The following is a 60,948-nucleotide window of genomic DNA, read 5'->3' on the forward strand; positions in this document are numbered from 1 at the left end:
TGTTGAAACGAAGAAATAAAGACCTATGTAGTAAAATAAATTGAAATGTATTGAATTGTCACCTGCGTGGTAATCGTTTTTAAATGCAAAATCCTCACATGTCCTGTATTTCTGAAGGCAGCAGCAGAAGCGTCATGACTGAGCTGTGACTGTAACTCGGAAGTTGTGAGCAGGTAGATTCTTCAGGCAAGACCCCAGTGCTCTCTCACCTGACACTCAAAATCAGGTGAAGGTGGGTGTGCTGGGATTGTAGGTGAGACGAGAGCTTGGTGAGAGCGTGTAGGTGTTTTTGGGTGATCCGAGTCCTATTTTACTCACCCTCATGAGAGCCGTCGTCGCTCCACCTCTTACTGATTAACATCAGAACCGATCACTATCGCCGCCCGACGTTTGAAGAACAGATGGGCTCTCAGCCGCTTGTCAGAAGAGGTGATTATCGGAAATCACTAAGAAGAGTGAACACACGGAAAGCTGCTGGACCTGGCGGCGTCCCTGGCCGGGTACTTGGAACATGTCCCCGGCAGATAGCTGATGCCTGCGCTGACGTCTTCAGCCTGTCCTTGGCCCAGGCTACTGTACCTAGCTGCTTCAAAACAACCACCATCGTGCCAGTACCGGAATAATCTGCACCCACATGCCTAAACGATTACCGCCCTAATGCACTCACCCCCATCACAATGAAGTGGTTTGAAAAACTACCTTTACGACCCCTGCTTCCCGGCAGCGGAGTTCGGTTAGCAGAAGAAGGCGTAGACCAAGTTGAATTAGACAACCTCTCAGATCACTTATTCACCACCACACCTCCATCTCATTCTATACTTAAGAACAGTTTTCCCTAACCTCCTCGCTCAGTATGGTTTTCTTTGTGAGCGACTTTGCCGCGTTACGCCTCATTCCCCTTGTACTACTTTTTCGGTTTGCACCTGCATTTCTCCGTTTAGACAACGGCTTTTGGACTACGGCTTGGCTTTGGAAAATACTCTCCCTGGTTTCAGATTCCTGGCTTTCTCCCTTGAAGTACGGATCTTGGACTACGGCTTTGACTCCACAATCGTGCTCTCTGGATTTAGGATTACTGGTTTCCCTTTTTGACTTGATTTTTTGTATTGCGGAAAATATCTTTTGCAGGGTTATTTTCCAGCTCCGGGATTCGGGTTCACTTCTTAGTTTCCGTTTTACTGGCCGAACTCGTAACAACTACTTATATCACACATTAAGGCCAGCACCCCAAATACACTTGATCCTCACCAGTTTGCCTATCGCACAAACCGCTCCATGGGGGATGCGATCTCTACAGGTTTACACCCCACACGGATAAAGAGAACACCTTTGCAAGAATGCTGTTCATTGACTTGAGCTCAGCGTTTCATACCATCGTACCTCTCACGAGCCAGGTGGTAAGAAACAGGTGTGATCTGAGCGAGAACTCAGAAGTCACAACTTGTTCGTCCCCCTACCCTCTGGTAGAAGGTTCCGGATGATCCAGTCCCACACAACAAGAGTCCGAAACAGCTTTTTCCCCAGAGCCGTCAACCCTGTGACCCCACCCCCCCCGCAACTCCCACCACAAAACTATGATCTCTCCTCATTTCCTCCTGTACCACACAACGACTCCTCCTACACCACTACATCCACCTTACCTCCGACAACTGAATGTAAGCCAAACTTGAACTTCAAACTGTACTTGATTGAGTTGTACTATTTGAATTGAATGCTGTATTAGTTTGCACTGTGTACTTTTGCACTGTTTTTAACAGATATGGGTGCTGTCATACTAGTACCATACTTGTTGTTTACATTTTTGTATTTACTGTCTATTGTCTTGTCTGCTGTTCTGTATATACTGAACCTGAGACTAATGAGAAATACTTTTCATGATCCTATGCATCTCTGTAAGTATACTGACAAATAAAGTTGATTTAAAAGTTATCTGGTCTGAGGTGGACCATCTGGTGCTCTGCTTCTTCATTGAACTTGAACTTGAACTTTATTGCCATATGTACTGGTACAATGGAATTCTTACTTACAGAAAGTCTCTCAATTGTAAAACAAGTGTAAAAACACAAAGTGCAGCCAGTGCATCAAGACAATATACAAACAGACAGTAGACAATGTACAAGTAAACATGTAGACAGTTTGAATGTAAACAATACAGACGTGTAAACAATGACTGGAGATGTGCAATAGATAAGAAATCATAGAGAGGTAGATGGTGATGGTGTAGGTGTGGTCCGAGGGGGGTGGCTAAATGTTTTCGCCAATCTCACTGCTTGTGGGTAGAAGCTATTGAAGAATCTGGTGGTCAGTGTCCGTATGATCTTGTATCTCTTGCCTGAGGGCAGTGGGGTGAAGAGCTCATGCTCGGGGTGGTGACTGTCCTCTGTGATGGCCAGAATTCTACCATGGCAGCGGTCCACATAGAGCTGTTTAATCTCGCTGAGACCACAGCCGATGATCTTCTGGGCCATATTGACCATTCTCTGCAGAGCCTTTCTTTCTTGAGAAGAGGTGTTGCCATACCACACGGTGATCCCGTTGGTGAGGATGCTCTCGATGGTGCAGCGGTAGAAGTTCACCAACACAGGTACTGGCATCCCCCATCGCGATTGGTGCCAGTTTGTAAGAATTCTTAGCGTTATATATATCCAGAATTCTATGGACTGTGTGTTAAATGCAACTGTTCTCAATCAGCCAAACACTGGCCCTTTATTAAATGAACAGGATCTCTGTGGAACTTAGAGTGCACATAAAGGTTGTCCTCTTTTAATATAAAGAAGTGTATTGGACTGTATGTCCAAATTCTTTTAAGGACTGTTTGTATGAGTATAGTCTGAGATCTGCTGATTATGGCTTTCTGAATCTGCTGAAGTCCAAGTTCAGTAGCACAGTTGCAGAATTCACTCAAGATCACTAAATACTGCAACAGTGGGCATTGTCACTTCTTTATGATACATTATGTGTGTACTGTTGAAGATTGCTTTGGATTTGTTGAAAACTGCTTAGAAATAAAGATTATATGCAGATAGTTCTTACACCTTCAAATGTAAGTGACCTCAAGAGTGTATGCAAACCAATAATTTGAAGACGTGACATGATCTGACAAAATGTTTATTTCATTCCTTTGAGTCAGTATGACAATCATAAGCCATTGTTTAATTTCAGGTGTCTAAATTAATCAAGTGTACAAACCTTCAGATTTGATTGTCTATTACCCATACAATATAATTAAATATAATTATTTTTCAATATTCCCTCCCTTATTATTATAATTCCAGTTTTTGCCCCTTGTGTCAGAGATTCAAAGGCTCTGCATTGGTGTCACTCTTACAAGCACTAAGCACCTTCCTGTTAGTGGTTAGATGCTCTTTATTAGTGATGCTGTACTGTATATGGTAGTTATAGAGGTGGCTATCTGCTGTAAAGTGCACAATTGCAAATTAAATTATTTTAGTGACCAAATCTTGACATCCAGGTAATTGTTCAGTGCATGACAACTTTTTGTTTTCATATTCCCTTGAGAAAAAGGCTTGATGTCACTACAAAACCAGTAAAACATTCTAAATAATTTCTCTAGACATCCTTCACTGTTTTGATCAGTTTAATTGAGAGTGTATGCAAGAACATAAAGATGTAAAAATAATATATCAGACCCAAATCCCCAAGGGCCTTAGTTTTTATTTTATTTCTCTTCACTCCCCAAAATTCACTATAACATACTAAAGGCTCTACATGCATTAGCTGTAAAGCAGCTACTAATAAAGATAGGCATTAAACATCATTATTAATAAATGCTGCTTTATTAATAAATAAACTTCCTGATTAATAGATGTGCTAAGACTGGAAAGCAATTTTATAATTCCCAAGCGACAGGTGCATAACTTCATTATGGAGTGACGATATAATAATAATAATAATAATAATAATAATAATAAACTTTATTTTATATAGCGCCTTTAAAGGTGGCTTCTCAAAGTGCTTTGTAAATGCTGAAGAGCAAGGAGCCCAGTATTGAGCCCTGAGGAACACCAGACTTAACAAGACCAATTTCAGACCTATGCCCATTAAGAGAGACAAAGTGACAGCGATCAGTGAGGTAAGACTTGAACCATTTGAGAGCAGTGTCAGAAACTCCAGACACTGTCTCAAGATGAGAAAGTAAGATGTTATGGTCAACAGTGTCAAAAGAAGCACTGAGATCAAGAAGGATGAGTATAGAAAGAGAACCAGAATCAGAAGCCATTAGAAGATCGTTAGTGACTTTGACTAGGGCAATTTCTCTGCTGTAAAGTTGACGGAAGCCAGATTGGAGGGGTTCGAAAAGGTTGTTTGTTATGAGGTGGTTACGGTATGTAACTGAAGTGTGACAGCACGTTCTAGACTTTTTGCAAGAAAGGGTAAGTTGGAGGTGGGGTAAAAATTGTTAAGGTTGTCGAGAGCCATGTTAGGCTTTTTTGGCACTAGGGTAATGGCAGCAGTTTTGAGGACCATTGGTACAATGCCAGTGCTCAAAGATTCATTTATAATATTGAGGACAATGGGACAGAGAGAAGAGAAACAGGACTGAAATAAAGTGGTGGGAATGGGATCTAAAATAGATGTGGTGGGTTTCATGTGTGTAACTAGTTTATTGAGGGATGCAGAGTCAAGAAGAGAGAAACTGGAGAGAAGGGAACCAGAGAAATTGGATGAGGAGGGAGGAGGTGTGGAAATGATATGTGTAGTGGAGAGAATGTGATGCCGGATGTTGTCAATCTTGGAGCTAAAGAAATCTAAGAATGTGTTGCAAGGTTGTGATGAGGCAGGTAATGTGGTGGGGCAGTTTGGCTTGAGCAGTCTGTTGATGGTGGAGAAAAGATGTCTTGGGTTGCTATGGTGATTTACAATGATGTGAGCAAAGTAGGTGGACCTAGCAGACTCTATAGTAACTTATATTCAGACAAGTAATCTCTACATTTAGGCCAGAAAGACGCCACCTACGCTCAAGTTTGCGAGAGGCTGCCTTCATAGATCGCAGATGGTCGTTGTAGCAGGGGGCAGGGTGAGGGAAGGAGATGGTTTGAGTTTTTAGAGGAGCAAAGGTGTCAAGGGTAGATAAAAGAGCACTGTCAAGTAACTGTATTTTGTCCTCTAGAGGGTCAGAGAAAGAGAAACAAGATAAGGAGGACAGAACACAATTTGCAAACTGAGTGACGCGGGAGTCCCGGGTTCGAGCCCCCGACGGTGGGGGGCCGACCTAATGCGGCAAGGGCGCCCGCCTGAGCCCCCGATGCGTTACAGTATACATACGCTGCTAAGGACTAATTTCAGCGGCTAAATTCCTTGCAGTTGGTCTTAAGGAAACGCACTAGTTTAGAAGCTGCGTGCTAACCACGGGATGAACGCCAGTTAAGATGCTGCTACGTTTCACTATTGGGAGACATTGAGTATTGGGAGACAGGAGGAGTGTGAATCGCCTCTCTTGAGCTCAGTGATACCGCAGCGAGGTAATTATGCAGGGTAATTAAACCTAATGCGGTCCGAGCATTAGGTTTAATTAGCATTAATTAGCATTAGGTTTAAGCAGTAATTTCAGAGTCGGGCGATTAACCACAGGCGCTGAGACACGACGACTAAGCGTTCGACAGCAGGGAAATACCCAAAGGAATGAGGTAAATGACGATTTAATTGGCAGCAAGAGGTTTTCACAATCTGCCTCTTTTGGTAGTTGAACGCTCCCGCCGCGGTGTCTGTCCCTGTAGTGACGCGGCCGGTGACCGCGGGGCTGGAGGCTGGGGGGCCGGAGTTCCGCGGCCATTGACACAACACGAGAAGGAGATAAACCTCTTCACTGCGTACAGAGTCACGGTTCCCGACAACCGGACTGTCTTTTTCTTACTGTAAGTAAGAAAGACCTTCGCAGCCCTGCACAATTTGTCTCTTTAGTCTAAAATGAAGGTACAAAATGACATGTACAAGGGGCACATACAGCACCCTCTCTACACGAATACATATTATCGCTGCCTTCATTCGGCGCACCTTTTCCAAGATCTGGTCAGAAATAATTACGGGGCTTTTAAGTCGGTATTGAAACAGGAAGAAAGACAGAGAAAATACGATTGTCTTGAATTATTTCAGTAAGAGACTGAGTCTAAATTCGGCTAATCCATCAAGCCTCAATGCAAGCATTCATACCTGTCTCTGTGCCTCTAATAAGGCAATGCTCCTGCGGAATTGCAGTGTAACTGTCGTTACTTCCCTTCGTTCTGCGCGGGTGAGAGTCTACTGGATAACAGTAGAGCCGGGAATTATAGAAGAGTTTTGAAAAATATATTTTCCTTAATGCATTTGTAACTGTTGAGTGACTAAATGCACCACTAAATCTGAGTCGTTTAACTTTATTCAGAGAATTTAGGGGAAATTTGCTTCGGTGACACAACGGACGCCTCTCATGCCTGACAGAAAAGAATCAGGAACAAGTCATAGGTTTATTCCATGCTAAAAAAAGAGAAGAAAGAAAACACAACGTTTCGGCTGTAGAGCCTTCTTCGGGTGTCATAATCAGTTTTTGTTCCTGTCTTTTTAAAGCAAACATTAGAGACTAGTACATAAAGAGTCGCCTTATCCTGGTTCTGGAGTGCCGTTGTCGCTGTGTGATTTCCAGGTCTTGAAAAAGCACAAGAGCTTTGGGAACCTGGTAAAATTAAACCAATAAAGAGGTTATTCAGCTCGCTATGAGCCTGAATGCAGACACACTAGCCCTCCAGGACCAGGACTGCGGTCCCCAGTTGTACACTTTAAAACAATATATACACTACATTTTCTGTGGGACATGTTTCTCCATAAGCGATCAGCTACCTCAATATTATAATATTTTATTTGCTTAATTTCCCATATTTAGGTTTGAGGAAAAATCAATTCTCCCTGAAAGCCCGTTGGAGAGAATTACCAGGTGTGGTCTTTCCAATCCGAATTTCCTACATGTTGATTCTGATCTCATGACCTCCCCTTCGCTCCAGTCGGAATCTCTTCTGTATTGTTGCCATCATTTCTCAAGAGCTCGAGGAGATCCTGCCAAACAAAAGAAAAAAACAATTTGTCAATTACTTGCCGTTTCATTTGAATGTAAACGTACCTCTTTGGTTTTTCGTCAGCCGATTTGCTCATCGGAATCCTACATTTGCTCTTCAAGCCCACCAATTCAGAGAATAAAAAGGAAAATTCATCAATGATTTGTGTGTAGAAAAAAAAAATCCGTTTTATGTAATCCTTTCATAGTCACGGTGTATTGATCAGCGTATAAGTATTGTTTAGACCTACGATACTTAACCAATGGTTCCTGTGCATAATTGCATTAAACATTGTCCAAGAGATTAATTAGAAAAACCTAAAGGAACGACCTGCGACCTGGGTTTGTAATTTCCAGCTTCGAACTGTTCACAACTCGTTGATAAGAAGAAATTTAATTTCAAGAGGCAATGAATGATTAGGAAACCCCAGTTTTGCAGCTCATAAGGAGAACAGACGCTCTCTTTACTCAAGAATGGTTTTCCTGCGCTTGGCACCTAATAATCCGAAATACTGTAGCTCGCTTGGGTGGTGGAAATTCACTGAACAGTAGATCTCAACGAGTCTCGTGGACCACGGAAGATTTAAAGCTAAAAGGAAATAAGTATAAGTGTCTAGAATTTTGCGTAAATTTAGAATCAGAAATCAAACAAAAAAAAAGTTTAATATACAGTAGCAAGTGATTAACGCTGTATAATCAAGACAACTCACTGGAGCTCGGGGGCAAACAGTTCTAGATGCTCGGTTTAAAAATAAATCAAGCCCTGTAGTTTTCACACTACAGATAAAAGGCGGGGTGTATTCATTCTGTTAGTACTGCAATCACCACTGATATGAAACATTTTCTCTTGATGCAGTTCCTACCTTTTTCTCAGTGGAGGACAGACTCTCCCCCACACCGTCTTCAGCACAGCCTCCCTGAGAGCGGGGCTCCCCCAGATGTACAGTCCGGGGGTACAGGTTGAAGTGAATCTTAAAATCACACTAAAGGGGTCGCTGGCGTTGTTTGTGAACACAGATGTTGACCCAGTCATTCGAACCACGATAACGTAGTAAAAGGCAGGACTCCAGAGCCCCAGGAAGCAGACTACCACCACGATGATGAGTCTCAGGGACTCTTTCTTGCTGTCTCTCTCTGGACCCGGCGGCTCCCGAGCAATCTGGTATTTAGCGATGAGGTACAGTTTCACGGTCATCAGCACTTTCGCGATTATTATTGCCTGGAACAACAGAGTGCCGTAAGCGCTCAATTTTGCTGCAGTGTCAACGGTGAGGAGGTTCTGAACCGTTAATATTAAGTAAGTGTAAAACCAGCAGAAAACGCAAACTCCTATAACTACAGTTCTAGTTACAAAACGATTGTAAATATAAGGATAAGCTACCGCAAAGAATCGGTCCACCTGTGAAAACAAGATGGTCCAAATGTTGACACCCAGTAGCGAAGGCACTATGTAATAGGTACCGTTCTTTGACGGATAGCCTTCACGCACATCAAACAGACCGATGTAGTAACCACCTACCCCTGACAGTGTGTCACTTATACTGGTGTTCAGCATGAAAATAAACCTGTTTTGATTTCGAAGTGGCTTTGTACAAATAATGCCCAAAAGAACCGAGCCAGCCATGAGAACAGAACTAGTGGCAGTTAGTAGATTGATTATAAAAATGAAATAATCTGCAGCTTCATTAAAGTCCACCGCTAACGGCACAGTGAGGTTCAGAGAGATCATCGCTTGGTGAAATGATTATCTGGCGATGCTGCTGTTGAGTTTTAATAGACGAACAAAACAAAGGAGATGTCACGTGTTACCTCAGCCAACGCATGTCTGGGGCTTCGGGACTCCTGGGAATAATTAACTTGAGATCCCGATCTGTCTCGCAGCCGATGTGCTTGCGTGTGCAGAAGGTGCCTCCTTTTCCTTTTCCATGGTTTCAACCTGAACAGATCCGGCGGTTCACAAGGAATGACGCCATGTAAGAACCAGATGCTTTGCGAATGCTTAATGGGAATTTAAGTACATTGAGTTTTGGTTTAGGCCGATTGGTAAATAGGCAGCTTGCTGAACCTCCCATTAAGACAGAGGAGTTAACCAAGGGGTAAACTACACGGGCGGAGATGGGGTGAATGTGGGATAAAGCGAAAGGAGATGTGTTTGAGCGCTGAGTTACATATAAGACTTATACGTTTAAGCGACGTCAGCAGCTATATCACCTTGCAGCTCTCAAGACAGAGTGATACTAAGCAGCGTTTAGCCTGGTCAGTACCTGGATGAGAGACTCCTGGGAAGCTATGGTTGCTGCTGGAAGAGGTGTTAGTGGGACCAGCGGAGGGCGCCGTGTATCTATCAATATCTATAATATTGTAGTGGGCGCCGTGTTTCGGATGAGACGTTAAACCGAGGTCCTGACTCTCAGTGGTCATTAAAGACCTCGATAAGAGTAGGGAGTTATCCCAGTGTCCACGCCAAATTCTCCCTCTCGGCCTTTACTGTGCCCTCCAAATTGTCCCCATGTATGATTGGCTTGCACTTGCACTGCGATGGACTGGCGCCCCCTCCAGGGGGTACCCTGCCTTGCGCTCGTTGCTTGCCGGGTAGGCTCCGGCTTCCCGAGACACCGTATGGTGTAAAACGTTTTGGCAAATGACAAGACAGGAAGAACTAAGGTTGCTGCTGGAAGAGGTGTTATTGGGGCCAGCAGGGGGCGCTCACCCTGCGGTTTGTGTGTCATTATGCCTCAGTATAGTGACGGGGACACTATACTGTAAAACAGGCGCCGTCCTTCGGATGAGACATAAAACCAAGGTCCTGACTCTCTGTGGTCATTAAGAATCCCAGGGCGTTTCTCGAAAAGAGTAGGGGTGTGACCCCGGCATCCTGGCCAAATTTCCCATTGGCCCTTACCAGTCACGGCCTCCTAATAATCATCATCTATGAATTGGCTTCATTACTCTGCTCTCCTCGCCACTGAGAGCTGGTGTGTGGCGCTCTGTGGCTGCCGTCGCATCATCCAGGTGGGGCTGCACTGATGCTGGTGGAGGGGATCCCCATTACTTGTAAAGCGCTTTAAGTGGAGTGTCCAGAAAAGCGCTATATAAGTGTAACCAATTATTATTATAGTTTGCATTTTGTCAAACTGCATCGAACAGTGTCCTTACCTGAGGTGGTAGTTTATAACAATGTCAGAATGAGCGAATGAACATGTGCTGAAGTTAGAAAGCTGAAATCAGTGTCCCTCTGTACAGAAGACTCTTTCAACACACAGTGTATTTCTATAGTGTGTAATTGGTGACGAAGCGAGGACAGCGGAGGCTGCTCAGACATACAAATGAAAGGATCACGCTGATAAAATAATAAATACAAGACGAACTCATCTCTGAACACACCGAATGGCTTCCTCTCGAATGTAAAACTTTCTCTGAATCCACAAAAAAGGTTAAATACTCTAGAGTGTTTTCTTACGTGTTATATTTTATTTAATCGCGATTCCAATGATATAATAATGTATTTCAGGTGAGAATCCTGTGGAATGACCGTTTATAGACAGAAGATGGCGCCATAATCCTTCATTCCGAGTGAAGAGGTTTTTCTCTCAAGGATTCGGACAGCTGGACCCGAGCTGCTCAAATACACGAGGGACTGGAAATTATTTACCAGCAGCCTCAACTCTCGATTCCTCTTTTCTGGACAAGCCCAGGGGACAGTAGGTTTGAAGTCATATTGTGGAACAGCCTCAGGCAGAGGATTAGTTACTGGGAAAGAGGCTTTATTTTAAAAAACAGAACAAGTCTTTAGATTAGCACAATTGTCCAGATTTTATTGAATATATTTGCTTGCTTTATTACTGTAATTCCGTTTTGTGCCACATGGTTTAGAGCTGTGACTCTTACAAGGAATAAATATCTTTCTGTTAACAGACTTAAAAAGAAGTTCTTTATTAGTGGTGCTGTTCACATACATTATGGTGCTGCTATGTGCTGTGAAGGGAGAAATGGCAAATGATTTATCAACTGCATTCTCATGTAGCACCATACAAAACAGAGCATTCTCCAGGTACTTTACAGGCATTATACAATATCAAACAGGACAGTATGCAGAGTAAACAAGAAAAATGGATATATTTTACGTGAACAATTAAAGGAAGAAACAGATTGATAATTTCATCTGAGAAACGGGTCACTACAAAAACAGTAAAACAATCTAAAATGTTTCTCTGGAAATGTTTCAGTTTTACTCAGTTTAAGAGAGGCTGTATGCTTAGTGTTGGAGAAGATGACGTAAAAACCGTGTACCAGGTGTGTCAGACTCGAATCCCAGAGGGCCTGAGAGCCTGCTGCTTTTTGCTCCAACCTGAGTAATCAATTAACAGATTATCCTCATTATCTTCCTCATTAGACATGTGGGATGTTCCAGAGGTCTTTAGCAGTTCGTTATTCAAAACATTCACTTAATTAAAGGTGCATCTTGTTATGAAGCACTATGGAGCCGGTTTCGACAACGGTTAAGCAGTTAATTAAATAATCGGACCAACTATGTAACAGAGACTAGAAGGCCAAATTCGTTGCAATTGATCCTAAAGTAACGTTTTACTGTAGCACGGAGCCAAAGAGTTTTCTTTCTGCTATTAGAAACAAATTAATCAAGCGAATAATATCTTAAATCGTGTATGTAACCAGGGATCTTCCAATACTGAACTGTATTGGAAGAGGTTATCGGGCTCCAGAGAAAATAAACACCGTGGATTTTTTTTTTATTTCTCTGAGACTGAAGTTAAGTCTTACCTCAGATCTGCAGTTTTGCTCTTCGTTTGACTCGCGTTAAGCTTTTGAAATTATTTACCTATTTAAAAGTTCCGTCCATAAATTACCTACTGTTAAGTCGGCACACGGCGCCAGTTTGTGTTTGCAACGCTGTCGTGCTTACGTTTTGGTTACTCTGGTGCTGTGTGCCGATATAACACCTGCATTATTTTAAGTTCCCTTCAGTATCTAAATTTGCGGCCGGATCAATACGAAATGAACAGCCTCGCTTGGTCAATCAGCTACAGGGAGTGTGAAGAGCGGAGCACGGAGGCGATACTAAGAAAAAAGACGAGAACAAGCAGTGTTGGCAATCATCATGAAAACGGATGCTCTTGATTGTGTTGTATGGACTTCTATAAGCCCGTTGGGTGGGGTTCATTTCCAGTTTCGCTCAGGTGTTGCGTTGGTTTGCAGCCTAAGGACAGCTTTAAAAAATACTGTTCTATGTGTTTGAAGCTTTAGGGGCACACGAGAACTGTATGGCTTCCTTTAATGAAGAGACTTTAGTGGAAAGGTGCTTTGCTGATACAACAGGCACGTCGGAAAGCTTTTCTCCCTGTCGTTTTTTTTTAAATATAATTACATATACAAACTCCTAATGTGTCTATAATCTCAGGAGTTCTGGGGGGCCAGGTAATTGAGGTAAAGAGCCCTATTGTAGACACCCGGCCCTCCAGGTCTGGGGGTGGGGGGACCGTGGTTGCTTATTATTGTTAGACATAATTTAGTAAATGTTAAGAGTTTTGTGTTTGTAAAAAATAATTATGATTTTCAGATACGAGAGGGTAAAAGGTCGTCGTGACGACACAGGAATTATAAGAGAAATTTCGGCAAGCTGCTGAGGGAGAGAAGCCATTAACCGAACTGGGGGCTTAAGAACTGCCGGTTAATTCACCGGTGTTCCCCCTCCTCATGGGATAGTCTGTTTCTCATCTCCTGACTTCGCTGCGGTTGGAATCTCTTCTGTATTGTTGCTGTTACTCTTAAGAGCTTGAAGAGATCCCCTTTTTTCCGTAAAATGGACAAAAATCTACGGTTTTATAATTCACCGGCATTCCTTTGAACTTGAACTTGAACTTTATTGCCATATGTAACCGGTACTGGTACAATGGAATTACAGAAAGTCTCTCAATTGTAAAACAAGTGTAAAAACACAAAGTGCAGACAGTGCATCAAGACAATATACAAACAGACAGTAGACAATGTACAAGTAAACATGTAGACAGTTTGAATGTAAACAATACAGACGTGTAAACAATGACTGGAGATGTGCAATAGATAAGAAATCATAATGAGGTAGATGGTGATGGTGTAGGTGTGGTCCGAGGGGGATGGCTAAATGTTTTCGCCAATCTCACTGCTTGTGGGTAGAAGCTATTGAAGAATCTGGTGGTAAGTGTCCGTATGCTCTTATATCTCTTGCCTGAGGGCAGTGGGGTGAAGAGCTCATGCTCGGGGTGGTGACTGTCCTCTGTGATGGCCAGAATTCTACCACGGCAGCGGTCCTCATAGAGCTGTTTAATCAGCCGATGATCTTCTGGGCCATATTGACCATTCTCTGCAGTGCCTTTCTTTCTCGCGAAGAGGTGTTGCCATACCACACGGTGATCCCGTTGGTGAGGATGCTCTCGATGGTGCAGCGGTAGAAGTTCACCAACACATGTATTGGCAACCCCCATCGCTTGAGGCACCTCAAGAAATAAAGGCGTTTTAAAACTCCTGCAGCTTCATTGAAGTCCACCGCTAACGGCACAGTGAGGTTCAGAGAAATCATCGCTTGGTAAAATGAGTATCTGGTGATGCTGGTCTTACGTTTTAATATCCTGTGGAACTGCCTACGTATGAACACAAGATGGCGACATAACCTTTTATACCGTGTGCATTAATCTCCGTGCAGTTGCCCCCCCTACAGACAGCACAAACGATGAAACCCACCTCATTTGTTAGTGGTACGTCTGTGCCGTTGAAAGTAGCGTTTGTGCTACTATTGTTCCCGAGATATAGCGCCTTGTTTTTCAGGTGATCACGTGATTTTGCACGGTGACTTTGATCTCCAGTGACCCAGTCTGCCGAGTTCAAGCGCTCGGTTACTGGCGCTAGAGTAACAATTCTGCAACTTTGCTCCTCTCTTTGCCCTGGTGAAGGTACGGCGGTGGATTTTGCATTTAATATCATTATCTTCTATGAGTTTGTGTGAACAGGAAAACTAAATTTGTCTCCAATATCATACCCGAATCAGAGTTGCGATTGTAACCTTAAAAAGCGAACATTAGCAAGCAATTGTATGCTCTTACAAAGAGGCTTTAAACACGTCTTAATACCTCGTAGCGGTGTCCGTTTTTAAAAATCTGAAGAAGTAATCAGTTTCGCATTGTCTCCTTCTTAAATAAACATAGGCATCAAGAGACATGTGAAGATTCGACCTGTCTGTCGAGCCACGTATTTAAAAATACTTGAATTTGCAACTTTCTGAACCACTGTTGCTCTTTTTTATGCTGAGCACATTCGCCAACGTGAAAAGGAACCAGGACTGCAGGACTATTTTTTTTAAAGGGGCACTATGTACAAAGTTTACACTGTTCATTACACATCCGAGAAACAAGAGTCTACCATCTCATACGTGCAGAACGCGGCAACATTGGACAATATATATATATTTTTATTTATGATAAATGGGTGCCCTGTGATACTTCGGGGGGGAAAACCCTTCAGTTACTAAATGAAGGTATTAGGTGAAATGAATGAAAATTTCAAATGTAATTTCATTTTTTACATCTGGAAAATCACAATGTGTGAGACGCCATTCTCCCACTGTAAAATACGTTTTCAGAACCAACTGCTTTTTCCAAGAATTTGTAATTTTTCAACTGTTACAAATTGCTATTGTTGTCGTCGTGAAATGATTAAGTTCTGACAAAGAGTAAGACGTTAGACAACGTACTGTATATGCTTAGAGTGTTAAAGGACACATCATTTAACATTTACGTTCGTTAAGACTCCCTCCCTGACACCGTGTGTCGTTCCTTCTGCTAAACTGAGAAAACAAAGGAATTAAAGTTAAAAGAACAGACTGACTCTGAACTGTGAGACTCCAGACAGAAATGACACTCCTGATGACAGAAAAGGTACGAGATAGGCAAAATTAAAATGAAAGTGTATTAATGGTGTACAATTTTTGTTAAATTCGCTTTTAGTATCATAGAGGGTCGTTGGTTCATTGTTACGAAACGTTTTTCCATGTGATTCCGCTCTTCATGAGACACCTTAAGAACATAAATGATAAAAACCGCACCCCAAATCCATCTGATTTATAACGCATGAAAGTTTATTTTCGAAGAATAATTTTTAAAAAACATTGATGAAAAAAAGTTTCTCGCTGTGTTGTCTAATATTCTTGCAAAAAATGAATTTTAAACCGCAGAAAAATTCTGAACAAAATAATTAAACGTACTGAGGTTTCACAGGGTGCGCAACTCTACGACGTTGTTCAGTTATGGCGCCGATTTCGTTTTCAGTTTCCCTTCGTCATGTTCGGGAATTCTTCAGATTTTTTTGTCTTTTTGAGTCCGGGCCGGTCCTGGAAAACAGAAACGATTTTTACGCATAACATTTGAAGCCTTCATCTTGTATCCAGATTATGAGGTTTCAGGTGGCGTTTCAACAGCAGGTTGGCGGACGGGATGATTCAGGTGATGTTCTGTGCGCACTCCGTTTCAGAAGGTGCATATCTGAATGCTTATTAATTTTCCTACAGATGAAAGATGGTTTTTTTCCCCCGTGTTTGGAAACCATCTTTCTTGTTTCAAGTTTGATTCTCAAAGGAAGGGAGTCTCCGAGGCGGCTGACCTCTCATACTGATGGGGGGGAAAAGAAACGTTACATTTTCTGGAATGAGAATACTATAGTTATAGCTTTTGTATTTTACAAAAAGTTGTCAATTTGTTTTAAGCCCTGTGACCAGCAATACAGCTTGTGCAGTGAGGCATTGCAACTTGCCAATCACATGAAAGCTCGTTAGGTGCACTTTTACCCAACGAGGTCCAGGTGGAGCGATGCCTGATCAGGTCACCTTTTAAAAGGCCTTAATTTAAAGCTTAGGTCGCTGCAATAAAAAGCCCACACTTCGTCAGTTTTCTGTGCATTCCAGAATGCTTCGAATGTCACCAGAAGCAAAGGAGAGGGCCATTGGCATGCTGCAGGCAGGCATGTCATGTGCCAGCGTTGCCAGACACTATGGAGTGAGCCTCTCCACTGTGGTCTGACTGCAGAGAAGGTTTCAGCAGACCGGCAGGACAGATGACCGTCCAAGATCCGGTTGCCCTCGAGTGACCACACCAGAGCAGGACTGACACATCAGACTGGTCCACCTGAGAGATCGTTTCAGATCTGCCACCCGTCCTGCTGCTGAAATTGCCAGCAGACACAATGCCCACATCAGTGACAGGACACTGAGGCTCCATGCTGCTGGCCTTTGAGCAATGTGACCTGTCAGAGGCCCTCTGCTCACACCTCCTAGACGTCACCCCGACTGGCTCAGGCCAGACAGAGGCTGCGATGGACTCGTCAGCAGTGGCTTCAGGTCCTCTTCACCGATGAGTCACTCTTCAGCCTGTTCCACACAGACGGGAGGGCCAGAGTGCGGAGGAGGAGGTGTTGCGTTTCTTTTTTCCATCAGTATATTTTACTCATTATGTAGTTTATTTACCTAGTATTTTAGTTTTTTCTTTGGTTGTAGTTCGACTCAACAAAAGATGTCTTGCCTGAAGACCGTCAGGAAGGGGGAGTATATGAGTGTGTGAAAGACAGTAAAGGTGTCTGTGTGTGTTCTGAATCCTATTTTATTCACCTTATGAGGGTACTCATCATGTTATCTCTCACTGTTTAGTATCAACAACAAGATCACTGTCTGGCGTTTGAGGAAGAGATGGGCTCTCTGCTACTGCTGGAGCTGAAAGCGATTTCTTGTCAGAAGAGGTGAATACTTTGTCTGAGGTGAACCGCCTGGTGCTCAACCTTTTTACCGGAGCCAGTTTGTAAGAGTTCATAGCCCTTTATAGACTGTGTGTTGATGAACTTCTCTTCATCAGTGCATAACTGCCGTCCAGTTCATTTATAAAACTTGTGGAAATTTATAGTGGACCTTTAAGGTCTGTCCTCTTCGGTTATAATTCAGAGAGTCGTCTCTGTTCAGGTTGTTTTAAGGACTGTTTCCGTGAGAATGTGTGTCATTAAGCCCGCTGAGATTTTAAATGAGAAGCTGAAGCTGAACGAGTATTTTAAGAGTCCCTGCTACCCGGGAGCTCCTGGGAGCAATTAACACGCTGCCTCTTTCCCTACAGACTGGCTCGCCTTGTCTCTGAGCAGCGTCGGGTTTTCAAGCAGAACGTTATTAAACTGCCTTTTTTATTTGTAAACGAACAGGTGGATTATCTTAGGGATAACATTATGAGCTTTACCTAAAAGTTAGTGAAGTTTATAAATAGACGTATATACCTGCCATATCAACTCGATTACTAAAATATTTGTGCTCCATTAAAGAAAGCGAGATCATAATCATAAAACTGTCGGTTGTGCAAAACTCCACACACATATGAAAAGGGATGTTTCGAATATATTACTCGATTACATTCATGTGTTATAATATTATACGAATTACAATTCAGAAGGATTCGCTTACTACAAGAAGATACCATAATTCTGAACACGTCACTCTTTCATGAAATGTCAAGAAACTTTTTAAAACTCTCCTTTTAGTTCAGATTTTCTAAGGTTTATGTGACGCATCATTTACCTCATGTAGACAATGCGTGGACGCGATAAATCAGGGAGACAGATTGACAGTTAAAGGCGTAGATTTTAAATCAAGGAGTGTTATATTAAAATTATACACGGCTCTTTTAAGACCTCCTTTAGAATATGACGCACAGTTTTGGTCTCTTTACAGAAATCAAATTGTCGCCAGGGAATCAGACCTGAGGAGGGTATATACCGAGATAAGGGTATAAATATGTTTTTAATTTCATTTACTATCATAATAGCAACCCGTCAAGTCTACGGCGACTGGATCCTACTGCATTACTAAACTAATATTTCCATATCCTACTTTTGAAAACCTACTATAAAGGAAGAAGGCAGGATTTAAGGATTAGGATGTCGGATATTACATCCTAAAATGATCTAAAACGACATTTTCCGCCAAAATGTCCTGTTCGCTCCCTAAACGATTAAAAATAATGAAAACAAAAATACAGGAGAGCTAGTCGACTCAAACCCATCTCTCTTCTTTTGCTATCGAACATCTTGATTATTAGTGTCATTAATATGTTCCCCAAAACACTAGTAACAATTTGACCACATTGTGGTTTAATAATAATAATAATAATAATAATAATATAATATTTAGTTCAAAGCCGACTTCAAAAATCTGCTGAAATATGAGTATGGTTCTAAGAGAAAGTCGATGAATAAAGAGTTTCCACATGAAATGTTCACTTTGATAAGACCTATTGGGGAAAAATGACCAAAGTTTTTTTACAAAACTGCTCATCTTTTTACACTGACTGGCTAAACGCGGTTTCAAAACATTTCCTCACTAGTTCCTCACACCCTCATACACCAAATGGGGAGCAACCGGACATGATTACAAAACGTTCGGGTGACTAAACGGGGAAGACTGGCATATCAGGGTCTTGTCATTTGTTACTCTTTATTCTGTTAAAAACACATGTTATGAGAGCAATTCTGGAGTCAATTACGGAACAGAAAAATCTTCTTTGTGTGAGATCTCAAAGAGCAAAGTAGATCGAAAAATAAATTAATATTGAATACAACTGAGAATTTAGTTCTCACAATTTGCTGTTCGAAGGCACAGTTGTTTGATACAGTTCTTACCTTTTTCTCACTACCGGACGGACTCTCCCCCACGCCGTCTTCAGCACAGCCTCCCTGAGAGCGGGGCTCCCCCAGATGTACAGTCCGGGGTTACAGGTTGAAGTCAATCTTATCATCATGCTAAAAGGGTCTGTGGAGCAATTTGTAAACAAGTATCTAGACCCGGTCAGCTGAAGCACGATAATATAGTAAAAGCGAGGAGTCCAGAGCGCCAGGAAGCAGACTACCACCACGATGATGAGTCTCAGGGACTCTTTCTTGCTGTCTCTCTCTGGACCGGGCGGCTCGCGAGCAATCTGGTATTTAGCGATGAGGTACAGTTTCACATTCAACAGCACTTTCATGATTATTATTGCCTGGAGCGACAAGGTGCCGTAAGCGCTCATTTTTGCAGCTACATCGACAGTAACGAGGTTCTGTACCGTTATTAAGAAATAAGTATGAAACCAGCAGAAAACACAAACTCCTATAACTGCAGTTCTAGTTATATAACGATTGTAAGCATAAGGATAAACTACTGCAAGGAATCGATCCACCTGTGCAGATATGATGGTCAGAACATTGACTCCCAGTAGCGAAGGCACTATGTAATAGGTGCCGTTTCTGGAAGGAAAACCCTCCTGAACATCAAACAGTCCGATGTAGTAACCACCTACCCCAGACAGAGTGTCGCTTATGCTGGTGTTCAGCATGAAAATAAACCTGTTTTGTCCACGGAGTGACTTTTTACAAATAATACCCAACACAACCGAACCAGCCAAGAGAACCGAACTTGTACCAATTAGAAGGTTGATTATAAAAATGAAATAATCTTCAGCTTTATTGAAGTCCACCGCTAACGGCACAGTGAGGTTCAGAGAAATCATCGCGTGGTGAGATGAGTATCTGGCGATGTCGCTCTTGAGTTTTAACAGGCGAAGAGGACGCAGGAGATGTGCCTCGTAACACGATCGAAGCACGTCTTGGGTTTCAGGCCTGCAGGGAATAATTAACTTAGGATCTGAGAATCTGAAAGTAGTTTGCATTTTATTAAACATGACAGCTGCATGTAAATAAGAGGTCTTGTATATTTTTTAAAAAAAATGACTGAATGGACAAAATTTAGAACGTTGAAGTTAGTGCCTTTCTGTACAAAGAAACATATTTTAAAACTCCGTATTTTTAAAACTTTGAGAGCACAAAAGAAGATACTACTGTGTCATAAACACGAATTTACCGAAGATGATAGAAGAATAAATGTCTTTCTCTCGATTGTATTATTTATCGCGTTGATCCAAAAAAAATCACATACTGTATATTGTAAGTATACATTATAGTATTTCGTCATACCTTTCGTTTTTCTTTTTTACTTTAAATATACCCGCAGTCTCAACATCATTATTCTTGTAGTTGTGGACACAATATTCCAGCTGTTTAATTTTATACAACATTTAAGCTTCTCTGTCCAAAACAAGACAAGAACAAAAGTTCTTTTTTCATAGTAAAGTAATGGATGTACAAAATCGTCTGTTTAAAAGTGACTTTATTCTGCTAAGTTACGTTTGACACAAAAACTTTATTTAAGTGGACATTTAGCCGTCCAGGTTGCGAGATAAACTTAACCCTGCCCAAACATCTCCTTCTCCAGGTGACATTTCACTCGGGACCGATTAGCTATTTTCTAGAAAGACTAGAGATTCTAGAGATACTCGTGCTCTCTGTAAAATACTTATTTGTTGATTTTTAACGGTACGACATTTGTGTTTTTTTTAATGCAAAATCTTTAGATGTATTTCTGAAGTTCAAGAGTGGGGGTAGTTGTGGAATCAGGGCTCGTCAGTGACTTGGCCCCTCCCACGTGTTCTGTCAAAAGACGCTCAAAATCACGTGGAGGTGGCTGCTGGGAGTGTGTATGTGTGACTGTGAGCTTGGTGGGATTGTAGGTGTTTGTGTGTGTTCTGCATCCTATTTTATTCACCTTATGAGGATACTCAGCATATCAACCCTCTTTGTTTAAAATTGACACCAAGATCACTGTTGCAGTCTGGCATTTGAAGAAGAGATGGGCTCTCAGCTACTGCTGGAGCTGACAGGGGATTCTTGTCAGAAGAGGTGATGTGGCTGGTGCTCAGCCTCTCCATTCGTACCAGTCTGTAAGAATTCATAGTGTTATGTGCATCCAGAATTCTATGGACTGTGTGTTACTTACATGTGCTCTACATCCGTGCATGACGCTGGTCCTTTCTAAAATGAACAGGATCTCTGTGTGATTTAGGGTGGATCTTAAGGTTGTCCTCTTCTAATATAAAGCATGAGTATAGTCTGAGATCAGGAGATTCAGAAGGGAATAATCAGTCGAAGTCCAGGCTCTACTTAATAAACAATCGAATCCTCTCAGCTTCAGTAGCACAGCTGCAGAATTCACTCAAGCCCACTGGAGATTGAGACTGTGACATTTGGATATCTTTACTTCTGTAAGGCGTATTACACGCACATCATCCTAGAGTGCTTTGAATTTTTTGAAGAATAATCAGAAATTAAAATGATAACATTTTAAATACCACCACCATATGATATAGGTGACCCCAAGATTTGAAGTTAACCAGTACTTTTGTATTGTTCTTTATACTTATACTAAATCTTAAATCTGTGGATCGTTTCAGGCCTGCAAACCAATCAAAACCAAAGCCTTCAGCTTTGTTTGCCTATAACAGCTGATGGTAACAATTCTATTTAACTTATACCCCTTATATAATATAATCCTGTTTTATGTTTCCTGCTTCAGAGATAGGTGAATGGCATTGGCTGGTAGGAGGAATAAGCAGCTTTCTGTAAGTGATCTGATGTTTTTTTTTGTGATGAGATTTATATTAGTTACAGGTGTTGCCATCTGCTGTGAAGCGCACAATAGAAAATAAAATTATTGATTTATCTATTATACTACCACATAACCTTGACCCAAAATCAGCAAGTATTTCGGGCACATCCTTCTAATTTCATATTCACCTGAAACAATGACTTGAATTTATACAAAAAAATGTATACTATTATTTCAGTTTGATTGATGGTGTATGCTCACTGTTTTAGAAGATGAAACAGGTAAAAACCATGTACCAGACTTGAATCCCAGAGGGCCTGAGTGTCTGCTGGTTTTTGCTCCAACCTGAGCATTCAATTACAAAATAGCCTCATTATCCTCCTCGTTAGACGTAGGAGTTTCTTAGGGTTTTTAAAAATTCATTATTGAAAACAGTCATTAAAGGTGTAGCTGCTTAGGAAACATGCTGTAACCTGCTTTGAAATATGACAGTTATGGAGTTTATTTAAACACTTGGACCAATTATAAAACAGAGCTGAGATGTTAGAACGTACAGTATATTTGTTTTACAGATTACAGGATAAGGTTTCGGTTTGCCTGAAGCAGTTGGGAAGCTGACATTCTGGGATGAGGAATGGGGAGACTTGAGCACCTGAAGCTCTTTATCTTGAACGGCTCCGACAATAAATGTACAAATCTGCATCATTAAAGAAAATAAGGTTTACTGCACAAAGTTAACATCCAATTACGCTACGATTTTAAACACATGTGGGCTACATCTGTATCTGTGATAGTGTAAAGGCAAGTCTCATGCACTTTCAGGGGCTACATTTATTTACTTCATCTAAGAGTTTTTTCTTTTGCATACTCTTGCATTTGCCTATACAACTTATTCTCTGCCACCCCACCCCCCCATATCTCTATATCCCTGCTTTCCCTGGAAACCCAGCAAGTGAACAGTCCCTTCACACTAAAAAAAATACTTTTTATACAACTATTCAATTGACACTCAGCTGTGACAGAGTACAGCAGCTGTTATTTTGGGTTCGTTGTACTTGAGAACAAGTTTAGTATGGAGTTGTCTTAAAGCAACGGGCTAGATTAGCACAGATGTATAACTAGATTAGCACAGATATATAAAAGACCTTTATTTATATATATATATTCATATTCATATATTAATATATATTCATCATAAATGATCAACTCCCTTCACTATTATAAAATATTATCTGCTTAATTACCACACTTATTTCTGGTAGAGACCAAATTCAGTTCTTCTTGAAAGCCTGTCGGGGAGAATTACCCGGTGTGGTCTGTCCACTCCGAATGTGCTAAATTCTGACGCGGATCTCCTGACTTGTCCTTCGCTACAGTCGGCATCTCTTCTGTATTGTTGCTCCTTCGCCTTAAGATCTTGAGGAGATCCTCCTTATAAACACAAGAAAAAAAACAACAACGTATAATAATGGAACATGTAAAGGTTCATGCCATTCCGAAAAGAAAACGAAAAGAGACAACGTTTCGGCTGTGGAGCCTTTACCTGTTCCTTTGCAGCATACGCATGCTGACGCAGCGTCTCATAATTACAATTGACTGTTTAGTGTTCACCTCCGTTGTGTGTCAGTCGTAGATGTCTAGCTGGAATCCTAAATCTGCTCTTCAAACCCAAAAATTCAGACAGTAAATGAAAATAACTATGTAGAAAAGGTAAAACCTTTTGTATCTATGACGTTTGTATTGTCTCGTGGATTAAATCTAGTATGTACAGTATGTGTTTTAATTACAAAATTCACCAATGAGTCTGGTTCTCTTATGTTTCGGATGTTTCGCTTAGAACATTTTCTAAGATAGCAGTTGAAAATGCCCTAAGAAATAGCTCCGAGCTAAAATCAGGAGGTAGTTTTAGTTACCAGAGATAAACCACAACTATTTTCTGCCTTTAACTGTTCAGAACTAGCGCATTTTAAAAAGCTAAATCGAGTTTCAAGAGGTAATGACCTCCGTTTTGCAGATCTCTCGATCAGATGCTTTTGTTAGAGGAGAAACTAAATAAACGTTACTGTTTAGTCCATGTACTGTAGTCCACGTTGCTGTTTAGTCCGTATACTGTAGCTCACAAGGTTTGCAATAATAATTTAAAAATATTTCAGCCGAGGACCACTTGAGAGTTAAAGCTAAAATTACAGTATTCGAAGGGTTTGTAATTCAGAATCTTGTAAAATTTATAATCTGAAACCAAGTACAAAAACTCTGCTTAAGCAAGTTACTATCTTAGTTAATAAGACAACTACAGGAACACATGACAGAGGTCTTGGATTGCACGTTTTTTTTAAATAAAATTTTAAAGAACGAAATTAAGAAACCCTATAATTTTAATACTACAGTTTTAACAGAGAGTGTGAAATGTTAATACATTTCTCTGATCACCACTAACGCTATGAATCATTTTCTCTTGGTACAGTTCTTACCTTTTTCTCAGTGGAGGACAGACTCTCCCCCACACCGTCTTCAGCACAGCCTCCCTGAGAGCGGGGCTCCCCCAGATGTACAGTCCGGGGGTACAGGTTGAAGAAAATCTCAACATCAAACTTAGAGGGTTCCTGGCAGTGTTCGCGAACATGTACGTAGATCTGGCCAACTGGACCACGATCATGTAGTAAAAGTAAGGACACCAGAGCGCCAGGAAGCAGACTACCACCACGATGATGAGTCTCAGGGACTCTTTCTTGCTGTCTCTCTCTGGACCCGGCGGCTCCCGAGCAATCTGGTATTTAGCAATGAGGTACAGCTTCACGTTCATCAGCACTTTTGCGATTATTATTGCCTGGAGCGACAAAGTACCGTAAGCGCTCACTTTTTTAGCAACGTCAATGGTAACGATATTCTGAACCGTTAACATGAAGTAAGTGTAAAACCAGGCGAAAAAGCATAGTTGTATAGCTACAGTCCGAGTTATATAACGACTGTAAGTATAAGGATAAGCTACCGCAAGGAATCGGTCCACCTGTGCAGACATGATGGTCAGAATATTGACTCCCAGTAGCGAAGGCACTATGTAATAGGTGCCGTTTTTGGACGGATAGCCCTCCTGCACATCAAACAGTCCGATGTAGTAACCGCCTAACCCGGTCAGAGTGTCAGATATGCTGGTGTTCAGCATGAAAATAAACCTGTTTTGACCTCGAAGTGACTTTGTACAAATAATACCCAACACCACCGAGCCAGCCATGAGAACAGCACTGGTAGCAATTAGTAGATTGGTTATAAAAATGAAATAATCTGCAGCGTCATTAAAGTCCACCGCTAACGGCACAGTGAGGTTCAGAGAAATCATCGTGTGGTAAAATGAATATCTGAGGACGCTGCTCTTGAATTTTAATAAGCATATTACACACAGGAGATTTGACGTGTTACACGGCATCTGAATGTCTGGAGCTTCGTGTCTCCTGTGAATAATTAACTCTCCATCTGTTCACGAGGAATGACGCCATTGAAGAATGAGCTGCTTTGCGAATGTATGAGGAGTATTTTAGTGTAAAAGGTTTTGGTTTTACCCATTTGGTTAATATGCAGCCGCCTGGCCACAGGACGAGGAGGCTGGACTCCCCACTAAGACAGAGGAGTTCACCAAGGGGAAACTGCACAGGTGGAGATGGGGGAGGAGGCGGAAAAGAGCGAGAGGAGATGCGTGTGAGCGCTGAGTCACATCAAAGTGTTTAAACAGAAGTCGGTAACGATTGTGATTAGGAGCAGCTGGATGAGCTGTTATTTCTCAGTTTGAGTCCAGCAGTTTCAAGTTGTTTGCATTTTGCATACCGATCAATGTCATGAGCTGAGGTGGTCGTTTATAACAAAGTCAAAATGACTGAATGGACAAAGAACTTCAATCAGTGCCGCTCTGTACAGAGAGGAATCTATTAACACGGAGTGTGGTTATTAACGTGTTTTTGACGTAGAGAGGACAGTAGATGCAGCTGTATCATTAACATGAAATAAATTTATGATTTATCCCGAGCTCATCTCTGTACATACCGAATGGCTTCCTCTCGATTATCACATCTATATTGTTGAGCAAAAAAATCACGTACTCTATATTATTCCGTCACAGGTTGAATTTTTTTCAGTCGTGATTGTAATGAATAATTGTGTCAAGGGAGCAGTCAGTCCTGTACAACTACCAGGTATGAACAGAAGATGGCGCCAATTATCTTTAAGACCGGGTGCAGCATTGTTTCCCTCGAGGATTCAGACGGCTGTAGCTGAGCAGGTCAAATATATGACTGGACTGTAATTCATAGTCCTACAGCCTGATCTGTTCTTCTCGGTTTCGTAGTTTTTTGTTAAAAGTAACGTCTAACCATGAAAGCTGTTGTAAGCTTAATTATATCTGTTACCGTGGAGACAGAATTGCAACCTACTTAATTTTACGGAGTGTTTGCAGTTCTCTGTTCAAGGCAAAACTGCAAGCACACACGTTAGGTTTTCGTAGTAATTTGAGGAATTAAAAAGACAATTTTTTTCAGTGCCTCTGAATGTCTTTGAATGCCCCTGAAACATTACGTTTAACACAAAAGCTTTTTTAACTTTTTTATTTTATTTTACGGTATATCTGTGTGAAAACATTTTGTTCATACTTTATACACCGCCTTCCAAAATACCAGGGACTGCGGTTTTCCTAAAGATGTATATTGTCTTTCTGAACTAGTGGACTGTTAGCTGCCCAGCATGAGAGATGAACTTCAACCTGTCCAAGTGTCACTACTTTGCTGGGGACCAATTAGTTATATTCTAGAGATATACAGGTATGTACTCTGTAAAAAACAATCACAGAAGTTTAGTAATTTAGTGTTTGAATGAAACATACTTTATGTAGTAAAGAAAAATCAATTATTTTGACTTATTAGTTGTGAGAAGGCGAAGTTTGTTGAAATCAGTCCTAACAAATTAATGAGGCAAATAATATCTTAAATTGTAGATATAACCAAGGATCTTCCATTCCTAATATGCAGTATAAGAAATGATCAGGCTCCAGAGAAAAACACCAGTACTAATGAAAGTGAAAGTGTACTTCATGGCTAAGTACCAGATTGCTCGTCGTTATCTTCCATTGAGAAGCTGTCACGCCGTCTACAGCTAGAGGGCGCCCCTACTCTGTCCTGTCCCTAGTTTCCTGTGCTTTGCTTGTCATTCCGGTGTGTCTCTGTCTAGGGGTATATATCTCCTGGTCACCCTTTCCTCTTCACTCAGCATTGAGGTTCGGATGTCCTGAGACCGGCCTAGCACCAGGTCGCCCCACGTCCATAGCCTGAGGGCATAGGTTTGTATACGGCATTTCCTGAATAGCTGAGCCCGGGCTAACCCCCGTCTCTCCGCTACGGTAGGGTCTTTTACGCTCTCCTGCCATTCCACGGTTTGTCCCTTCCGACATCCGTGACAGAAGCACTAATCAGTGGCATAGTGGCATGGTAGCGAGATTTCAGTCCGCCCCCCTCAGAGTTTCAGACACCCCTTACAGATTTTTCCCCTGGCGCCGGCTCTCAATGTGGAAAATACATTTGGAGCCTGAAATCAGTTCATGGAGCACATTATGAGGCCAGTTAATAAGACAACACTGGAGTAAAAGGCAGGAGTTCAGAGCGCCAGGAAGCAGGAAGAACACACGGGTGAGAGCCCTCATTTGCATATATGGGGTGTCACGGTAAGGTGAACCCTAGAGTGAACCAGTGTCTCTAGTGGTCGTCAGTTAGTGAACCAGTAGTTCCTCGCTCCAGGTGTTAGAAGTCTCTGCACAGTTCCTCCGTGGTCTCGCACTCTGCAGCTTCCCTGGTGCTGCCTGTGTCGTCTCCAGGGTCCCGTGGAAATTCCGAGACCCCTCTGTCTTGTCTCAGGTGTTTTTATCCCTCTCCTTAGCCAATCCCTTTCAGGGGGCTTTCCACCGTCCCTGACAGAATCGGGTTTGCCCAGGATTTTTCCAGGAGGAAGCTTGTGTTGTTGGACTGTGAGGGTCCCAAGCTAGGTGTTATGGGACCTTATAAGTTCATTGTTCACTCTCCGGCTCTCCCTCTTCCTCCCTTGGTCTGGCTAAAACTGGCTCAGCGACTGGGCTGTAACTGCTGTACAGTTCTACTCAACTAATGCAATGAAACATTCTTACAAATTTATTTTCTACCTTTTTCTTAGTACTAGACATCTCCACACCCGTTCAGCACAGCCTCCCTGAGAGCGGGGCTCCCCCAGATGTACAGCCCGGGGCTACTAGTTGAGGTGAACCTTAGCTTCATGGTCACAGGGTGGCTGGCGCTGCTCTTAAACAAGTATCTGTCTCTGGTCAACTCAGCCGCGATAACTGCGTAAAAGCCAGGAGTCCAGAGCGCCAGGAAGCAGACTACCACCACGATGATGAGTCTCAGGGACTCTTTCTTGCTGTCTCTCTCTGGACCCGGCGGCTCACGCGAAATTTAGTATTCAGAGATGAGGTACAGTTTCATCACTTTCAACAGTACTGTCGTGATTATTATTGGTAAATTAGTACAAGGAATCGGTGCACCTGTGCAAACAAGATGGTCAGATTATTGACTCCCAGTAGCGAAGGCTGGACAGCCCTCCTGCACTTCAAATGTGGATTAAGTTTCAGACATGCTGTGTTCAGCATTTAATTTTACTTTTACATCTTTAAAATTAGTGTCAGAGATCTCCCCCACAACAAATGTGTTTGGAATAGCCTTTTCCTAAAAATTTCCCAGAATAAGATGTTAGACAACGGATATGTGTAGGATGTCAAAATACCCATGAACACAAGATGGCGCAATAACCTTTTATAGCGTGTGAATTACACTTCAACCTGCCCAAGTGTCTGTGAGCTGAACTTCGCTCGGGAACAAGTACTGTAGGAGTATTCAAGAGATCCACGTGCTCTTTGCAAACAATTACAGCAGTGTAAATATGAACCGTTCAGATTAAACAAATATATATTTTTCAAAGTAAAATCTGCTTTGATGATTTGTTACCAGACTTAATCATTTTCAAATTCAAAATCCTTAGGTCGATTTCTAATTTGATTTTTACATCTTGAAATCGCAATGCGTGAGACGTCCACAATTTCAATTGGCAATAGCATTGCATCGGGAAATGATCACGTTCTGCTACATAGTAAGATGGTAGATCGGTGGCTCTGTGGCTAAGGATCTGTGCCTGTGGCTGGGAGGTTGCCGGTTCAAATCCCGCAGCCGGCAGAGGAATCCTACTCCGTTGGGGCCCTGAGCAAGGCCCTTAACCCCAACTGCTCCAGGGGTGCTGTACAATGGCTGATCCTGAATTCTGACCCCAAGCATCTCTCCCTGTCTGTGTGTCTAATGGAGAGCAAGCTGGGGTATGCGAAAAGACACATTCCTAATGCAGGAAATTGTAAAGGGCATATAAACCAACATTAACATTAGATAACATATGGTTCGGATTTCAAAAGAAAACAAATGTAACACTTATTTTCGATATGACTCCCTTCCTGACATCGGGTGTAGTTTCATTACCAAAGCTGAGCTAATTAAGAATGTGATTGAACAGAGTGTTTGAGTCTGAACGGTGAGATTCCAGACACTAAAGACACTGGGAGTGACGAACGAGAGACAGAAAGATAGGAATCAAAATGAAGGTAAATTAATAGTCTCCGATTCTTGTTAAATTCGCTTTTACTACTATAAAAAGTGGTAGGAGAGGGTTTTCCATGTGATTGAGCTCTTCAGCAGACACGTGTGAATATTTATTTTTTTAAAATACTTTAAAATATTTTTTTTAATGAAAAAAAGTTTCTCGATAAGTAGTCTAATATTCTAATGAAAATCAAACGGTCAAACGGCAGAAATATTCTGACCCAAGTCATCAAACGTATTGAAGTTTCACAGGGTGCTCGACTCTACAATGTTGTTCAGTTATGACGCTGATGACGTTTTCAGTTTCACTTCGTTATATTCTGCTATTTTGCGGACTTTTTGCATCCGGGCCGGTCCTGGAAAACAGAAAAGATTTTTACATGTAACATTTTAAGCCTTCATCTTGTATCCAGATTCTGAGGTTTCGGGTGGCGTTTCAACAGCAGTTTGGCTGCAGGGATGATTCATGTGCTGTTCTGTGCACACTCCGTTTCAGAAGGTGAATGTCTGACTGCTTTTGAATTTTCCTAAGGATTAAAGATGATTTTCTCCTTGTGTTTGGAAACCATCTTTTCTGTTTCAAGTCTGATTGTCAAAGGAAAGGAGTCTCCGAGGCCGCTGACCATCCTCACTCTCATGGCTATATTTCACTCATTATGTACAGTAGTTTATTTACCCAATATATATATATATTTGTTGCAGTTCGACTCATCAAATAAAAGATGTCTTGCCTGAAGACCGTCAGGGAGGGGGAGTATATGAGTGTGTGTGAGAGACGGTATAGGTGTTTGTGTGTGTTCTGAATCCTATTTTATTCACCTTATGAGGGTACTCATCATGTTATCTCTCACTGTTTAGCATCAACAACAACATCGCTGTCGCGATGTGGCGTTTGAAGAAGAGGCTTATACAGTAGTTGTAGAAGGCTCTCTACTACTGCTGGAGCTGAAAGCGATTTCTTGTCAGAAGAGATGATCACTTTGTCTGAGATGAACTGTGTGGTGCTCAACCTCTTTACCGGTGCCAGTTTGTAAGAGTTCATAGCGTTATTTACGTCCAGCCCTTTATAGACTGTGTGTTGACGAACTTCTCTTCATCAGTGCATAACTCCCGTCCTTTATAAAATGAACTGGATCTCTGTGAAATTCAGAGTGGACCAGAAGGTCTGTCCTCTGCTACCCTGGAGCTCCTGGGAGCAATTAACACGTGTTAATTCTCTGAGCAGCGTCATAGTGGGGTTTTCAAGCAAAACGTCATTAAACTGGTTATTTAAATTTTTGTAAACGAAGAGGTGGATAATCTTAGGATTAACATTATGAACTTTACTTAAAATTAGGGAGGCTTATAATTAGAAGTACAAATCTGCTATATCTACTCGATTTTAAAACAATTGAAGTATAATTAGTCAATGAAACCCATTAGTGTTACTAAAACATAAATTTGTACTACATTAAAAATGCCCAATGATTCCAATTGTGCACCACTCCACACAAATATGAAAAGGGATGTTTCGAACATTCTCGATTAGTTTTTATAAAATCATACGAATTGCAATTCAGAAGGCTTCGCTTACTACAAGACGGTGTCATAACTCTGAACGCGCCACTCTTTCATGAAATGTCAAGAAACTTCTTACAACTCCCCTCTCAGATCTTTTAAAGGTGTTTGTGACGCATCATTTACATCATGTAGACAATGCGTGGACACGATCTCTGCAATTTCCCTTACGGGATCAATAAAGTATGTATATATCAGGGAGACTGATTGACAGTAAGGATAAAGAGTTAAAGGTGTAGATTTTAAGTCGAGGAGTATTCTATTTAAATTATACAATATTTTTTTAAGACCTCCTTTAGAATATGATGCACAGTTTTGGTCTCTTTACAGAAATCAGATTGTCGCCCCGGAATCAGACCGGAGGAGATGAACCGGATACATCCTTGAGGCAGACTCACTGAGCAAGGCACTGAGCCCCGTGCCCTCCAAAAGACACATTTCAAAATCTGTACTGCTCAAATTATCTCAGACACGTTATGTTTATAAAGGCAACGAGAGAAGGGTATCAAAATGTTTTTCATTAAAGAACTAAATAACTCCGTCTGCAAAATCAGCCTTACCTCATTGCTTAATTAAAAGTGACTCAATGGGGGTTATTGATCTAAATGTGTGCATTATTAGATATCATTGTTTATTTTTCTATATTTTAAATTAATACATTATCTATGAATTGGCTTCATTACTCTGCTCTCCTCCCCACTGAGAGCTGGTGTGTGGGGAGCGTTCTGGCGCACTATGGCTGCCGTCGCATCATCCAGGTGGGGCTGCACATTGGTGGTGGTGGAGGGGAGTCCCCATTACCTGTAAAGGGCTTTGAGTGGAGTGTCCAGAAAAGCGCTATATAAGTGTAAGCTTATATAGCGCAATTATTATTATTATTATTATTATGATTATTATCTTCCTAGTTTACGTCATCATAATACCCAAACTCTACATGAAAAGCAGCGCTGCTCAGCTCTTTACATTGGCGAACCGCAGATTGAAACTAGTTCCTCACACACTCATACACTTCTTAAAACCGAGAACAGGCGGTCTTTATCCGAATGGTTGTGGGAGTGTGGAACAACGGGCTTGATTACAAACCGGTCGGGTGATGCCCTGACATTTTAACAAAACGGCTGGATGAGGTGTTTGGAGAAATGAGCTGCTAACGACTAAACGGGGAAGACGGTTATATCGGGGTCTTGTCCTTTGTTACTTTTTATTATGTTAAAAACACATAGGAATGTTATGAAACCAATTACGGAACAGAAAAATAATCTTTGTGTGAGATCTCAAAGAGCAAAGAAGGAATTTTATTTTTAATTCAACTGAGAATATAGTTCTCACAATTTTCTGTTCGACTGGACAGTACCTTGATACAGTTCTTACCTTTTTCTCAGTGGAGGACAGACTCTCCCCCACACCGTCTTCAGCACAGCCTCCCTGAGAGCGGGGCTCCCCCAGATGTACAGTCCGGGGGTACAGGTTGAAGTGAATCTTATCATCACGGTAAAAGGGTCTGTGGCGCAGTTCGTGAACATGTATCTAGACCCGGTCATCTGAACCACGATAACGTAGTAAAAGCGAGGAGTACAGAGCGCCAGGAAGCAGACTACCACCACGATGATGAGTCTCAGGGACTCTTTCTTGCTGTCTCTCTCTGGACCCGGCGGCTCACGAGCAATCTGGTATTTAGCGATGAGGTACAGTTTCACGTTCATCAGCACTTTTGCGATTATTATTGCCTGGAGTGACAATGTGCCGTAAGCTTTTATTTTTGCAGCAACTTCGACAGTAACGAGGTTCTGTACCGTTAATGAGAGGTACGTGTAAAACCAGCAGAAAACACAAACTCCTATAACTACAGTCCTGGTTATATAACGACTGTAAATAAAAGGATAAACTACTGCAAGGAATCGGTCCACCTGTGCAGACAAGATTGTCAGAATATTGACAGCCAGTAGCAAAGGCATGATGGAATAGGTGCCGTTTCTGGACGGATACCCCTCCTGCACATCAAACAGTCCGATGTAGTAACCACCTACCCCAGACAGAGTGTCGCATATGCTTGTGTTCAGCATGAAAATGAATCTGTTTTGAGCTCGAAGTGACTTTTTAAAAATAATACCCAACACAACCGAGACAGCCACGAGAACAGCACTGGTAGCAATTAGTAGATTTGCTATAAAAATGAAATAATCTGCAGCTTCATTAAAGTCCACCGCTAACGGAACAGTGAGGTTCAGAGAAATCATCGCTTGGTAAAATGAATATCTGAGGACGCCGCTCTTGAGTTTTAATAGACGAATTACACACAGGAGATTTCACGTGTTACACGGTATCTGAATGTCTGGGGCTTCCTGTCTCCTGAGAATAATTAACTCTCTATCTGTTCACGAGGAATGACGCCATCGGAGAATGAGCTGCTCTGCGAATGTATGAGGAGTATTTTAGTGTAATAGGTTTTGGTATTACCCGTTTGGTTAATATGCAGCCGCCTGGCCACAGGACGAGGAGGCTGGACTCCCCACTAAGACAGAGGAGTTCACCAAGGGGAAACTGCACAGGTGGAGATGGGGGAGGAGGCGGAAAAGAGCGAGAGGAGATGGAGATGTGTGTGATAGCTGAGTCACATCAAAGTGTTCTGTGTTTAAACAGAAGTCGGTAACGATTGTGATTAGAAGCAGCTGGATGAGTTATTTCTTTGTTTCAAGTTGTTTGCATTTTGTCTGGCAGTTGCATACCGATCAATGTCATGAGCTGAGGTGGTCGTTTATAACAAAGTCAAAATGACTGAATGAACAAAGAACTTCAATCAGTGCTGCTCTGTACAGAGAGGAATCTATTAACACGGAGTGTAGTTATTAACGTGTTTTTGACGTAGAGAGGACAGTAGATGCAGCTGTATCATTTACATGAAATAATTCAAATGATTTATCCCGAGCTCATCTCTGTACATACCAGATGGCTTCCTCTCGATTATCACCTTTATCTCGTTGAGCAAAACAATCGTGTACTCTATATTATTCCGTCACAGGTTGAATTTTCTTCAGTCGTGATTGTAATGAATAATTGATGTCAAGGGAGCAGTCAGTCCTGTACAACTACCAGGTATGAACAGAAGATGGCGCCAATGATCCTTAAGACCGGGTGCAGTATTGTTTCTCTCAAGGAGTCAGACGGCTGTAGCTTAGCAGGTCAAATATGACTGGACTGTAATTGATATTCCTACAGCCTGATCTGTCCTTCTCGGTTTCGTAGTTTTTTTTTGTAAAAAATAACGTCTGACTATGAAAGCTGTTGTAATCTTAATTATAGTTTTAACCGTGGAGACAGAATTGCAACCTGCTTAATTTTACGGAGTGTTTGCTGTTCTCTGTTCAAGGCAAGACTGCAAGCACACACGTTAGGTTTTCGTAGGAATTTGAAGAAGTAAAAAAACTTTTTTCAGCGTCTCTGAATGTCTTTGAATGCCCCTGAAACGTTGTGCAACACAAAAACTCTTTTAACTTTTTAATTTTTATTTATATCTGTTTGAAAACATTTTGTTCATACTGTATCCACCGCCTTCCAAAATACCAGGAAATGCGGTTTTCCTAAAAATGTTTCTTGTCTGTCTGAACTAGTGGACCGTTAGCGGCCCAGCATGAGAGATGAACCTCAACCTACCCAAGTGTCTCACTACTTCGCTGTGAACCAATTAGTTATATTCTAGAGATATACAGGTATGAACTCTGTAAGGAACAATCACAGAAGTTTAGTAATTTAGTGTTTGAATGAAACATACTTTATGTAGTAAAGAAGAATCAATTCTTTTGACTTATTAGTTGTGAGAAGGTGAAGTGTGTTGCAATCGGTCCTAACAAATGAATGAGGCAAATAATAGCGTAACGCTTACGGCCACCATTCAGTGTGAAAGATGGCTTACCAGAGTGGTGACGTCATTTCTCTTTAGCTCACCAGGCTGGGTCCCTGTTGAGTGACGTCGGAGGCCCGGGTTCGCGTCCCCGATCTGTGCAGGCAGCGGGCAAGGGCGCCCATCTGAACTCTGTAGCATTACCGTATCTTAAATTGTAGATATAACCAAGGATCTTCCATTCCTGATATGCAGTATAAGAAATTATCAGGCTATAGAGAAAAACACCAGTACTAATAATAAAGTACTAATTTACTTCATCGCTAAATATCAAATTCCATTATGAAGCTGTCACGCCCTCTACAGCTGAGGGCGCTCCTTCTGTCGTGTCCCTAGTTTGTCATTCCGGTGTGTCACTGTCTGGGATATATATATATCCTTAGATGATCATGATAATCTCATTTCTGTAAACATCGAATGTCTTTCTCTTTAGTGTAACCCTCAAAGCTAAGATATAATTTCTAGTGCTCTGTCGTAAGGTTTTTTTTTCAGGTGAGCTTTCCATCCCGCGGAACTGCCTACCCATGAACACAAGATGGCGCAATAACCCTTTATAGCGTGTGAATTACACTTCAACCGGCCCAAGTGTCTGTTGAACTTCGAGGGGGAACAATTACAGTAGGTGTATTCAAGAGATACACGAGCTCTGTGCAAACAATTACAGTAGTGTAAATATGAATCGTTCAAATGAAACAAATATATCTTTTGCAAAGTAAAATCTGCTTTAATGATTTGTTACCAGACTTAATCATTTTTAAATTCAAAATCCTTAGGTCGATTTCTAATTTCATTTTTACATCTTGAAAATCGCAATGTGTGAGACGTCCACAATTTTTTTAAATTGGCAAATTTCATAGCATCGTGAAATGATCACGTTCTGTTACACAATAAGATGGTAGACAACATATGGTTCGGATTTCAAAAGAAATCAAATGTAACACTTATTTTCGATATGACTTCATGTGTAGTTTCATCTCCAAAGCTGAGATAATTAAGAATGTGATTGAACAGACTGTTTGAGTCTGAACGGTGAGATTCCAGACACTAAAGACACTGGGAGTGACGAACGAGAGACAGAAAGGTAGGAATCAAAATGAAGATAAATTAATAGTCTCCGATTCTTGTTAAATTCGCTTCTACTACTATAAAAAGTGGTAGGAGAGGGTTTTCCATGTGATTGAGCTCTTCAGCAGACACGGTGAGAACAGAAATTCATAAAAACATTTCCCAAACCCCATCTGATTTATAACGTGTGAATATTTATTTTTGAAAAATAAAAAAAAAATTCTCGATAAGTAGTCTAATATTCTAATGAAAATCAAACGGTCAAACTGCAGAAATATTCTGATCAAAGTCATCAAACGTATTGAGGTTTCACAGGGTGCTCGACTCTACAATGTTGTTCAGTTATGACGCTGATGACGTTATCAGTTTCCCTTCGTTATATTCGGCTATTTTGGGGACTTTTTGAGTCCGGGTCGGTCCTGGAAAACAGAAAAGATTTTTACATGTAACATTTTAAGCCTTCATCTTGTATCCAGATTCTGAGGTTTCGGGTGGCGTTTCAACAGCAGTTTGGCTGCAGGGATGATTCATGTGCTGTTCTGTGCGCACTCCGTTTCAGAACATGAATATCTGACTGCTTTTGAGTTGGCCAAAAGATAAGAGATTAAGTTTTTTCCCTTGTGTTTGGGAACAATGTTTCCGGTTTCACGTTTGATTGTCAAAGGAAAGGAGTCTCCGCGGCCGCGGACTTTCCTCACTCTCGTGATTATATTTCGCTCATTATGTCGTTTATTTACCCAATTTTTTAGTTTTTGTTGGTTGCAGTCCGACTCATCAACAAAAGATGTCTTGCCTGAAGACCGTCAGCAAGGGGGAGTACGTGTGTGTGTGTGAGAGAGACGGTATAGGTGTCTGTGTGTGTTCTGAATCCTATTTTATTCACCTTATGAGGGTACTCATCAAGTTATCTCTCACTGTTGAGCATCAACAGCAAGATCACTGTCGGGGTCAGTCGTTTGAAGAAGAGATGGGCTCTCTACTATTGCTGGAGCTGGCGGTGATTTCTTGTCAGAAGAGGTGAATACTTTGTCTGAGGTGAAGCGTCTGCTGCTCAACCTCTTAACCGGTGCCAGTTTGTAAGAGTTCATAGCGTTAAATACGTCCAGACCTCTATAGACTCTGTGTTAAAACCTGCTCTTCATCAGTGCATAACTCCCTTCCTTTATAAAAGTAACTGGATCTCTGTAAAATTCAGAGTGGACCTGAAGGTCTGTCCTCTTTATAATTCAAACACACTGCGGCACCGTGCCCTCCAGAAGACACATTTCAAAGTCTGTACTCCTCAAATTATCTCAGACATGTTATGTTCATAAAGGCAACGAGAGAAGGGTATCAACATGTTTTTCATTAAAGAACTAAATAACTCCATCTGCAAAAGCAGCATTAGTTCATTGCTTAATTGAAACTGACTCAATGTGGGTTACGAATCTAAATTTTGCATGATTGGATATCATTCTGTTTATTTTTCTATATTTTAAATTGATACTTTACCTTCATAATTTTCTTCATTATAATACCCAAACCCTACATGAAAAACAGCGCTGCTCAGCTCTTTACATTGACCGGCGAACCGCGGTTTGAAACTAGTTCCTCACACACTCATACACTTCTTAAAACCGAGAACAGGCGGTCTTTACCCAAATGGTGAACATGATTACAAAAAGTTCGGGTAAGGCCCTGGCATTTTTAGAAAACATTTGGATTAGGTCTTTGGAGAAATGAGCTGCTAACGACTAAACGGGGAAGACTGGCATATCGGGGTCTTGTTATTTGTTACTTTTTATTAAGTTAAACATATAAGAATGTTATGAGACCCATTACGCAGTCAAATACGCAACAGAAAAATCATCTTTGTGTGGGATCTTAAAGAGCAAAGAAGGGATTTTATTTATAATACAACTGAGGATATAGTTCTCACAATTTTCTGTTCGACGGGACAGTTCCTTGATACAGTTCTTACCTTTTTCTCAGTGGAGGACAGACTCTCACCCACACCGTCTCCAGCACAGCCTCCCTGAGAGCGGGGCTCCCCCAGATGTATAGTCCGGGGGTACTAGTTGAAGTGAATCTTATCATCACGATAAAGGGGTCTGTGGCACAGTTCGTGAACAAGTATCTAGACCCAGTCATCTGAACTATGATAATGTAGTAAAAGCGAGGAGTCCAGAGCGCCAGGAAGCAGACTACCACCACGAAGATGAGTCTCAGGGACTCTTTCTTGCTGTCTCTCTCTGGACCCGGCGGCTCACGAGCAATCTGGTATTTAGCGATGAGGTACAGTTTCACATTCATCAGCACTTTTGCGATTATTATTGCCTGGAGTGACAATGTGCCGTAAGCCTTTATTTTTGCAGCAACTTCGACAGTAACGAGGTTCTGTACCGTTAATGAGAAATAAGTGTAAAACCAGCAGAAAACACAAACTCCTATAACTACAGTCCTGGTTATATAACGACTGTAAGCATAAGGATAAACTACAGCAAGGAAACGGTCCACCTGTGCAGACATGATGGTCAGAATATTGACAGCCAGCAGCGAAGGCACGATGGAATAGGTGCCGTTTCTGGACGGATAGCCCTCCTGCACATCAAACAGTCCGATGTAGTAACCACTTACCCCAGACAGGGTATCGCAGATGCTTGTGTTCAGCATGAAAATGAATCTGTTTTGAGCTCGAAGTGACTTTTTAAAAATAATACCCAACACAACCGAGCCAGCCACGAGAACAGCACTGGTAGCAATTAGTAGATTTGCTATAAAAATGAAATAATCTGCAGCTTCATTAAAGTCCACCGCTAACGGCACAGTGAGGTTCAGCGAAATCATCGCTTGGTAAAATGAATATCTGAGGACGCTGCTCTTGAGTTTTAATAGGCGAATTACACACAGGAGATTTCACGTGTTACACGGTATCTGAATGTCTGGGGCTTCCTGTCTCCTGAGAATAATTAACTCTCTATCTGTTCACGAGGAATGACGCCATCGGAGAATGAGCTGCTTTGCGAATGTATGTGGAGTATTTTAGTGTAATAGGTTTTGGTTTTACCCGTTTGGTTAATATGCAGCCGCCTGGCCACAGGACGAGGAGGCTGGACTCCCCACTAAGACAGGGGGAAACTGCACAGGTGGAGATGGGGGAGGAGGCGGAAAAAAGCGAGAGGAGAACGGTTGTGATTAGGAGCTATATGAGTCGTTATCCCTCAGTTTGAGTCGAGCAGTTTCGTGTTTGCATTTTGTCTGACAGATGCATACCGATCAATGTCATGAGCTTTGAAAAAAAAGTCAAAAGGACTAAATGAACAAAGATCTTAGAAGGCTGAGATCAGTGCAGCTCTGTACAGAGAAGAACATATTTTACACTCCGTGTATTTATAAACGTGAATTGATGACGTAACGAGGACTGTGGAAGCTGCTCTATCATAAACATGAAATGATCAATAATATAAAATAATAAATACAAGAGTAGCTTATCTCTGTACAAACCGAATGGCTTCATTTTGATTTTAACCTGTCCTGTAGAACTACCATGTATGGACTGAAGATGGCGGCAAAAGTCTTTAATACCGAATTCAGTACTGTTTCTCTCACAGCTATATCTGAGCAGGTCAAATGACTGGACTGCAATTGATATCCCCGCAGCCTGATCTGTTCCTCTCGATTTTTTTAGTTTTTGTAAAAAATAACGTCTATCTACGAATGCTGTTGTAAGTTTAATTATAGCTGTAGTCGCAAGACTGCAAGCAAACACGTTCGGTTTTCGTGGTTATTTAAGAAATTTCAAAAATCGTCTGTCGGTGCCTCTGAATGAGTTTGGATGCCCCTGGAATGTTACGGTCAACACAAAGGTTTAAAAACATCAACAGAAGTTATATTTTTAAAACTGTCAAGTAGAGCACTTCACAAATGAGGGGCTACTGCTGAAAAAATATTGGGGTCTTAGTGTACGACGTTGAGTATACCAGAGCCAGCGGAAGGATGAATATGTAACTCTTGAAGGCACAAAGGAGAGCCTAAGTTTGAGACAGTTGTGTTTTCACTGCGGTGCACACATTTCTCATTAACTTGAAAGAAAGGCTTGAGGTCACTGTACAAAATCATGAAAAGGATCCAAAAGGTTTCTCCAGAAATCTTTTCGTTTTATTCAGTTTATGTTTATGGTTTCAGTTTATAGGCTGTTTGCCTATGTTTTGAGAAGATGAGAGACATTTAAAACCATGGACCAGGTGTCTCAGACCCAAAGCCAGAGGGCCTGAGTGTCTGCTGGTTTTTCCTCCAACCTGCGTAATCAATGAAAGAAAACAACCTCATTATCCTCCTCGTTAGACGTGTGGGATCTTCTTAAGGTCTTTAACAGTTCATTATCGAAAACATTCACTTCATGAAAGGTGCATCTAGTTGTGAAACACGCAGGAGCCTGTTTAGAAATGCTACTGTTAAGCAGTTAATTCAATTATTAGACCAACTATGCAATAGAGCTGAGAAGGCCTAGTTTCTTGCAATAGGTTCTAAGGTAGCGCACTCGTTTAGAATGGAGCTGCCTGCGAACAACTCGGTTCACCTCCAGTTACAGTAGTACGCTGAAACAAATGACTGAAGTGAATAATATCTTCATTGTAGGTATAACCAGCGATCTTCCAATATTACCGTTAATAAGATAAATAAAAAATGGACCGACTGTGCAACAGACCTGAGAAAGAATTCAAATTAACAAAGAGACCATATCCTATGGGATTTACAGGTATTAGACCTCTGTTATATATATATATCAATCAATGTTAAAAAATATTTATTTGACAGATTACATGATAAAGCTTTGGTTTACATGAAGCAGACAGGAAGTTGAAGATTTGGGATTAGGAATGCGAGACGTTGTATACCTGAAGCTCTGCCTGCATTAATAAATGTACAAGATATAACCTGCATCATTTAAAAAGGGAAGGTTTACTGTTCCCAGTGATCATCACGTTAAATCTGCTATTTAGTGTTGATTTGAGACATACCTGTTCCGACAGGGGTTTGATTAATCAGTGCTTTAACTCGGGCACTTCTACTACTAATAATTTAAACACAGCACGTCTCCAATAAAGATCACGAGGCACTTTAGAAGAAAAAGAAGAAACAGTTCAATATAGTCGATAATAAAATGAGTCCGTCTTTCTGATGAGAGGTTAAACCGAGGTCCTGACTCTCGGTGGTCATTAAAGATCCCTGGGCATTTCTCAATAAGAGTAGGGAGTTATCCCGGTGTCCCGTCCAAATCCCCACCCTCGGCCTTTACCGTGGCCTCCAAATTGTCCCCATGTCCAAGGGGTACCCTGCCTTGCGCTAGTTGCTTGCCGGGTAGGCGACACCGTATGGTATAAAGCGGTTTGGCAAATGACATGATATAAAATGAGTACAATAAACACAAGAGACTACTGCACACGGGAAGCGCAGTAGAGGAAGTTATGGACAGGTACAGAAGAAACCTTTCTGAACACGAAAGTTTTGAGTTTGGATTTGAATGCGCTCAGTGTAGGTGATTCCCTGATATTCTTACTCATGCTATCACAAGATGTACATACTTGAACCTACTGTCTAGCGTCTGAAATGTACCTGTTTAAAATTTGCCTTCCAAATTCACCTGCAGTATTTTTAGTTCCCTGCAGCAGGGGTGCTCAACCGTACTAACCGCAAGTTCAGCTGGAGATGAACTCCAGATATGACCGAATTAACTAGTCCGCAATATAGTATGCAGCTGCGTGCAAAAAAATTCTTACTGTAAGTAAGAAAGACCTTCGCAGCCCTGCACAATTTGTCTCTTTAGTCTAAAATGAAGGTACAAAATGACATGTACAAGAGGCACATACAGTACCATCTCTATACGAATACATATTATCGCTGCCTTCATTCGGCGCACCTTTTTCAAGATCTGGTCCGAAACAAAACCGGTGTTTGAAGTCGATATCGAAACAGTAAAAGAAACACGCGGAGGAAGGCGGTTGTATTGGATTAATTCAGTTGAAAGAATGAGTCTACATTTTGCTACTAATCTATAAAGCCTCAATCCATACATTCCCACTTATTACATCCTAGTAGTTGTGTAACGGGTTATCTGTGGCTTGTATAAAGCAGCGCTCCTGTAAAAATTGTAGCGCACTGTCATGTCAAGTGTCAGTCTACCTGATAACAAAACTGTATCACTTTCGCGAATAATGGAGGGGTTTTCAACAAAAATATGTTTTTGCTGTGTTTGTCAATGTTGAGCTGCACTCTGCATTAAATAATGAAATGAAGGTTTACTGTCCCCAGTTTTCACCATGTTAAATCTGTTATAACGTCGACTTCAAACACGTCTGTTCTTGGCTGGAGCCGAACAACTACAAAAAAACCAAAAACAGCAATCTTAACTCGGAGAGATATTGAGTTTAATGAAACAGAAGTGAAGTCAGATAATGAACAATGCACAATTGAGATATGTGACCAGAAATTGTGCATTCCTGAATATTGGTTCGAGAGGCCATCAAGCTACAGAGAAACAGAACACCACGGAGTAGGACAATTCTGAAACTGAGCCCGAACAAGATAAGATCACTTTATTAGCCATATACAAGTTCTTGCATTAGGAATTTGTCTTTTCGCATACCACAACAGAGTAGAGTTGCTGAATATTCATGAGCAGTTTATTGGGTCAGTACGATCATCGGTTTTACAAGTTTCTCCAACTTAAAACTTTCCTTTTGTTATCTGGTGACTAGCAACCTACAATATCTGAACTGACCCGCCGGATCAAATACTAACCGTACAGTCACTGGGCAGTCAGCTACAGAGGCAGAGAAGATCGGAAGAGCACGGAAAGGCGATATTAATAGTAATAGATGGAAAAAGAAAAGTGTAAACGATCATAATTAAAAGTCATTTGCTAATTGGGGTGATGTGGTTTACCTGGTTTTGGTTTATTGGCTTATCTTCCGGTGGTGCCGAGTTAAGAGTTCAGCTCAGGTGCTGCAGTTGTTTTTAATACCAGAACAACTATTTGTCTGGTGCTTGAAGTCCACTTTGAATCCGCGTGGCTTTATTTCATTTAGATTATTTATGGAAAATGTGCGTTGATAACACAACGGGCACGTCGCATGCTTGACACGAAATCTCTTTTAAGGAAACATTAGGGATTAGTACATAGAGGTCGCCAATTCTGGTCACGGGGGACTTGCCTGTATGAGCTCTACAGTAGGTATCTAGAGATCACAGGTACTTACTTGAAGAGCCTTGGGAAAATTGTTAAAATTAAACCAATAACGAGGTGAAATTAGGTCGTTATGAGCCCGAATGTAGACACACCTACCTTTCAGGACCAGGACTGGAAACCCTGGTTGTTTATTATAGTCAAATATGAACATTTCTTTTGGGACCTGTACAAAGAAGTGCTTAAATATGAACAATCACCTCCTTCAATATTATAATATTTTAACTACTTAATTCTCATATTTACGCCTGGTAGAGGGAAGAAAAAACAGTTCTTCCTGTTGGCGAAAATGACCAGGTGTGGTCTGTCCGCTCCGAATGTGCTAAGTTCTGATCTCCTGACTTCTAGTGCACTACATTCAGAAGCTCTTCTGTACTGTTGCTGTTGCTGTTGCTGTTGCTGTTCCCTTTAAGAGCTTGAGGAGATCCTCCTGGGAAACACAAGAAAAAAAGAAGTTTCATAATTAACTGGCATTTCTTTTAAACAGACTCCTATTTTTGCGTTTAATTTTATACATTTCTAGCTGGAATCGTAACTTTGCTAACAGATGCAGAAACCAAACCAAAAAGCAAGCTACGAGCTCTTTTAATTAATATGACACACTTCTCTGCAGCAGCAAACTGATGCTGAAGACTATTTAAAAATTATATAATCAAGAATTCATTTTTTTTTCTCTAAGAGTCTAACATCTTTGTGGATACTCTAGTCACCACTAAAACTATGAACCATTTTCTTTGGATATACTGTACTTACTTGTTTCTCAGTGGGGGACAGACTCTGCCCCACACTGTCTTCAGCACAGCCTCCCTGAGAGCGGGGCTCCCCCAGATGTACAGTCCGGGGGTACAGGTTGAAGTGAATCGTATCATCATGCTAAAAGGGTCGCTGGCGTAGTTTCTGAACATGTACCTGGATCTGGTCACTTGAAGTACGATAATGTAGTAAAAGCGAGGAGTCCAGAGCGCCAGGAAGCAGACTACCACCACGATGATGAGTCTCAGGGACTCTTTCTTGCTGTCTCTCTCTGGACCCGGCGGCTCCCGCGATATTTGATATTTAGCGATGAGGTACAGTTTCACGTTCATCAGCACTTTCGCGATTATTATTGCCTGGAAAGTCAAAATACCATAAGCGTTCATTTTGGCAGCCACCTCCACAGAAACAAGGTTCTGAATTGCTACTGTTAAGTAAGTGTAAAACCATGCAAAAACGCAAACTTCTATAGCAACAGTTCTAGTTATATAACGTTTGTAAGTATAAGGATAAACCACTGCAAGGAATCGGTCCAGCTGTGCAAACATAATAGTCAGAACGTTGACTCCCAGTAGCGAGGGGAGTATGAAATAAGTACCATTCCTGGACGGATAGCCCTCCTGCACATCAAACAGACCGATGTAGTAACCGCCTACCCCGGTCAGTGTGTCGGTTATGCTGGTGTTCAGCATAAAAATGAACCTGTTTTGTCTTCGGAGTGTCTTTTTACAAACGATTCCCAACACCACCGAGCCCACCACGACAACCGAACTGGTGGCAACTAGTAGATTGGTTATAATAATGAAGAAATCTGCAGCGTTTTTAAAGTCCACCGCTAGCGGCACAGTGAGGTTCAGAGAAATCATCGCTGTGGCTTAGATTCGTGGGAGTGAGCCCGCTGAGATTTTAAATGAGAAGCTGGAGCTGAACGAACCGTTTGTTAAGGGTCCCGGCTACCCTGGGAGCAATTAACACGCAGCCTCAGTCTCCGCCGACAAGTTCGCCTATTGTCTGAGTAGCGTCATAGCTGGGTAATCGAGCAGAAAGTCATTAATTTGATTGTCTTTTTCTACAATTAGTAGTGTTCATTTGTAAACAAAACGATAGATGACGCTTGGAATAACATTACACTGTTTACAGAAATGTAGTGAAGATTGTAAGTAGGAATTTAAGTCTGCTACATAAACTCGGTTCAATTATAATCAGTGCATAGTTACTGAACAAGCGTATTCTGTTTTTTTAAAAACAGATGATAGAAGTGCTGTCAGCGCAACACTCCTCAAATATATGGAAACATATGGTCCGAATTCTGTATGTAGTACTCGATTGGTTTCTTTCAACCTGTATGTAATTCCTGTTACTACAAGAGGTACCATAATCGTTAGCATCCCACACTTTCGTGGAATGTCAAGAAACTCTTCAAAACTCTTCTCTTATTTAATATTTCGTTTTCCTCAGAATATCCCTTTACTGATTCCATTTTAGCGCATAATGTCCTCATTGGTAATCGTGGGAGTTACTACTTTTCAACATTAAACAGAATAAGAAATGTTTGTTTCCTCCCGCAGCCCAAAGACTCACTGGTAGGTTATTGGCCCTCACGTGAGAGTGCGCGCTGGGATGGACTGGCGTCCCGTCCAGGCTGTAGCCTGCCTCGAGCCCTTTGCTTGTCGGGAAAGGCTCCGGCTCACCTGAGACCCTGAATTGGATGAAGCGGTTAGAAAATGGATGGGTGGGATCCAATATTCAACAAACATCACTTCCAGCTGCGGTCACATCACCTTTAAAACGTCATTGGTCCACCTGCACGTGGTGGCCGTTTTCTGATTTTGACCGTCATCAGGCACTGACAAACTAGGAATGGATGTTCATCGAGAGCTGGACTGTTCGCCCACTAACGGGGAACGCGAGCTGGGACAATAGTAGTAGACTCCAGGTGTCTGTGCTCCTCTGAGGAGCCAGTGGTGCGAAACCACAATCCGTGGAATTAGGATAAAACTCCTCTACAGACCAGAAAGTCCCCTTAAAAGCTTAATTCCAGCAGGTCCACTATATCAGCTTTCGTCTTATTTTACATTTTAAAATGTAATAGTCTTTTTTCTAAAGGTCTAAGCAATCTTGGAACTTTGTGAGAGACTTTTACTTATCGTGTTTCTGCATTGAATTCAGGAATCATACAATATGTCTTCTCTTTACTTGTGTATGTATTGGCTTGATGTTTCGCGATGCCCGTCTCGAAAGGTACTCTATAAAAGTAATATCAAATTTAACCTCTGCTTTATAACGATGATAACATTAGGAACATCAATGGATATTAAAAATTTGTAATCCCCCCCCATGAAATGGCTTTCATGTTAACTGAGTGTTTTATCTACCGGATTGAGATCGTGATCAAGAGCGGTGTGTGCGATAGTATGAAACATTGTCTTTTCGGTAGGCATTGTAATGTGCTTTGTGAAAAACGGCAACAGCCCTGCCTGCTCATTGGACATCTACCGTTGGTGGTGATTGCTCTTACCCAGTCCACTCTTACCCGGGTTTAATCATCTCTATATTCAAGCACGTTGTTTTTTAGCGCAATTAACACGCGCTACCACGATAGTACACCAGGAACCACGCTGTCTCTTCTGTTTTTATGATGTCCAGTGTCTCATTCTATGTTTAAATTGGCACTTCTACATAATCACTTCGGTGCTCTGGGTTAAACAAAATGAGCACTTCATGCAGACACCCATTGTCACGGGCTCCCGTAGCCAGAGGGAAGCCTCCACCTGTTTCAGAAGGCGTGGCCATCAGAACTAATTATCCAATCAGCTTTGGATAAAGCCGATCACCACCACACCTTCCAGCTTTAGACTACTTAAGAGTTGATCACAGTTGTATTGGGGAGTTTCTTGATGATCTTCACGTCTACACCTTCGGGACCTCTCTCTTGGGTATCTGGTTCCTGGACTTCGCTTCCCTTCGACTACGATTCTGGACCTCGTTTTACGTCTGGGTGCACCAGGTTTTCTCCACTCGTTCCTTGATCTCTACCAGACGACTGCATAGGGTGTAACAAGTAACATTCAACCAGTGTCCTAGTGGTGTTTAAATACATCAGCAGCAGTGTACCTGCCAAAATGCTTCGGATACTATCCTGCCAAACACCTCATCCCTCCCGCCTGGCATTTTGCCGTCAAACTTTGAGATCGGATACTTTCAGAAGTCCCTATAAGGATATCGTGTCAATAATTAAATTTATTCCTACTCTTGTCTCTTGCTCTCTTGCTTCAGCTGTTGTTGGGTGAGGGGGTCTGTACCCTCAACAGCTGCAATCATCTAGTGCAGGGGTTCCCTTTTCTGGTCTTGGGGATCCATAGTCCTTGGAGGGTTTCTACTGTTTGTCTCTTTGTGTCTGTATCTCTGATTATTCTATGAATTGAATTGAATATTCTTAAACTCATCCCTGTGACTCTCTCTCTTGGTGACAGTATTTTGGCTCCCAATTCATTTTCAAGTTGTCTTTTTTAAACACACCCATCCACTTTCTAACCACTTCTTCCAATTCAGGGCTGCAGGAAACCAGTGTCTATCCTGGCAAACAACGGGCACCAGGCCGGGTGTAAAAGAACAGGATGTCAGTCTATCACAGGGCAGATGCATTCACACCAGGGTCAGTTTTTCCAGAAGCCGATTAACCTTAACAGACAGAGCAGGGACTGTGCTGCAGAGATGTGGGAGCTTTATGTGGGTAAATGGCTGGCGTGTTCAGGAGCGCCAGCTTGGTGTGTCTGGTCCCCGTTGTTTCTGAAGGTGGAAGCACATACTGAACCCAGACCTTACAAATTATTGTTCTGCAGAAATTGCCTAACACTGATTCACATTCTAAAACATTGAAAAGGCAGTTCTATATATTTTTTTGCCTTTGTGAGATTATTAAAGTCTAGCACAAAGGTAGAATGGAAATACATGTTCTTAGGATGTCACAAGGTTTCTTGTGTTTTCTTCTTAAGACTGTCTGCTTCTGACACTGCTACGTTATGACAACGTAGGGCTTTCAGGTAATAAATGAATCTGTGAGACTCTGAAGTGTGAGACTGTAAAAATAAACACTTTAGGTGGGAGGAAAGAGAAGGCAGAAAAGGTACAGAACGAGACATGATACCAAAGTAAGGAGTAACACATTTAGTAGCAATAATATAATACACTTTATTTTATATCGTGCCTTTCACATCTGAAAGCACTTAACAGTAGGTGTAAAAAAAACATTTTTGGACACAGCAGGAGAAGGCACGGTCACCTACCGATTGTAAACAAGCTTGAGGGACATATAGGAGACCAGAGTCCGATGAATGGAGGCTGCGAGGTAAGGAGCGGGCATAAAATAGCAGGTCAAATGGATACTGAGGTGTCCAGCCATGTAGCAGATTACAGCTGAGCTTGAGGATTCTCAAAGTGACTCTAAACCAGTGCAAGAACTTCAGGACAGGAGTAACAGGATCACATGCGCACAACCTACTCTGCTTTCTGGCTGCGGAACTCTGAACCTAGTGCAGTTACTTCGGTGTGGATTTAGATACCCCAGAGAGTAGGGTGTCGCAATAATTAATCAGTCCTAGAAAAGACAAGTGTAACATGTAAGTTATATTAAGAATGTTAGCAATGAAAATGGCAGTTGGTTCACGTGTATAGAAGATTTGCCTTGTAATTTAGCATCTAGATCGTGTAAGAACGGAAATAAATGAAACAATCCTCCAAAATCAAATTACTTCTGAAAGGTCCAATATTTTTCAAGTCGCAAAATCTTCAGGCTTATTTTTCCTATTTTACTCCCTTATAACTGTGTGTGTGGTGACATTTAGGAAAAAAAAACTGGAGCCTTTTTCTTTAAATTTAAATTTTACTTTTGCTTCTTCGGAATCCTGGTTTCCGAAGCGGTCATTCGTTCACATCAAAAACCGGATTACAAAAAATGCGCTTTCCTCCCCGATATTCCAAACGTTTGAAAGAGCTGTTTGTCAGTTTATGGCGTTGTAAAATGATGAAATCCAGGCACAGGGTGAGACTGTAGACCGTGGACCAGACTGTAGTATTACGATTACATATTCTAACAAAATCCTCTTTAACTTTGTACCTCTTTGACCCCTGTTTCATACAGTTTCCTACGTAAAGAAAACAGAGGAATTGTAGGTAAAAGCAGAGACTGTGGGTGTCTGAACTGTGATACCGTTGAGTCTGGAGTCACAAATAAAAAGAAAGGTAGTTTTCTTTTATTATAAATCGGGGAGGGAAAAATCGTTTATCGCTACATCAAATATTTAAACCAAAACGAAGAGTAAAAACATAGCCGCAAATATGAATAAGATAATTAAAAGTAGTATTTTTCAAGTTTCTCTTTGATTCTGTTCAGTTAAGACGCCGAAGACGTTTTCAGTTCCGATCCGTTACAGCCTGCAGGTCTTCCGAATTTGTGCAGTGTCTTTATATCCGGCCCGGTCCTGAAAACACACACACACATAGAAAATCCTTATAGATCGTTCATATAACATTTCAGGTGGTGTTACCGGAATGATTCAAATAATCATCCAGGAGGGGCTGCACACTGGTGATGGTGGAAGAGAGTCCCCTTTCCCTGTAAAGAGCTATGAGTGGAGTGTCCAGAAAGGTGCTATACAAGTGGAAGCAATTAATAATAATAATAATAATAATAATAATAATAATAATAATAATAATAATGTGTAATGTTCCGTAAGCAGACTGAATATCAGATCGCTTTTTATTTTCTAGAAAGATGATAAAGATGGATTTTTCCCCTTGTGTTTTGAAACAGTCAGTCTGGTTTTCTTCGCTGACGCAGCGACCTACTCGAACGACTATAATGGAACTGCTGGCCGTTTGTTATGCGGTTTTAAATTCTTGCATTTCGGTGTACAAATTTAGACTATTTTTCTTTTGCTTTAGTATATCACACCCTTTAGTAGTGCCTCCTATTTGAAAGGTAAAAAGTGTCATTTAAAATTGCCATCTCTAGGGGTGTCCCCGTCGCCCCAAATATAAAATCCTGTCTACAACACTCACACCAGCGCCAAATTTCCCTGAACCCGAATAACCCACCAGCATGCCTTTGGACTGCGGGAGGAAACTTGAGCACCCGTAGGAACTCCATGAGATCAAGAAGAGAACATGCAAACTCCATACAGACAGCAGAAAAATGAAACCGGGGCTCCAGCGTTGCGAATCGGCACTGTTGATATGGCATCACCGTGCCCGCCTTTAATACATGAATTAAAGCATTACTGTTGCTGTGCTGTTTCCCCACTTATTTTTATTTTAGACCTAAACACCAGTAAAAGCAGGATATTAGTCCAACTAAGGATTCCAGTAAGCAGTTCACAACTCGGCTGGAAGCTCAATAGAGTGGGGTTACACGGAGCAGGGCGTGGCGGGAGAGGAAAGTGATTTAATACAGAGGAGAGGAGAGCTCTCATTCCTTGGTGGTGGACTGACACTTCTGCAAACAATCGACTCATTCACCAGCAGGCTCGCGATCGTCATTTCTCGACAAATTTAGCTTTTGTTTAGTTTTGCAACCATTTCTACGGTAACGACCTGCAGAGAATTATAAGATTGAATGTTAAAAAGTGTTGGATACGAGACACCCCAAGAGAAAAACAGGGCTTGACGGAAGGGCTAAAACACTTATTCTGCCTGTGTCTTTAAAGGATCTACCTAGAATCTAAAAATACGCGACAAAGATTTTGAAGACTCGCAGAGTGTCACAAAGGAAAAGCGAAAATGTCAACAGCGTCTCGATTTACCACAATCCAGGATGAAGCGTGACAGGGCATCGCAATATGATTAGATTTTTGAAGAGTAGGAAGTTGTCTTTAAAACTGTTCTTACCCAGTCTGATCACCGATGCAAACATTTTTTTAAGTTCGTGTCGAAGATGTAAAAAAAATTACTTCGAGGAAGCCCTTAATAAAGCATCAAGCTATGAAAAGTAATAAAGCAATTATAATGAAGCGTTGCTAACCGTGCTTTTCGGATATTAAATAACTATTAAAATTCAAAATATTTTGAATTGCAGTAGACGTCTATGGTGTTACTACGGTGCCTTCGAATACAGTAACAACATGTAAATGATATCTAATTGAATAACCTGCTCTCTTTCATGGGGACTCAGAGTTGTAGAATCAGATACCAGAAGTAATTATTCATATGTCAAACCAGAGACACATACAATGTCGTTTACGAGAACAAAACAACGACCAAAAGAGACATGAAGATGTTTTAACCCAATTAACAGATAAGAATGAGAAAGCAGTTGAAATTGGGAAAACAAAATCCATAGTTTGATCCTTGATTGTACCGACTGCCTCTGTCAGTATGTCCATGTAAAATGTTTTTATAGTTCCTACCTTCTTCTCAGCGGGGGACAGACTCTCCCCCACACCGTCTTCAGCACAGCCTCCCTGAGAGCGGGGCTCCCCCAGATGTACAGCCCTGGGTTACTAGCTGAAGTGAATCTTATCATCATGTGAAGAGGGTCGCTGGCGTTGTTGTTAAACATGTATCTAGATCTGGTCATCTGAACCACGATAACGTAGTAAAAATCAGGAGTCCAGAGCGCCAGGAAGCAGACTACCACCACGATGATGAGTCTCAGGGACTCTTTCTTGCCGTCTCTCTCTGGACCCGGCGGCTCGCGAGCAATCTGGTATTTAGCGATGAGGTACAGTTTCACGTTCAATATCACTTTCGCAAGTATTACTGCCTGGATCGCTAAAATACCGTATGCGTTTATTTTTGCTGCATCTTCGACAGTAACTACGTGCTGAATTGTCAATGTTAAATAAGTGTAAAACCAACAGAAAAGGCAAACTTCTATTACTACAGTCCTAGTTCCATAGCGACTATAAAAATAGGGATAAAATACAGCAAGGAATCGGTCGATCTGTGCAAAAAAGATGGTCAGAATATTGACTCCCAGTAGCGAAGGCACGATGTAATAGGTGTCGTTTTTGGACGGATAGCCCTCCTGCACATCAAACAGTCCGATGTAGTAATTGCCAAACCCAGACAGTGTGTCACTTATGCTGGTGTTAAGCATGAAAATAAACCTATTTTGAGCTCGAAGTGACTTTGTGCAAAGAATACCCAACACCACCGAGCCAGCCAGTAGAACAGCACTGGTGGCAATTAGCAGATTTGCTATAAAAATGAAATAATCTGCAGCGTCATTAAAGTCCACCGCTAACGGCACAGTGAGGTTCAGAGAAATCATCGCGCGGTAAAATGCACATTCTAAGATCCTGCCCTGGGTTTTTAAGAGGACAGCAATACGTAGGGGATGTCACGCGTTAAGTTGGTCACAGCGCATCTGGGGCTTCGGGTCTCCAGGTAATAATTAACTTGATCTCGGTATCCTCAGGCAGTTGGCATTTTATTCACCATGACAGATGCATAAGAGAGGCGCTATAAGATAAAATTGTTTGGAGTGGGTGAATTTACAATTACTGAAATTAGAAAGTTAGTCATTGCTGTTCTGTATACAGAAGATTTTTTTTACGAGCCATGCGTTTCTAAACATGTAACTGATGATTTAGCGAGGAACCGTAGAGAGTTTCCTGCTTGAAACTCTCAGATTAAGTGTAATGGTAGTGTCCTATGGGCAGAGCAAGATGTGTGTTTGTTTTGTTGCCTGTTTTATATGTATGTTTATTTAGCCAGCAGCCATACAGTATCACTCTGCAACTCACAACTGGCAGCCCACTGAAGCTCAGCAGGTGTGATCCTGTTCAGTACCTGGATGAGAGACCTCCTGGGAAGAACTAAGGTTGCTGCTGGAAGATGTTAGTGGGGCCAGCAGGGGGCGCTCACCCTGCGGTCTGTGTGGGTCCTAATGCCCCAGTATAGTGACGGGGACACTATACTGTAAAAAAACAGGCTCCGTCCTTCGGATGTGACGTAAAACCGAGGTCTTGACTCTCTGTGGTCATTAAAAATCCCAGGGCGTTTCTCAAAAAGATTAGCGGTGTAACCCCGGAGTCCTGGCCAAATTTCCCATTGGCCCTTACCAATCATGACATCCTAATAACCCCCATCTTGAACTGGCTTCATCACTCTGCTCTCCTCCCCACTGAGAGCTGGTGTGTGGGCAGCGTTCTGGCGCATCATCCAGGTGGGGCTGCACATTGAGTTTCCAGAAGAGCGCTATGTAAGTGTAAGCAATTATTATGATGCTGTTACTTTTGTTGTAGTTTTGTACGGTGATGCCAATGACAAATTTCCACCCTTTTGGATGGACAATAAAGTTATATCTAATAAATATGATACGACCAAGCTTTGAAAAAAATACAAGATGTGCTCCAACCTATACGTGCCGATGTTCTTCCCGATTGTGAACTTTTTTTATATATAAAACAAAGAAATATATTAAAATAATTCTTATTACCGAATTAAGTGCCTTTTCTCTTAAGGAATCAGACAGCTGGAGCCGAGGAGTTCCAAATGTATAATTATGATAATGAATATCCCTGCAGCTTCAGCCTTACCTTACCGATCCTTAATTTTTGTATAATGCCATCTAGCAGTATAACCTGTTGAAAACGTTAAATTCTCCTCTGCTCCTTTTTAATTAAAGCTGAATTTGTAGACTCAAAACTGTTAATTGTAGGGACAGACTGGACAGAATTCCTACGCATAGACAGGAGAGACTGATCACTAATTACGTGAAGCATCTGGCTGCGATTAGTGCAGCTAAAAGGTGGTGCATCGTCATTAATGAGTCTAGGGGATGTTCAGTTTTTCACACAGAGAAATGTTCCACAACTCAAAGCAAGGTTGTATAAGGTTAGGGGAGCTGTCTGGTGTGTAAAACACCTGGTTGCAGCACTGTGGCTGTTATGCTTGAAGAGCTATTGACTCGTGAATAGCACCCCCCTATCCCCATGTACCGCCTGTCTAATGGTGCCATATTGGAAAAAATCATAAAAAAATAAAGAAAGGGGCCACAGCCACAGCAAGGTTGTATAGGAAAAGTCAGAGGACCTGCTTAGTGTGCAAAACACTTACTTGCAGCATTGTGGGTGCTGTGGTTTAAATGCTATTGGTTTGTGAACAGAATACCCCTATCCCAGTGTATTGTGTCACATTAAATAAAAGCAGAAGAAAAAGTGATTCGTAACGCAAAGCTGTGTCAGTGTTCTGTGTAAAACGTCGGTTTGAACATCATGTGAGCTGTTTTTAATAAGCTGCTGAGTAAAGAATATTTTAATCTTCCTGCTGTTAGTAGTATTGTGAATATAGTTGACCCTTACCTGAATGAAAACAGGACATAAAGGAAGGGTTTCAGAAATCAAACAAAGCTTTATTCCCGTGCTTACAGTCTGGGTAATTGGAGACTGCGCTGTTCTGCTTCCTATGGTCATATACGGGTTTTTCGCATGATGCCGTATTGAACAGTATTTCTCACGTTGTGAACGTGTGTACACAGCAGTTCCCCGGGTTCCAGTTAGTGTGTAATTCATCGATGAAAAACCGGAGGTTTAAAAAAAGATAATTAGCTCACTGATAGTTTGATGTAGAGGCTGTGGAAATATCCACAAGTCGTGGTCTTTAAAATGCATTTGGTTTGAAGACATTCTGTGCTTCTTATGAGCTTCTTATGTGCTTCTTAAGATATGGACAAAAGAATATTCGTGCTTGGTCAAAAAAATGTCATAAAACGAAAAAGTAAAGGCTGAGAAAGCATTCACAATGTATTTTATACACAAAGCAAGTGTTCTCGCAACTCTAAGAGGTTTCGTGAAAATGCAACAGGCGTGCCAAAATCGTTTTTGAACTTCAAGCTAACTTTACCCTGGTAACTTTACTGCGATTTAATGAAACACTTAACAACAAGTTCTCAGCCAGCAGCACAATACACCTGATGACACCCACTTTAATAGGAAGAGGCAGACCCCATTCAGAGGTGAAACAACATTTCACCCATATGTTACAAAATCACTATAACACAAATCTCTAGTAGTGAAATGCATTCTGATTTATGTACATATTGTAACGCATACGGCCACCATTACAGGTTGTTCGAGCCGGCTTACCAGCGCGGTGATGTCACCGCCCTTCCCTGTGAAAAGCAGAGTGATTTCCCTTTGGCTCGAGTGGCTGGGTCCCTAATGAGTGACGTTGGAGGCCCGGGTTCGAGTCCCCAACAGTGGGGGGCTGACCTGAGGTGGCAGCGGCGTAGCGTTACAATATGTACACATACACAAAATATTGAATTGTTACTCTGTTTGACAGCTCAGATTTGTAGGGCTTCTGAACTCTTTTTGTACACATGACAGGACTGATAATACAAAAACTTGCGTAGCAATTCGATGAATTTTAAAAGTCTCTCTTTGTGCTGCTGATTGACTTCAGTCTAAAAAGCTAGATCCAACACAAAAGCTTTCGTTTCAGCTTTCTCTTATGTGAATACTAGTGTATACACACTCCATTACAAAATACTAGGGAAGGTAATTGACATGAAGTAGTGGACAGGCAGTGGCCCAGCCTGTGAACCCACACAGTTCCTCCAGTTTGTGAAGCAGCTGTAGGCCAGGCCTTGCTCTTGGTGTGTGGTGCTATGGAAAAGGAGACTAATACAAATTAACCAACAGCTTGAGTCTGCTTGATAGTACAACTGGCTCTGGTGCATCACTAAGGACAACAGCAGACCTGGCTCATGTGTCAGCCCACAGAGCTGGTAGTTTTCAAAAGCAGTGGTTCCTTAATAGAAACATCTGTCTGTGAACACAGCCTAAGTGCTGCAGCTGTTGCTGGGTGAGGGAGTCTGTACCCTCAACAGCTGTAATCTAGTGTAGGGGTTCCCTTTTTTTGGTCTTGGGGATCCATAGTCCTTGGGGGGTTTCTACTGTTTGTCTTGACGTAAATTCCACTGCTTCCTCGGTGACTCTGACCTATTTTTTTCGCCCAATTACGAAACCTCCGTCTAACGTAAATGGAACAGCCAATAAAATGTGAAATTGAAGTAATAAACTTTAAAATAGTTTATTTTGAAATAGCCTATTTCACAGAGACCTGGAGTTTCACAAAATGATCCTAAGTACTAATGAGTCATTGTCAAAGACACAAATACATTGTCTTTTATAAGACCAAAAACAACATTTTGACATTAACTTGACATTTTGACGATGACTAACGACATTAACGTGTCAGAAAGTTTTAACCCAATTAAGAAATAAAAAAACGGCTGTAAAAACAGCAGGCAGTGAGATCACAATGTAGAACATATTGCTTATAGTTTGATGTTTGAATATACGGATATGTATATACAGTATGTATATGTCTATATCTCAATATATATATGTACCTGTGCAAGAATAGAATCGCTTCTTGATTCCTTTAGATTTGATACAGTTCGTACCTTTTTCTCAGTGGAGGACAGACTCTCCCCCACACCGTCTTCAGCACAGCCTCCCTGAGAGCCTCCCTGAGAGCGGATGTACAGATTCAAGATCTGGGGTGAGTTTCCCGAAAGCATCGTAGCGCTAAGAACATCGTAAACTCGCTCTTAAGATCGATCGTTAAGTTACGAGTGTTTCCCAAACTCCATCGTAACTAAAGTAGCACGTTAAATCCTTCCTAATATACGTGCTCCCCGACCCGCTCGTTAATCACTAAGTGCTTCTTAAACTGGCTACCTCTTGCGCCAACCTTAGCGACAGAGATCGCCAGACAGAGCACATTCAATTCACGTCATGGGAATTCTCTGGAAATATAGACTACTAAGATTTTATATTAAGGATTTTGATATTTTGTTGTACTATGTAAGAGGAAATTCGAAAAAAGAACATTTATTTATATAGTAATGAATGTATCGGTCATCTTGGGTAAATTTCATATGCATACTGCGTCCACTGCATTTATTATTAAAAATAAATATTAGGCCAGATGATATAACTTAAATAATGCTTTCCTGCATTTTATCGTGAAAATAATATAATCTTGTCAAGCATAAAACTTAGCATTTTTCTTTTTTTTTCTCTTTAAACGTATTGTAACGGATTGGGGTTGTCTGGGCATGTGCCCTCGCCGCTCCCACACAGATAAAAGAAAGAAAACATAAACAGAACAAAAAAAAAAACAATTAACTCCCAGCGATAATGAGGTACATATTTATGTAACCAAGTTATATTTTTACATATATCAAATGTTTTCCTTCCTTTAGCATTTTTCACGTTCTTTATGGAATTTAAATAAAATGTAAACCCCACCTCAAAAGTACTAAAAGAGGGAGTGTTATTGGAGCATTTGACTTATGAATATGAAATTTGCCCAGGATGACTAATAAATTAATTACTGTATAAATAAATGTTCTTTTTCAGATTTCCTCTTACATGGTATAAAAAAATAAAATCCTTAATATAAAATCTTCGTATTCTAAATTTCCAGAGAATTCCCATGACGTGAATTGAATGTGCTCTGTCTGGTGATCTCTGTCGCTAAGGTTGGCTCAAGAGGTAGCCAGTTAAAGAATCACTTAGTGATTAATGAGTGGGTCAGGGAGCACGTATATTACGAAGGATTTAACGTGCTACTTTAGTTACGATGGATTTTGGGAAACATTCGTAAATTAACGATAGATCTTAATATCGAGTTTACGATGTTCTTAGCGCCACGATGCTTTCGGGAAACTCACCCCAGAGTGCTTACTTAGCCTTATTATTATTAGTTATTGCTATGCATAGGTTACCTAACCTCTATTGGTATTCCAGAGCACTGAAAAGGCTGTTCAACAGTTATTTTTTTCCTTTGTGAGATTATTAAATTTAAGCACAAAGTCATCAGACACATAGTTTGAGCATTTCACAAGGTTATGTTTTCTTGTTAACACTGCCCACTCCTGACAGCCTGAGTAATTCACTCTGCTACGTTAAGACAAAGGACTTTGAGGTAGAAGAATCTGTGACAGGCTGAACTGTGAGACGGTATTGAAAACGTAGCAGGAGAGAGAAAAGATCAAGCAGAGAAGGTAAAGAACAAAACGGATTACAAAGGCAACCAGTAATTAATTAATAAGAAAAAACACAATATTGTATGTAGTGCCTTTAAAAGTTGCATCTCAGAGCAATTTTTAGTAGGTGTAAAATAATGTTTGGCGCACAGCAGGAGAAGGCCCATAGATTGTACACAGGGGACACGGAAAAGACCAGAGTCAGATTAAAGAAGTCTGCGAGGTAGGGAGTAGACAGATAATGAGTAATTAGGAATTGACGAGCAAAGCCATGTTGAACCGTATAGCTGATAATCAGGATTATTGAAGTTCACTCGAAATGTGAAAGGAAGCCAGTGCAAGGACTCCAGGACAGGAGTAATGTGATCACTTGCACACAGCCTGGTCAGGATTCAGGCTGCTGAATTCAGTACCTGTTGGACTATGTTTGGTCTTGATTTACTGCCTGATTACCTTTAGTGAATAGGGCGTTGCAATAAGAAATTCTAGATAAGACAAACGTAACTTTTACATTACTGTCACTATCGAAATGACTTAAATAAGTGTGTTAATTGGATAGATGTTTTATAACATATGTAACGAACAGTTCTTTCCGGACCCTATGCGGACGACACAATCCGACGAAGTGGGGGAACACTGGGGAAACGTCATGCAGGAAAACGGGGCTGAAGACAGGGGGGCGTGTCCAAGGTGCGCTGGTGCACGGGGGAGGTGTGGCCGAGGCGAACAATCCAAGAGTAATCCTTAGGGAATATCCAAAAACACACGAGTAAGTCCAAAACCAGAAGATCCATCAGAACAAGATAAAAACCACGAAGACCGGGTCGGAACCGGCGGACAGGGACAAGGAACAGGGGTTAAAACCTTAACGGGACCAGGCGCTTCCTGGTCCCGGACTCGCACGATATGGAAATCAGAGCAGAGCCAGGAAGAGCGTCAGCGCCTGGCTTTTAAGGTGGGCAGGGAATGGGAAACAGGTGCAGGGAATGAAGTCTTTAGTGAAAGGGCTGGAGCACCCTTAAGGAGGGGGGACTATAGTCGTGACAATATATATATAGATACAATTACATTCATAGTATTGCCAGTACTAATCTTTGAATTAAGTCTCACACATATCATAACAGAGCCGTTGCTGTACCTTAGAGATGTGTCCATTTTATTTGGACACTAAACTGCAGTTGTGTGAAAACTGTAGTTGGGCGAATGTCGTGAATAGAGCTCACATGTATGATATTACTATATGGAAAAGTAAAATGAAACGTAGAACGAACTGGCTGCTCTTGTAAACAGTGAAGAGAGTCCATTTGTGCCGGTTTGAAATATCAAATTACGAGACATATGCTAAATTTGCAAAGCTAACGATCCCCTCATTATGATCTGCTGTGAAAATAATCTCCCTTTTAAACTCTGTGAGTGTGAGCGTTTACAGAACACGAGTCGATCCGACTGGCGCACTGCTACTGAAACACCACCAGACACTTACTAATCCGGGTGCATGCTATTAAACCAGATATCCAGGTGGGGCTGCACACTGGGGGTGGAGGGGATCCCCATTACCTGTAAAGCGCTTTGAGTGGAGTGTCCGGAAAATCGCTATGCAAGTGTTAGCAATTATTAATAATAATCATATAATAAGAATAATTAGGATATCAGGTGAAATATTCAAACAGGCTTCTAATTTTTTCAGATTATTTTTTCGGAAATCTTTAGTCACGTCCTATGTTTCCACTTTTTTTATTTTTCACCATATACAACATAGAGTCCCCTTTCACATAGAAGACACATTTATAAAAAACAGTCGTCTCCAAAAAACAATCACAGATATTCACATTGTCTCTCCCCCTGACTCGAGATACCCAGACCCGCTTTTGTGTAAATGAGTAAAACACCGTCACCGAGTGTGTTAAAGGGCGAGGCGGACGATATTTTCAGTTGCTCCTCGTTACACACAGTATTTCTTCGATATGTTTCCCGTTTCTTTTGGACTCTGGTCTTATCCTGGAAAACACACACAGAAATCGATTTTAGGATCTTTGGTGTAACACTTCAACATTCATCTCACAGCCTAATCATTAGATCTGTGTCGTGAGAATGAGCAACAGTTTGCCAGTCGGAATGATTTATTTACAGGAAAGATCTAAAAACATTATTCCGTCTGTGTCTTTTGAAAATCTGCCCAGATTTAGGAAAAGGGAAAACGCTTTATTAAGATACTCCGACGGCGCCGAAAGGCAAGCGAACATAACAGCTTTTCACTTTAATGTGATACAGGCGGAAGCATGCAGCCTGCGTTTTTAATATCCTAATAATTTTTCAGAGTGGGAAGTTTTCGTTAGAGCTGCTATCTGATCAGAGACAATCGTCATTAGTTTCATCAGCAAAAGTCGTAAGGGCGGCAGGATATTTAATTTGTCTTTCAAGTTCATCTTCATTAGGACATAAATACTCCTCCTGTTTTCTTTTTAAACCATATTTCTTTTAATGAAAAGAAATGGAAGGAAAAACGTTATCCTTTGCATATTTTAGGTTAAACACAGCAACATGTTTCATACGCAGAAACATGACCTTCCAAAAGCACGATTACTAGCAACCGGCTTGAACAGACTTGGGGCTAATACGTCAGTCTTTTTCTACTGTACGTTCGTTGGCCTCACATAATCATTGCAGGGGAAATATTAACAAAATAAACTAAAATAGAGATTTTCCCTACATGCAGTTTTAAAAATAAGGGTTCCATAGACGGGTTTTGGCTCAGACGCTGATAACGATGACTGAAATGTTCATTAGAGGTGGTTACCTGTCTGTAACAGGTTATACAGAGTTCACCTCTTTATTCATCATCGATTAAATTCTGCAGCTTCCTCGGTGACTCGGACTTATTTTCTTCACCTAATTATCGGTATCTCCGCCTTACGACAATGCAACAACCAAGAAATCATTAAATTAAGACAAATGGTTAAAATAGAGGAAATTCCTAGTGTGACCGTGAGCACTCCAAACTTGCAATTTATAAATGTCCTAATGTACAATTAAAATTAATTGCCTGCAGTGTTAAAGTTTATTTTTTAATGAAATTGCCACATTTCACGGAAACAAAAAGAGCCAGATAGCAGCAGTAATTAGTCATGTCAAATCATGCTTTGTCGTTTACAAGAGCAAGAACAACGACACCACCTCCTGAGAAAGTTCAACCCAATTAAGAGATAAGAGGAAAGAGATCACGACGGAGAATACATTTCTCATAGTCTGATATTTGATTCTTCCGA

At 41.4% G+C, this 60,948-nt stretch overlaps 6 protein-coding genes and 1 long non-coding RNA gene across 7 annotated transcripts; 1 reads left to right on the forward strand and 6 right to left on the reverse strand.

Moving 5' to 3' along the window:
* Positions 1 to 7,904: 7,904 nt before the first annotated feature.
* On the reverse strand, positions 7,905 to 19,122 carry LOC107079705 (G-protein coupled receptor 183-like). Its single transcript, XM_015365859.2, has 3 exons — positions 18,933 to 19,122; positions 11,433 to 11,489; positions 7,905 to 8,755 (listed from the first exon to the last, which is right to left on the reverse strand). The coding sequence occupies exons 1-3, from the start codon at positions 19,120 to 19,122 to the stop codon at positions 7,905 to 7,907; spliced, it is 1,098 nt and encodes a 365-aa protein (XP_015221345.2).
* A 4,878-nt stretch (positions 19,123 to 24,000) lies between these two features.
* On the reverse strand, positions 24,001 to 24,870 carry LOC107079707 (allatostatin-A receptor-like). Its single transcript, XM_015365861.2, has one exon. It carries the CDS (start codon positions 24,868 to 24,870, stop codon positions 24,001 to 24,003), a length of 870 nt encoding a protein of 289 aa, XP_015221347.2.
* A 7,236-nt stretch (positions 24,871 to 32,106) lies between these two features.
* On the reverse strand, positions 32,107 to 32,976 carry LOC107079710 (G-protein coupled receptor 183-like). The gene has a single exon (XM_069182325.1). The coding sequence runs from the start codon at positions 32,974 to 32,976 to the stop codon at positions 32,107 to 32,109; it is 870 nt and encodes a 289-aa protein (XP_069038426.1).
* Positions 32,977 to 37,658: 4,682 nt separating this feature from the next.
* Positions 37,659 to 38,528, reverse strand: LOC138224509 (G-protein coupled receptor 183-like). Its single transcript, XM_069182326.1, has one exon. It carries the CDS (start codon positions 38,526 to 38,528, stop codon positions 37,659 to 37,661), a length of 870 nt encoding a protein of 289 aa, XP_069038427.1.
* A 5,148-nt stretch (positions 38,529 to 43,676) lies between these two features.
* LOC138224510 (sphingosine 1-phosphate receptor 3-like) lies at positions 43,677 to 44,546 on the reverse strand. Its single transcript, XM_069182327.1, has one exon. It carries the CDS (start codon positions 44,544 to 44,546, stop codon positions 43,677 to 43,679), a length of 870 nt encoding a protein of 289 aa, XP_069038428.1.
* A 4,116-nt stretch (positions 44,547 to 48,662) lies between these two features.
* Positions 48,663 to 49,333, forward strand: LOC138224522 (uncharacterized). Its single transcript, XR_011183010.1, has 3 exons — positions 48,663 to 48,721; positions 48,821 to 48,921; positions 49,217 to 49,333. It is a non-coding gene; the product is annotated as an uncharacterized lncRNA (long non-coding RNA).
* A 1,746-nt stretch (positions 49,334 to 51,079) lies between these two features.
* On the reverse strand, positions 51,080 to 51,949 carry LOC138224511 (G-protein coupled receptor 183-like). The gene has a single exon (XM_069182328.1). The coding sequence runs from the start codon at positions 51,947 to 51,949 to the stop codon at positions 51,080 to 51,082; it is 870 nt and encodes a 289-aa protein (XP_069038429.1).
* Between the last annotated feature and the right edge of the window lie 8,999 nt (positions 51,950 to 60,948).

The sequence above is a fragment of the Lepisosteus oculatus genome, chromosome 22, assembly GCF_040954835.1.
Source record: "Lepisosteus oculatus isolate fLepOcu1 chromosome 22, fLepOcu1.hap2, whole genome shotgun sequence".
NCBI classification, from domain to species: Eukaryota; Metazoa; Chordata; class Actinopteri; order Semionotiformes; family Lepisosteidae; genus Lepisosteus; species Lepisosteus oculatus.

Coding starts and splice junctions, on each gene's coding strand:
- LOC138224509 (XM_069182326.1), bottom strand. CDS start 38,528: ATGATTTCGCTGAACCTCACTGTGCCGTTAGCGGTGGACTTTAATGAA.
- LOC107079710 (XM_069182325.1), bottom strand. CDS start 32,976: ATGATTTCTCTGAACCTCACTGTTCCGTTAGCGGTGGACTTTAATGAA.
- LOC107079707 (XM_015365861.2), bottom strand. CDS start 24,870: ATGATTTCTCTGAACCTCACTGTGCCGTTAGCGGTGGACTTTAATGAC.
- LOC138224510 (XM_069182327.1), bottom strand. CDS start 44,546: ATGATTTCTCTGAACCTCACTGTGCCGCTAGCGGTGGACTTTAAAAAC.
- LOC138224511 (XM_069182328.1), bottom strand. CDS start 51,949: ATGATTTCTCTGAACCTCACTGTGCCGTTAGCGGTGGACTTTAATGAC.
- LOC107079705 (XM_015365859.2), bottom strand. CDS start 19,122: ATGAGCGCTTACGGCACCTTGTCGCTCCAGGCAATAATAATCATGAAA. Junction 11,490..18,932: donor CCTGGCGCTCTGGACTCCTC/GCTTTTACTATA, acceptor CCTTTAATTAAG/TGAATGTTTTGAATAACGAA. Junction 8,756..11,432: donor AACATCCCACATGTCTAATG/AGGAAGATAATG, acceptor CTCTGAACCTCA/CTGTGCCGTTAGCGGTGGAC.